The sequence below is a fragment of the Vombatus ursinus genome, unplaced genomic scaffold, assembly GCF_900497805.2.
Source record: "Vombatus ursinus unplaced genomic scaffold, bare-nosed wombat genome assembly UNPS02014786.1, whole genome shotgun sequence".
NCBI lineage: Eukaryota > Metazoa > Chordata > Mammalia > Diprotodontia > Vombatidae > Vombatus > Vombatus ursinus.
This window is the reverse complement of record NW_020954564.1, coordinates 27,763,230-27,835,318: the sequence shown is the minus strand read 5'-3', so window position 1 is coordinate 27,835,318 and position 72,089 is coordinate 27,763,230. Positions and strand designations below refer to the sequence as shown.

General features: G+C 37.5%; 1 protein-coding gene across 1 annotated transcript; it reads left to right on the top strand.

Moving 5' to 3' along the window:
• The first annotated feature begins 16,288 nt into the window (after window positions 1–16,288).
• Window positions 16,289–49,120, top strand: SHCBP1 (SHC binding and spindle associated 1). The gene is made up of 13 exons (XM_027867777.1): window positions 16,289–16,390; window positions 19,865–20,032; window positions 20,493–20,608; window positions 24,530–24,738; window positions 27,559–27,651; window positions 32,112–32,345; window positions 32,427–32,592; window positions 32,906–33,026; window positions 38,844–38,975; window positions 39,660–39,778; window positions 45,056–45,142; window positions 45,529–45,670; window positions 48,058–49,120. Exons 1-13 carry the CDS (start codon window positions 16,309–16,311, stop codon window positions 48,390–48,392), a joined length of 2,004 nt encoding a protein of 667 aa, XP_027723578.1. The 5' UTR covers window positions 16,289–16,308; the 3' UTR covers window positions 48,393–49,120.
• Window positions 49,121–72,089: the final 22,969 nt, after the last annotated feature.

Here is a 72,089-nt window from a genome sequence, read left to right as displayed (position 1 = left end):
ATTAGTAGGAACCAACTGGGGCCCTTGGGGAGCTCTCAAATACTACCCCTTTGACTTTCTGATGTTTAAGGAAAGAGTTAGGAGTTGAGAAACCTGGGATTGAATCCAGGTCCTGTCACTTACAGACTATTTGACCTTAGAGGAGTTCATAGCATTTTAAGGTTGACAAAGCACTTTAGTGCATACTAAACAACAACTCTGTTAGACTGACTTTGAAAGGTAAAGACTGACTTTGAAAGGTAAAGACCTGGAGTGGGACCTCTGAACTGGAATTTCAAAGGAACCTTGAATCTGTACTTCATGGCTTTGAGATGGGACCAGATCTCCTGGTCAGCCTGGCATGGTCTTCTTCAGTCTTTCAGCTCAGAGGTGACCATCTCCTCTTATGAGCAGGGGTTCTCCTGAAGAAATCTCCATCTGGGAAGAGTTTCCATAGAAAGGCAGAAGTGACCAGAGATTCCACGCTCTCTCTAGCTGGCCTGGGCATCCATAAGCTGCAACCCATTGTCTTTGATGTTGATGGTGGGGAGGGGAGAGAAAACTTCCCCTTGTCCCCTTTGCTAAAAGTTCCAGGAAGGGAAAGGGGCACAAAAAAAGACACATTGTAGACACTGCTCTCGATTCATGCTGCCCCACCTTCCCCTTCCTTTATCAATAAAGAATAAAAGACTCTCCAGCTGGTGGCCTGCAGAGAAGCTGGAGCTCCCCAGGAGACGCAGGTGGGTCTCTGCTGTTTCTTTTGTTTTCCTCCCTGAGCTGGATACCATCAAACAATCCCAGCTGGTGAAGAGCTTGGTATAGGCAGTTTTTCTCTGTCAGGGAACCATATGATGTGGTCTAGAGGTTAGGGGTCCTGGAATCCCAAAATCACAACACCCAGGTCCTGCCTGAAAGAATTCAACCCAAGCCTTCTTGCAGCCAAAAACAGGGTTTATTGGAGATTCACATTAGCTAGACTCTTAAGGAATCTGAGCATCTGTGGGCTATTGGCTAGATTGTAAAAATCAGAGCCCCTCCTCAATCTCTTAAAGTAATTGGTGCCCTGACCCATCTGTGGGCAGTGTCTTTTTTTCATTCAGAGTAAAAATATTGATTATAGACAGGAAAGAAGTCCTTTCAATCTTGGAGGTTAGTGACCAAGGAGGTAGTCCAGTAGTACCTCAAACGGTATTTCACCTCAAACTGTATTTTAACATATAATGATCTTTTCCTTGGTCTAGATTCCTATAAATGTTAACTCAGATCTTCTTGGGGTAGGGAGATATCTGAGGAACACACAGTTCTATGTCAGCTTGTACACTTCCCTCTCTAGGCTACGAATGCTTGGGTTTAGAATAATGCCAAATAAATAATGTTTTTCTAGTAGATTTGTGCCTAAAACAGAGTACAGTATTAATATTTATTGTCTTCAACATGTTCTAAACATTATTCCTTGGGGCCTCAATTTCCTCATCTGTAAAATGAGAGGGTAAGTCTGGATGGCCTCCAATGTCCCTTCCACCTTTAAATTTAAGGTGTCAAAGTGGGCAGTGGATTGGGCTTGGAATTAGGAAGATTTATATTCCTGTGTTCAAAACCAGCCTCAGATACCTGATGATTGTGTGACTCTAGGCAAGTCACTTAACCCTGTTTGCCTCAGTTTCCTCATCCATAAAATGAGCTGGAGAAGGAAATGACAAACCATTCCAGTATCTGTGCAAGAAAACCCTAAATGGGGTCACGAAGACTCAGACACAACTGAAACAACCAAACAACAACAATATAAAATAATTTCAAGAAAGAAAAAACCCCACAAAGCTCATTCCATATAGTATCTCATTCTCTAGGCCTCAACTTGCCCTTCTGTAAATTGAGAGAGCTAATTTAGATGATCTTTAAAGAACCTTCCAGTTCTACCTGTTAATCTAAATGCAACTATTAGGCATCTGGAGGCGAAGTGTATAGCAAGCTGAGTTTGGAGAAGGGATAGGCTTGAGTCAAAATCTAGCCTCAGATGCTAGTTGTGTGACTCTGGGCAAGTCATTTAACCTCTGCTTTTCTTTCCTTATCTGTAAAATGGAGATGACAATAACAGCTAAATGGAGCTATTATTGTTAAAATTTTAATTCTAGTAAACAAACATTTGTTAATCACCTGCTGCATGAAAGACTCTCTGCTAAGTGTTTGCTTGTTCTGTGGAGTTGAAAGCAGGTAAGCCATAGATACCAAGTAGAGTGAGTTCAATCCAGTTTCTGCCCTCTTAAAAGGAGGAGTTTGGTACTCCACTATCCAATCAAAGGAGAGGAGGCAAAGGAAGGTCATGTCACTCAGGGCTTGAGTGAGCAGCATAGTGGCCAGTTTAGAAGTGATGAGCTTATTTGGGAAGGGGCATCTTGTTCCATGGAACTGAAACCAGAGAGCAGCAGATGCAAAGTGGAGTGAGTCTCAGAGAGGGGAAATGACTTACCTAAGTGAATGCTATCTTCAGGTCTCAACTCCAATTCTGTATAACAAATTCTTTTTAATAAATATTTAATTATTGATCAATTGATTCTGGCTTCAAGCCTAAGCAGGGAAGATGGGAGGGGGGCACGTACCAAATAAGAAAATACAAAGCCAAGCCAAACCTCAGAATTCCAAAGAAACAGATTAAATAGGTACAAATTTCTATACGGGGATACCTTGTTTTATGCAATAACCAAGGTCCTGAAAAAAACTCAAATCATGGGGCAGCTAGGTGGTACAGTGGATAGAGCTCTGGTCTTGGAGTTAGAAGGACCTGAGTTCAAATCCAGCCTCAGACACTTGACACTTAACTAGTTGTGTGACCCTGGGCAAGTCACTTAACCCCGATTGCCTAAACAAAAAAAAACTCAAATCAAATTATATTTTAAATGCATCTGTTAAATTCACCATCTAAAGTAACCCTACAAGGAATGGTTTTGCAAGAGAAGATTCAATTTGAAGTGTGAAAAATAAATCACCTTCTAATTTATATGTAGCAGATCTCTTACTTTTTGGTTTGTCATCTATCCAGAACCAAAGTTTAAGCCTCCACCAATCCATTTCTTGGTCAGAACACACCAAATGACAAGTTCAAAAGCAAAAGGCTTTTGCCCTCATCACCTCAGGCCTGGACTATTGTAATAACCTTTGGACTGGTCTCTCTGTCTCAAGCCTCTTTCCATTCTAGTCCATCCTCTCTTCAGCTAACAAAGTGATCTCCTTAAAGCACAGAGCTGACCATGTCACTACTCAGTCAACTACAGTGGCTCCCTATTACTTTCAGGATCAAATATGAAATCCTGTTTGGCTTTTAAAGCCCCTAATAACCTGGCTCCTTGCTACTTTTCCAATCTTTTTACATCTTATTCCCCTCCAGGCACTCAGTAGTCCAATGACCCTGGCCTCCTTGCACACCATACACCCATCTTCCAACTCCATGCATTTTCATTGGCTATCCCCAATGTTTGGAATATTCTCCCTCTTCATCCTTGCTTTTTGGGTCCCTTGGCTTCCTCCAACTCACAGCTAAAATCCCCCTTTCTGCAAGAATCCTTTCCCACTCCTCCTTAATACTAGCACCTTCTTCCTCAGATTATCTCCAGGTTATCCTGTATATGTCTCATTCATTCATATTGTCGTTTTCATGATGTCTTCCCTCTGTGGATTGAGAGGATGAGAACAATTTGTTCCAACAGCCATGAAGGCAGCTGAAGCAGGTACTGTGGAGCCTTTAGAGTTTGGTCAGATGCCAAGGTCATCCACTGCATCTCAGGCCATCACCAGTTATCTTAACTTTTGTCCTGCCACTGGACTTTGATGACTCAGGAAGAGACAGTGAGGCTGACAACTTTGTGCAACTCTGCCTCATTTAAATCCAGTTAAGGAGCATGTCAGGACACCACCCCATGATGTCATTGGTCCTCTTCAAACAATAATTATTAGACTATGGGCTCCTTGAGAGGAAGGACAGTTGCTTTGTCTGTTTGTTTTTTGGCCTTTCATTATATCTACAGTACTTGAACACCATGCCTGGCACATATTATGTTCTTTAAAAAATGTTTTTTGAGGGGGCAGCTTGGTGGCACAGTGTTTAGAGCACCAGTCCTGGAGTCAGGAGGACCTGAGTTCAAATCCAGCCTCAGACACATAATACTTCCTAGCTGTGTGACTCTGGGCAAGTCACTTAACCCCAATCGCCTTACTTAAAAAAAATGTTTTTTTGACTATTTGTCAGTAACCACAACATAATAGAGGGACACAACCATTTCAGATTCATGATACCATTTAGGAGGTTAGTGCTCAAAGCTGTTCTGCTTAGCAACCTCCTGTCTAGTCTTAGCAAGGCAGTCTATAGAGTTTACCCTTACTGTTTACCTTGCTCACATAGCTCTTACAGTCATCCTTATTGTTTTAATTGTCCTCATGTCCAGGCCCCTGCCATTTACTTTCTCTCAAATAGCTCTTTTTCTCCACTCCCATTTTTGCTATTGCCAGAGTCCCTGACACCAGCGTTTCTGCCCTTTGTTTCAGATTTAGTCATGCTACTCACTCAGTGCATTTTAAAAACTATGCTGCAAAGCCTCCTTACCGATGGTGATGTCACTAGGCAGAAAGCCCTCTTGATCTCTTCTGGGAAACAGGTCAGGGAATGTCCACAAAGGTCTGAGCAAGGTTCTCTCAGCCCTAAGGACTGTGGGAAATGGAATCCACAAGTACATCCTACTTATGTTTTAAAAGTCTGAACCAAGTTTCTTTAAGGTAATGTCTACCTAACTTTAATGCAAATTATAGTACAACACACTGTTGATAAGATATCTGGTGATTGAAACCTAATTTGTTCTAAATGTATATTACAGGAGGTATTACTTTAGTTCTATTTTAATTTGTATGGCAATCAACCCGCTCTCCCTTTCTCAAGAATTTGCTAAGAGGCAGAACTCCATAGTTATATACAGAGATTGGTCATACCACCCCTGGGTAGATTTTCCTGATCTCTTAATACATATGTAATATGCACAGTATACACTGCAATACTAAAGAGCTGTGTTTTTATTGTTTTGGGGATTCTTTCCACTTGCTCAGGTCATGACCCTTGGTAGATGGTATCATGAGTTGGTATGGCAAAAACAAAAGGCTCCTCTAGTGGCCAACTTTCTGGTGATATTTTCTCCAAATATCACTAGGCTGTTCCTTGAAAGTCAGACACATGGTCCATTGTAAGGTGCATATTGGACGTCATATTAACTTGGTATGATCTGCCAGAGTTTGGTACTCCAGTGGCATGATCTTCATGAGCTGAGGGCCAATGATGAGGGATTGGAGATTTTTTAGTCAAGATACTCAGTGTGTAATGAACATCTAATATATTTAAGTTTCAGAGAAGTAGCTGAACTAAATTGGTAAAAATAGCTTCCTCCTTGGCTAGCTCCCTACACTGATAAAATCAAAGATCTGACCTACTATACCTGTGTAACACATGTACATATATCTATATATCTATATATATATATCTATAACAGCTATATATGCATATGTTATATATACACATATTATGTATATACATACATACACATATGTATGTAACATATGCATGTTACATAGAAACTAGAGGGTGATTGATTATTTACACTAAATGGAGCCTTGTAGGGTTTCTTTAAATAAGAAGTTAACAGATGCATTTAAAATGTGACTTATTGAGTATTTTTTAGAAACCTATTTGATGTATGAAATAAGGTATATGTGTGCAATAATTAGCACCTATTTAATCTGTTTCTTGACAAACATGATATATGTGTGTATGTGTGAATACATATACACGGATATATACCACATGGTAGTGTGCAAACGTTTCTTAAGAAATTGTATCCTCAGTTGAAAATGATATGGTATTTGTATATGAGATATCAAATCAATCAATAAGTATTTATTAAATGTCTACAATATGCCAAGTAAGGTGCTAGGCCCTGGAGATTCAAGTACGAAGAATGAAGCAATCTCTACTAATATGCAAGTAGCTTACATTCTAATAGGGGAGACAGTAAGTACATATAAAAAATAGCATAAATATAAAATGAATAAATACAAATATATACCAAATGATTAAATATTGGATAATTTGGGAAGGAGAGCACTAGTACTTAGGGGAGTCAGGAAGGCGTCATGTAGAAAATTGCTCTTTATCAGTGTCTTAAAAGAAGAGAAAGACTATAAGGCCGGAGTAATGAGGCATTCCAGGCATGCAGGGCAGCCACTGAGATGGGAGATGGAGTGTCACATATGAGGAACAGAGTTTGCCTGAATCTAGAGTGCAGGAGACAATGCAATGTTCAATGAATCTGTTAAGTTAGGTAAGAGCCAGTTTGTATAGTTTTAAAAGTTTCAGAGAAGAATTTATATTTTATCCTAGAGACAGTAGGAAGCCATTTGAGTTGATTGAATAGATTTGTGGTCAGATCTATGTTTAAGGACAATTATATGGGTGGGGTAGGGTTGAAGAGGATGTAGATGAGAGAGCAGGGCAATATACAGAAATCATAAATGCAGGATCAGTTTAAACTTTAATTTAATTTAACTTTGCTTATGAAATGTTAGCACGCCCCCATGTGGTGTTCAAATACAAAACATACTAACTTTTTTTTAAAGTACCATTGGTAACTTAACAATGATTCTATTTCCACAGAATCGTTTTTATTTCTGTTTTATGGAGTCAGGAACTTTTTTTGAAATTATTATAAAGAAAGCAGTTAGGATGGTCTTCTGCAGAAAATGGCAATGGCACCGTAAGAATTTATTGATAATTGTACTGACTCTAACTTTTTTGTATCTATTTCTCTTTGTATCACTATGCCTTTCCTTTTTCTTGGAATAAACCACTTCCTTCTAATCCCTCCAAATTCCTATCTTTATCATTTGAAACCTCTCTTTTTTTTTTGAAGGGTCAATTCGGATGCTGTTTCCTCAGCTAGTCAAGTATTAGAGAAAATATATATTAGGGGTTGACATCAAAGCTATAATAAAAGTAATTCATTCATTAGCTTTAATAAAACCAGAATTTCCTTTGGAATGTCTAAGACATCAGATGGTGTCATTCCGCACAAAATTTGTTCAGTTTAGAAAATGAACCAAATATAATAAGATGAAGGTTAGGACTGTGAAGATGGTTGCTCAAATGAGAGGCAGGTTGCCCAAGTCCCAAACATTTATACCAGCAAATCCCAAAATTTCATGCCAGATAAAATAATGATAAAAAATATGACGAGAAACTACAATAAGTAGCATCTTCCACCTCAGAATGGCACAAAAAATCAGTTGGAAAGAGCATAAGAACAAGAGTGAGATTAAGTAGTTCAGCCCACCATACTCAGCAGAAGACAGTGCTTGGCTTTGGTACAATGCTTCAGTTTAGGAACTAAAGCTGGGTAGATTAAGTAAATCAAAGAAAAAACTAACCAGTATCAAACATTATTGCAAATCTTATGCCATGACAACTGTAAGCAGAGACCTAAAAGGAAAAAATGTATTTTCCACAAGTATTGTATGAATACCTGAAAGAAATAAAGCAACAGATGAAAAAAAGTGAAATAGCTCTTTAGGAAAGAATTGGAAGGAGAATAAGTAGCTCAGAAGAAAGAATGGTCAATCTATCCAAGAAATGAATTTTCTGAAAACTAGAATAGACCAAATGGAAATCAAAGACTACATAAGATAATAAGAAATATTGGGCTAAAAAAGCCAAAAGATTGAAAAAAAAGAAAGAAAATGTACAATATTTGATACAAAGAAACAGCAGACCTGGGAAACTAGTCAAGGAAAGATAATTTAAGAACTATTGGATTTCCTGAAAAAAATGTGATTTAAAAAAGACCCGGACATTATATTTCAAGAAATCATAAATGCAAATAGCCCATATCTATTGGAGCCAGAGGACAGAGTAAAAATAGAATTACCTGTGTATATTACTTTTTATCTGTTATCTTATTTCTTCTGTTTTTCTTTTTAAAAAATTTTCTTATTAATTAGTTTTTAGCTTTCAATAATCACTTCCATAAGCTTTTGAATTTTAAATTTTCTCCCCCTCCCTCTACACCTCCCTTCCCAAGACAGCGTGCAATCTGATATAGGCTTTACATATACATTCCTACTAAACATATTTTCACATTAGTCATGTTATAAAGAAGAATTAGAACCAACAGGAGGAACCACAAGAAAGAAAAAACAAAACAACAGAAGAAAAAAAAGAGCAAATCGTATGCTTCAACCTGCATTCAAACTCCATAGCTCTTTCTCTGGATGTGGATAGCATTTTTCATCATAAGACTTTTGGAGATGTCTTAGATCCTTGCATTGCTGAGAAAGGCTAAGTCTATCAAAGTCAGTCATCTCACAGCATAGCTGTTACTGCGTACCAAGTTCTGCTGGATTCTACTGCAGCCTTTTACCTTCACCCTGTGTGTGTCCCTCTGTTTCAAATATGTTTCCTGTAAACAACATATTGTAGGATTATGGTTTTTAATCCATTCTGCTATCTGCTTCCATTTTATGGGAGAGTTCATCCCATTCACATTCACAGTTATGATTATCTCTGTCTTTCCAATCTATTCCCCCCCTTTATGTTTTCTTTCTCCTTTCTCTCTTTCCCTCTTCACTAGTGTTTTGCTTTCGACCACTGCCTCCCTCAGTCTGCCCTCCCTTCTATTAGCTCCCTTCCCCCCCCTTTTTTTTTAGGGAGGCAATTAGAGTTAAGTGACTTGCCCAGAGTCACACAGCTAGTAAGTGTTATGTATATGAGGCCAGATTTGAACTCAGTCCCTCCTGACTCCAGGGCTGTGCTCTATCCACTGCACTACCTAGCTGCCACTTAGCTGGCCCCCCTTTTCTTCCCCTGTACTCTTACTACTTCTTCACTCCCTTCTATCCTCCCTCCTTTTTCTTTCCTCTTTTCCCTCCTACTGCCTATAGGGCAAGTTAGATTTCTATGCCTAACTGATTATGGTATTCCCTCCTTGAGCCAAATCTGATGAGATTAAGGTTCAAACAATGCTCATCTCCCTCCCTTCTTTCCCTCTGCCGTAATAGGTTTTTATAGGGGCAGCTAGGCAGTGCAGTGGATAGAGCACGGGCTCTGGAGTCAGGAGGACCTGAGTTCAAATCTAACCTCAGACACTTGATACTTACTAGCTGTGTGACTCTGGGCAAGTCACTTAACCCCAACTGCCTCATAAACAAATAAAAGTAATAGGTTTTTGTGCCTTTTCCTGTGATGTGATTTATTCTGGTTCTTCTTTAGAGTTCCTCATTGGTTATGTTGCAGCTTGCTCACATCCTCCATTTATCTCTTCATTGCTCATTGTGTGATACTCATCTTTAGCTTTTCAGAGTCAGCGCTGTTCCATGTCTAACTGGCATATATCAACACCAATGAAGTGCAGCATTGGAAAGATGGGCCTTTAATCTATTGGGAGTCTTGGAGTCATTAAAACTGCTTTGTAATTTCCCCAAAGCAACTACAGTTGAAATAAACACAATTCTAAAAGAACTTACATTCTATGAATGAATGAGCAAAGCATTTTTAAGCCCTTAACCATGTGCAAAGCTCTGCGGTAAATACTGGGTGTACACATAGAAAAGTAAGACAGACCCTGCTCTCAAGAAGGTCATGTTCTAATGGAGGAGATAGCACATGGAAGGTTTTAGCTACAATTCAGATGGAAAGGTCACATTGTCCTTACGATGCAACAGTAAAGGAGATGCTAGTGCCTCTTCTTTAATGTCATTTCCACTGATAAAATAATACCAGTTTCTGGCATTGAATGTTTTGATAGCACCAAGGACGTTGGTGGCAAAAACTTTCTTTTCTGTGTTTTTCAAGTCTCTGTGACTGACACCGTAGGAACAGTTGCCAAACTGCACCTCTATGTACACATTCAAGTATATATGGAATAAATATGTGCAGAAAAATAAAAATAAAAAATAAACACAAGGTAGTAGTAAGGGAGGTAAAGTACAATCAATTGAGTGGGGAAGGAGATCAGAAAATGCTTTGTATAGAGGGTGGTACTTCAAAGAAGCGAGGGCTTCTATGACGCGGCAGGGAGGAAGTTCATTCCCCACATGGGAAGGCCAGTGTAAAGGTGAGACAAGGGATGGAGTACAGTGTGAGAAACAGAGAGAGGGCTAGTGTGGCTGGACCGTAGAGTGCAAGAAGTAGAGTAACAGAGGATAGGAAAACAAACTGAGGTCAAGTTGTGAAAGGCCTTAAAAAGAAAAACAGAAGAGTTTGTATTTTATTCTAGAGGCAACTAGAGTTTGTTGAGTAGGGAAATGACATCAGTTCTTAAATCAAGGAAATAACTTTTTAAAAATAAATCTGAATTACAGTTTTATTCAAGACTACAGGAAGATTTTTATATACTTTAGTGGTTTTGACACTGCTGCTTTTGAACATCAGGTTAAAGAAACCCATAAAAAGTTAATGTGTTAAAACAATGTAAATAGGAAAACAACAGACATCCAGATGTTTGAGATTCATGCATACACAGAGAGGATTGTGATCACTGCTTTAGAATATGTAGCTTTGTGCTTACCAGCTAACATGATAGAGGTCTTCTGTTCATTTACTCCTATATAATTCACATAAATGTAGAGAGTTTTTAACATATTAAGAAAAGAAAATTTATCCATTTGAAACCTTTACCAAGACAAAAGTTCAAATTCACCATGGTGTTATCAGCTTAGGTCATTTTCATTGATCAGAATCATTAGTGGAAAACAGTGATTACAGGATGATCTCTTTAGGAGCTATGTAGAAGATAGATTGAAATGGAAAGAGCAGGAAAATCAATCAGGAATCGACTGTCCTAGCCTATGTGAGAGATGATGAGAGCCTCAGCCAGACTGGTGGCTGTATGAATAGGAAGACCTGGCTTCATGTCCGATCTTTGAACTGTCTATTCTGACTGTGGCTGAGCCTCAGTTTCCTTATCTGTATAATTCAGGTAGTAATCCCTGTAGTATCTACCTAACAAGGTTGTTGCAGGACTCAAATGAGATTAAGGTATGCAAAGTACTTTGTAAACCTTGAAGCACTATATAAATGTCAGTTATTATTATTATCCCCTTTTTCTCACCAATTGACTTTAAACTTTTGGGGCCATCTCAATTTTTCATCATTGTATCCCTAGCATTTAACAGAGTAGGCACTTCACAAATAGTCCGTTTTTTGGTTGAATGATGCCAGGGAAAAATTGTGAACTCCTCCCTCCCTCCTTCCTTTCTTTTCCTTCATTCCTGCCTGCCTTCCACATTTATATAGCTTTTACAGTGTTCAGAGCACTGTTCTAAGCAATGAGGGAGATATAAAAGCAAGTAATATAGTCCCTACTGTCCTGGAACTTATTATAGATACTTAAGTATTAATATGAGACATTATTGTAACCCCTGTCCCAAAGCCTGTAAGAATGAGTCTCATTCCAATCTCTTCAAACAGTTTAGGATTAGGGTGTTTCTGACTTTTACCTTCTAGAAGAAAGATGGAAAGGCCAACCCCAACTTAGGTTGCTGAAGGAAAAAAATCTGGGCATAAATGAGAGGAGCAGATAGTCTCCATCAATGTCCATATCCTCAGCTTGCTACACTAGAGACTGTGAGGAGTTTCCCCTTGGGTGAGGTCTAGAATACTCCCTTTTGGTGGAGCCAAGTTAACTTGCTCCACTGGGAGGGCTGTCTTACTCTGGATTGTCTGGTAGATATTCTCTGTATACCTTTTCTGATTTCTGTTTTGCTACTGATTTGGATAAATGGGTTTTCTTTGACAATTGCTATTTGCCATGTTTGCTCATTTTGAAACTGCTATTAGTTGGAAAAGGGATCAGCCTTGGCCGTAGAGCTTGGAGTCTCCCTTCCCCCCAATAATGAGAAACAGCAAATGTTAGGTTGAATCAGATCATATTCCCTAAACTAACAATATTTAAGGGAATGATACCTCTTCTCTCTGAGGAGAGCTGAGTGGCCTCTGGCCTAAACTTCTTGCTTCCCCTCCTGGCAGGAATTAAAGTCTCCTGTGGAGAAAGGTGGGGAGTGAAGGGGTTAGAGATGTCTGTTCTGCCTCCCTTCAAGCCACACAAGGACAGCCCTCACTACATGTGGTCCTATGCGATGAGTGTGGTCTTGCTACACGTGGGCTTTCTATATTGTATTTGAAACGCAGTAGGGAATTGCAAAACAGAGTGTTATGTGAAGTGTGGGGGCAGAGGGGAAGGTCATTGCTATCAGGATGTATAAAGGAAGGTCTACTGGAGGAGGCGGCATTTGAGTTGTCTTTAAAGGTTAAGTTTAAATTCACCAAACAAAGAAGAGGAAAAGAGGATTTTCCAGGTGTGGGGAATAGTTGGAGCAAAAGCTTGGAGATAGGAGGATACAGGGCACACTAAGGGGATAGAGACTATAGTGAAGCTGCAAATTACAATGCATAGAAGAGGGTGAAAACCGTGACTGACAGCTGACTACACAGGGTGGTGCCAGGCTGTGGTGGGCCTTGAATGTTAGCTAGGAGTTCAAAATTTATTTGGTGGACAAGAGAGAGCCTCTGAAAACTTTTAAGTAGAAAGACGTCCTGACCAGATTGATGTGTAAGTCATTAAAATTTATTTTCAGTGCCCCTGTCTCTCTGTTTTGTAGCTAACTCTTCTAATTCCATCGTCACTCTCTCCCTCCTTGGATATCCAAAGTTTTCCTTCTCTTTCCCTGTATAATTTGCTTTCTAGACTGGTTTGAAAAGCATTCACAATATCTATAATCTCTGGAGGAGAGATCTTAGTGAACCAGATGTTAAATTTATTTAACAAGTGGGCCCCTGAAGTCTTTAAGAACTCGGCTCTGGGTACCCTTCTTACTTTTCCCCCTTCTTACTTTTCCTGTTTTGAGTAATCAGTTATACAAATCATGGCTCAAAGTCTCTATTTAGTACAACTCTATTAGCCGACTGTGAAAGAGACACTAATTTAATATTAAAAACAGTTAATTAAGATATGAAAGCTGTGAAAATTGTAAGAGGAAATAAAATTGTGGAGTCATTCTCTGATGCCTATATACGTGTGTGAGAATATAATCCCATCATCTTTAGAGGTGTTTGAAGGTGAGAAGGAATCTCTTGGGGAAAAACTTATGGGGTGTGGGGTGGTGGTTGGGAAACTGTCCCTCATTATATGGGCAGATGGAGTGAGGAAATTGTCTTTCAATCTTAGGTGAAGGTTTTCAGTAGCCAGTCAAGCTACCCCTTTGAGGGAGGTTGGAGTCTGCTGAAGTATTCTGATAGGATTCCTAGGTTTGGACATGTACCATCCTATGTCTTCCCCTTTCTGTACCCCCACTCTGATCCCAGCTCCCAGCTTGCCTCTTTGTTTCCACTCTTGGTAACTCAGGAACATCACAGGATTTCTCTTTCCGTGCTTCCTTCTCAATTTTGCCTGTCTTTACCAAGTAAGACCCCCTTCCCCCTTTTATTTTTTTCAAGTTCCTTGCCTGTTCTTACACCCAGGTTCAAGGCCCAAGGGGAAATCCAATGGCATAGAGCTTTCCCCAGTGAACAGGAGCTCCCCTTTATTCTCACTGTGGACACTGTTCTGGAGTGTTTCCCTTAAAGGTAGGTAACACCTGTCCATATTCACCAAATTAATGAAAAAGCATTTTAAAAATAGCTAAATTTTAAACATTCGTTTAAAAAATTTTGAGTTCCAAATTCTCTTTTCTTCCAGTCCCATCCCCCATCCATGAGAAGGCAAGCAATATGACACTTGTTATACATGTGAAAGCATGCAAAACATATTTTCATGTTAGCCATGTTGCAAAAAAAAGCAAGAAAAATAAAGGAAGTGGAAAAATGTACACTTCAATCTGCACTCAGAATTTATCAGTTCTCTCTCTGGAGTTGGCTAGCATTTGAAAAAGCATTTATTAAGTTCTGACCAAGTGGCAAGCACCATGCTAAATGTTGAGATACAAATACTAAAGTGAGATAGTCCTCACTTTCAAGAAGCTCACATGCTAATATTTGGGGGAGCATAAGACATATGGGAGCATTCAGCTGCATGGAAGATAGAAAGTGATGAAAGTCCTAAGAACTTAGTATAGTGGATATGGTACTGATCTCGGAGTCAAGGAAACTTGGATTCAAATATTGCCTCAGTAATACAAAATAAATTTAAGGTTATGGGGAGAGTGAGTAGAGGGAGTCACTACCAGCTGGAAGGATGAGGAAAGGTTTCATGTAAGAGGCTTCCTTTGAGCTGAGCCTTGAAAGCAGGTGGGGAGTCTTTGGGGCACAGGTAAGAAGAGAGTCAATTCCAGGCACCAGGGGGAGCCTGGGCAAAGGCATGGAGAGGGGAAATGGAAATTCCTGACTGAGGAATAGCAAATGGGCAAATTTGGCAGGAACCTGAGTGTGTTAATCATCTCTGATGTTTATATAGCACTTTCAGGTTTATAAAACACTTTCCTATGACCATTATTAGATAATGTGATCTTCATAACAACTGAGTGAGGTAGGAATTATACAAATTAATACAGCCATTTTACAGATAAGGAAAATGAGGTCCTCATAGCTTAGATGACTTTCTAGTGTTTTCATAACTCCCTATTTCCCACCTGGCTGAACTCATTTTGGCCTTCTTTAGCTTCTTTCTCCAGTCATGGTCATTTTAGACTTTTTTTGTCTTCTCCAGATGTACGTCTCCATCGTGCCTCCGAGCTGGGAATCTTCCAGAATGAGTTGGAATTATTCTACGCTGCTTCCCACCTCCAACTTATTTTTGTGGGTCATCTTTCCCTATTAGATTTTAAGCTTCTTCTTCCTCTTTTTTTTTTTTTTTTTTAGATTTTGAGCTTCTTGAGGGCAAGGGCCATCTTTTACATATTTGTATCCCCAGTACTTAGCCCAGTGCCTGGCACATAGTAATGAGAAGGGAATTTATAATTTTTGTATTCATTGATGTTATATATGTAATGAATATACTAATAATTTAGTTTTCTCAAGAGCTGCCTCTCTGACTTGGGAGTCAGAGCTCACAATGCAGCTTGAACTGATTCATCAAAACTGACAATGGTCACAATCCCTGGACCTTATGTGAAGGGAATCAAAATTGAAGAACCTGTTCCCATTGCAGAACTCTGGTTCTCTACTTACCCCCAAAGACTTGACTCCAAAATTGTTGTATTGTGGGACTTGTCGGTTTCTCCCAGGAAAACACTAAATGATTATTTGTAATCCACCTTCCCCACTTCTTCCCCAGTTGGGATTTAGATATATAACCTGTGTTTTTACTTCAGCTATGAGAACAGTCCTCACTCTGAAACTGATTAATTAAACTATTTGATTACTGGCACTTGCATCTCTAGGCCTGCTTTGTGGGGCTCTGAACATTCTCAGGTTATGGACTGGCTCTCTAAAAATCCTGTTTAACAGTAGGTGTTAGGTGCAGCGAAGTGGTGCAGTGCATAGAGCTCCAGCCTTAGAGTTAGGAGGACCTGAGTTCAAATCCTACCTCAGACACTTGACACACTAGCTGTGTGACCCTGGGCAAGTCACTTAACCCTGGTTGCCTAAGCAAACAAAAAGCAGTAGGCACTTAATAAATGTTTATTGATTTGTATCAGAGATACCATGGTCTCTCTTTATTCCAAGTACAGCTCTCTTGTCACCACATTACACAGCTTCTCAAAAAATAAAAAAAAGCTGACATTTATACAGTATTTTAAGATTTACCAATTCAATTTATTAAGTGCGTATTACTTGGCAGGCAATGGGGGCTCTGGGGATACAAAGATAGAAAACCAGAAACAGTTCCTGCTCTCCAGGAGGATACAAGGTGTTCACAGAAAAGTGAAACCAAACTATACACAGAGTAATAGGAAGCCATGTGATTCCGTGCGGGGAGTGCGGGACTGAAGTCTTGCGTGATTCCTGTCTCTGTCAAGTATTTGCCAACAATTGCGACCCGGTCTCCCCGGTTCTCAGTTTGCAAAAAACGAAGGGGTTGGATTAGAGGGCCTCTAAAACCACTTGCAGATCTAAATATGAAATCTATGACCTCAGGCAGATGGAAACAGACACTGCCCAGCCGTTGAGGCTGCAACCTCGCCTCCCCGCCAGGAGGGGGAGACACAATTGGGTCTTGATTTGCCAAGAGCGGCCAGGCTCGGTGCCCGCCTGAAGGGAGAGCTTAAGTAAGCCTTCCTCTGATTGGGTCTCTCTGCTTCTGGCTACTCTCCAACCAGAGGCCGGCGGGTTTACGTCACGGCGTCCCAGGGAGCAGCCCGCGGAAATTTGAAATGGCTGAAGGGTTGGTGACGGCTGAGCGCTTGGGGACTGCGGAGCCCGGGTCACCCGGGGGGCCTGCGGACGTGAAGCACGGTGCGCACCCCCCGGCCCCAGGGCGGCAGCGGTGGGCCTGGCGGGCGGGCAGGGGCCACGGCTGTCGTCCTCCCCTGGCGCTTCCTTTCTCAGGCTCGGCCGGGACCAGGGCTCCCTCCTCTGCGGGGCGGCGCGTCCTCGGCCCGGGGGCCCCGCGGGAGGGAGCCTGGCGGCGTCGGGGCAGGAAGGGTCCTGGGGAGGCCGGACACGCCCGGGAGAGATCTGCGTGGGTCGCGTTTTCTAATCCCGTCTGTCTGTGTGACTTTGGTGCAGTCACTTGACCTCTCTGGGCCATATTTCGTTTCTCTGGTGTGTAAAAGGGGGGGGGATTGGATTGTGGCTGACTCCCTGCCTGGAGGCTTGGGGGTCCCCCGGGCCCCCAGAGGCCCGGCCTGGGGAAAGCAACCTGGGAGGTTTATTTTGAGAAAGAAGACTAGAGGCGGGGCGGGGGCGGCCGTACAGCTGTTAGCTAGCCCGCCTTTTGCCTTTTGGGGAGGGGTAGAAGTAGGAGCAAAGGAAGGGGCCGATTTAGGTTTGATGTTAGGAAAAGTTCTTTAATTATTCAAGCTGTCCAAAGGTGCAACGGAAGGTAGTGAGTTCCCTGACGCTGGAGCTTTTCAAAGTCGTCTTTTTGGTTGTGTGCCAGGTGTTGTAGAGGTGGTTAGTGTTAAGGTTCAGGACGGACTTCACTGAGGTCCTTCGGACTCAGATTCTGTGCAGTGCCCGACCTGTCCAGCTGGAGAGGAGAGAGGGCAAAGTTTGGACTGTATGGCTGCCCTTCAGTGAAATGGAACAAATATATCGTGTTTTTGTGCAAATGCAAGCTTAGTGAATGATTATTGAATCGAATGACAGGGTTCATTCCTGACTAATCCTCAAAGATTTAAAACGGGTAGCATGCTTGTAATCAGCCTTTGAAAAGCCAGTTACCTCTACCATTAGAGGACAATGATTGCAGTAGCTAATTGCCGGTAAGAATAGCTAGCATTTTTGTAGTGCTTCAAGGTTTGCAAAGCTCTTTTCAAAAGCTGCCTTATTTTATCCTCACGACAGACCTAGGAGGTAGGAGCTAATCAATCTTGAGCACTTAATGCTCTAAGTTCCGACAGATAGCACCTGTGAGCATTGGCCCTACCACTCCAGTATCCCAAGTCATGAAGGGGGCAGGGTTGTGTTGATCCTGGTTTGGTTGAGAAAGTACACTGATACAGTCATGAATCCTTGAAATATTAAAATATTATACTGTAAGATGGAGGGTGATCTAGGACCCAGTTTCATGAGAGAGCAGTAGATTTGGAATTAGAAGACTCAGTTTAGAGTCTTGATTCTGACTTTGAACAAATTTCCTTCCTTCTTTGGGCTTCATTTTCTTTACCTGTAATGTAAATGGATTGGATTCGGACCTTTTCCATCTGTAACCTGGGTTGAATTGTTGACAATAGGCAAGTCACTAATTTATGAGTTTGAGAATAGATTTTTTTTCCTACTCATTATGCCTCAGCCTTTTCCTTTGCCCTGATTGCATCTTATCCTGTTTAGATATGTATCTCTGTACACATTGTATCCCCTCCATGTAGAAAATAAGTTCCTTGAGGGTTGGGTTGTATTCTTTTTCTCTTGGTATCCTTCAGTACTGTGCCCTTAGTAGTTATTAATAAATGTTTAAGTTGAATTAAATCTCAACTTTCTTCATTGTCAAATGGAAAATTAAATACTTTTTCTACAGTGAGCCTTCCCCAACCCATTTTAATTCCAGTGCCTTTGGTCTGTTAATTATTTCTTATTTACCCTAATTATAGCTTGCGTGTATATATTTATTTGCGTGTTATCTCCCCAAATAGATTATAAACTCTTTAAGGGCTGAGACTATCTTTTGCCTCTTTTTTTATCCCAAGCACTTAGCACAGTGCCTGGCACATAGCAGGTGCTTAATAAATATTTATTTGATTGATTGTTTTGAGGAAAGCCCTTCCATATAAATCTGAGTTATTACTTTTCATACACGGTTCTTATGAAGAAAGTACTTTGTAAAATGTTAAGGACTATATAAGTGAGTTATTGCTATTATTTTGTCACCTTACGGCTTCTCTAATTTCAACCCAGTCAGTATTTTCATTACTGAAATATAGGTCCCCATTGCACTGTAAGCCTCCATTGTTGTACTGTGCAGCTAAGTAAAGCTAAGTGCAGGCCACCAGGGCACTCCCAAGACTTGGAGTAGAAAGAGTCTAGGAAAGCAGGAGCAGTGAGAGTTAAGAGAAGTGAGTGCTACCAATATTTAGTACATACTAATATTAACTAGCTCTGAAATGCTTAGTAATACCACTCCTGTCAATCTTAAATCCAACTGTCAACTGCAACCGTAAACATTGATGATGATCAGTTGTTTTCAGTCATGTCAGACACTTTGTTACCCCATTTGGAGTTTTGACAGATACTGAAGGGGTTTGCCATTTTCTACTCCAGTTCATTCTACAGATGAGGAACTGAGGCAAACAGGGTTAAGTGACTTGCCCAAGGTCACACAGCTAGTTAGTGTCTGAGGCCACATTTGAACTCAGGAAGATGAGTCTTCCTGATTCCAGGCCCGGCAATCTATCCACTGTGCCATGTAGCTGCCTCTAAACATTGGCCTACATTATTAAATGGATCCTGTTATAATATGATTTGTTACTGTATAGAATACTGTTTGGGAGATAGGTAAAATTTGGGAAGTCAGCATGGAAAGATAAATCTTGCTTTGATCCTCAGCTATTAAGAGTAGAAGCAGAGAGGTAGGCTACAGAAACTACTATGGATAGTAAATGTTTGATATAATTATATGACTATTCATATTCTTATCATTGAGGGCCAGCTAATAGAGGTTTTTTTGGACAATTTTTTTTTAAAGTGCTAAGGTCTCCAATGAGGAGGAGTCCCATAGCCTACATAAGATGAAAGTAAACCTTTTTCTAATAAAGGTTGTTTTATCACTGTATATTGAATGAGCACTGTGAGCTTGAAGTTGTATTAGAAAAAAAAGAGAGCCTCTCAGTTCTCTAACAGTGCCAGTCTGTAGAGAGGAAGAGTCATAAATCACCCTTTTCCCTATTCCCCAGCAAATTTATAGTATTGTCATGAGGGAAATACCATATGACTATAAAATGTTGAGTAAATGAAAAGTGCCAAATCATGGTAAAGAATTAGAGATACATTCTTTGGAGGAAAGTCAGGAAAGCATCTTTTGATGTAAACATCTAAACTTGAAAAAAGCTCTTAGGATGTTGAAGTAGAACTTTTAATTTGATATGTTTTCAGACTTGCTTGGATAAACTATAGTCCCATCTGACAAGGAGAGAGGTAAATAAACTATGATACCTGAACGCCCATTTGTGCTTCTCTGTTGTTCTAATGAGTAAGTGTTTTAATTTTTGTGTAATTGAAAAATATTGGAAGTGTTTGGGAAGTTGAATGTTCTTCTTTTTATTCTTTTAGACTTATTCCAAGATGAAGATACATTCAGTGATTATGGCAGTCATGATAAACCAGGGACCATTTTGCAAAAGTCTGTGCCAGAAGGGAATGTATCTTTTCCAGAGATTTTCCAAACAAATCAGCTTTTGTTCTATGAGCGATTCAGAGCTTATCAAGATTATATTCTAGGTAAGTATTCACTTTGCATGTAAGAAGGGCTTTCTTGCTTCTTATATTTTCAATGTCTTTGTAATTTGGTGGGAATATGGTATCTTTTTACTACCCTGCTGTACCCTAGAACCTGCTGTTGGAATTACCGTGTAAATAGAGCCACTGTTTCTGAGATAGGGAATGGAATCTTCTTTGCCTGCCATTCATTGGCTGTGGGACCTTGGGGAAGCAATGCAAACTCTCTAAACCTCAGTTTCCTCATCTGTAATATGAGGATGATAATATTTTTGCTACTTCAAAGAGTAGTTACTACAAAGAATTATGTGTTATAGTTAATGCATTTGAGAACAGTCTTGTCAATCTGACTGTAGTGTCATATTGAGAATAGAGCATGCACATGGAATGGTTGGGTGGACTGTAGCTTCCTTCTGCTTTATGTAGTATAAATTCTTATTTCAAGTATTTAATTTGTTTGTAGCTGACTGCAAGGCTTCTGAGGTAAGGGAATTCACAGCTGAGTACTTGGAGAAGGTCCTTGAACCATCTGGATGGCAGGCAATCTGGCGCACTAATGTGTTCGAGGTGCTGGTTGAGGTAAATTTAATTCAGTTGTTAAGACATTTGTCTCTAGCTAAAAGCACTTTACTTCAGACTGTTATAGCCAAAGTACTTATTTTTAATTAAAGTTTATGAGCTGATTGAAAATAGCATGTTTTCCACATCTAATTGCCATGGTGGATAAAGCATTCAAGTAAATTTGAAAAGCAACTGAAGGAAAGCTATTTGGGAATCTCAGTAGTTTAAGTTTCAATGTCCTCCTGATAAGGGGAAGTTGACTATAGATCTGTGAAGTGTAAGTATTCTGAACTCATTTGAAAAAGAAGGTCTAGTTATAAAGTCAACAGCAGTTTCAATTAATTTTTTGTAGCCTTAATTGTAGCACATTAAATAGCTCAAACCAAATAGACAATACAAGACAGTCCATTTTTTGCTTAACAAATCTGTAGTTATGTGGTTAATCTCTTGGTAATGTGCCCCATTGCAGGAAGTAAAACAATCTTATTTTTCAACTGACTGGGTCTTTCCCATTAAATTTGCACTCTAATTACAGCTGTGAATTTTCTCAGTGTTTGTTAACTGGACCACAAAAAACCCTGCTAAACTGTAATGTTAAACCGACAAGTGTGAATACAAGTAACTATACTACAACTCTTTCAGAAACAGTGTCATTTACTGCAGTTCTTATGTATAAGACAGTGAATCATAGATGTCACTTGTGATTTTTTGATCTTAACTCTGGATTTCTGTATTAATTTGGAATGAAGTTCACACTTAGAAATTTTTATTAGGATAGTTCTTTGAGAATCTTCTGGAATAATTTTTTAATCTTTGAGATCAATATTTTAAAAAATATTTCATATTTGATCAAGACATCTTTATTTTTTCTTACTCAGTTCACATGGGAGTGAGGATACTTTCTGTTGTCTGATGACATTTTGGTACAGATTGACTTTAAAGTGGAGTATCTATTCTACCCATGTTATTAATCAATGAATTATTTACCTTAAAAGATTCATGATTACATCAGTGTGGTGCTGCCTCAGAATTGTAATAGAGAATTTTATGGGTTACTTTGGCCCCCAAAATTGTAATTAATTGGTGATTGGGATCCTCTGGTGGTGAACGCCTCTCATCTTAACTGTGCTGGTGCTCGAATGATAGTTTGTTCCCGGGCCAATATCTGTAGCAGTTTCAGCTTGATAGAACTTTAAGTGCTTGTGCCCTAAAAACAACTTTCAAAAACTTGAAGTTATCCCTGTACCATGATGATGCATTGAAGTAGGGCTATATTGGCGTCATTTCCTTCCATGCAGTGAAAAAAGATTCTAGATAGATAAGGGTATGTATTTATTTTCAAAATTTGATTTTTTTAAATTCTGAAATTCAACACAAAAAGAGCATTTCCACAAAGAACACAAAAAAGAGTAAAACAAAAAACACAAAATGGAGAATTCTATATGAGACTATGAATCTCCATGTCACACTGCTTACTTTTTATTTTTCAAAAGTTTGCAATAAATTCCACTTGTTACTTTCAAAACTGTCCTTTAGATGAGAATTTTTAAAGGAAGATCATTCAGAAAAATAGCCATAAGTTGAAGAATTGTATTTGGTGTGAAAAAAAAACTAACAAGATTTTTCTCGGATAATTATTACTTTGCCATGTTCTCTCAATGTAATTTTTTCCTTTACCCCTTGGTACTAAAGAGGTTGCTTTCCATGAAATTTGAAAGTTTCAGAAGACTTCAAGGGTCTTAAAAACCCTTTGATTATTGGTATAGAACTGTCAGGCAATAGAATTGTGACATTCTTAAATACATTCTTCCTGTTGAAATTCTGCAGTATTAAAAGGGATGACATTCACAGTAAACTTTTGAATTTAGGAAGATGCCTACATTTTTGAAGTCAAATGTAGATATTTGTGATTTAACTTTAGAGTCTTAGCCTAACTTTGGTCTGTTCTGTGTTCTTTAAGTAATACACTAATTATGTTACAACTTGCCTGACTATATATTTTAGAGATGATTTTCATCTGGTCTTTCTTTAATGCTTCAATGGATTAGTATTCTCATTGGTGTGAGTAGTCTCATTGGTACAAATCAAATACTTATCCATACCTTCTCATTTTTTTATTCTTGTCCTTCGCTTTCTGTAAGTCCTCCATAGTGTATCTATTCAACATATGGGAGGCCTTCTTCTAGTTCTTTTAATAGTTAATGGGTAGCCATGCAATTCATAGAATCATAGATTGAGAGTTGAAATGGACCTTAAAGACCACCGGTGTCAAACCTCTTATTTTGCAAATGAGGCAGCTGAGGCCAGGAGAATCAAAGCAAGTTGCTCTAGGCCATCCAAGTGGTCTGCAGAGCCATGATTTGAAGCCAGGTCTTCTGATTCCAAATCCAGTCCTCTTTTTTCGCTGTACTGGCAGCTTGGTGGCACAGTGCAGAAGTGATAGATCTGGAGTTGGAAGACTTGGATTCTAATCCTACTTCTGCCATTTTATTTCCTGTGTGACCTTGGCTAAGTCACTTAACCTCCTTAGCCATGCCCTCCAGCTCTAAATCAGTTATCCTGTGATCCCTAATTCTTGGTCTATTATCTCCCCCCTTTGCTGCATAACTGACTTACCTCCTTTTTGGTCTTGATGGTACTGTTCATGCTGCACCTGATATGTATTTCATTGTTGATAATAGGCTGCATCCGAATTTTCTTACTCAATTTAAAGTAAAACTCTAAATACTACATTAAACTACAAAACTCAAATAATTTGTATGAAAATTCAACTGTGGACTGTATTTGATAGGAAGGCAGATAAAGTTAGGTTTCTAAGATTATTTGGAACTATAGTTTGAGGCATTTTCAGGTGATCAACAATCATTTATTAATAACATTCCATATCCACACTCCAGGATCTGTACTAGGTGCTGAGGATACAAAGACAGAAATGAAACATTTCATGTCTCCAAGGAACTTACTATCTTTTTTTTTTTTTGAGGGGGAGAGTGTGTATAAGTATTTGCAAAATATATAAAAAGTAAATACAAGGAACATTTTTTTGGAGGGTAGGGGTTATAGCAGATGGGGATAAGGAAACTCTTCATGTAGAAGGTGGTGCTTTTGCTAAGTTTTTGAAGGACTGTGAGGGCAGAGGTTAGGGAGTGCATCAAGGTGTGGGGGATCATCAGCTGTATAGCTGACTAGCTGTACAAAAGTTGGAAGAGAAATGGAGGATGGAGTGTATTTTTTGAAGAACAGTGAGAAGATCAATTTGGCTGGACCATAGCTTGTGTGAAGGGAATGTTTTGTAATAAGATTGGAAAGGTAAGTCGAGGCTGAGTTTTGAAAGGTTGTAACTGCTAATAAATGGAGGAGTTTTTATTGCATCTAGAGGTAATAGGGAACCAGTGGAGTTTATTGAGTAAAGGAATAACGTGGTCAGACCTGCACTTTAGGAAAATTGTTTTGGCATTTGTGGAGAATGGATTGGGGAGAGGAGAGACTTGAGGAAGGGAAATCAATAAGGAGTTTACTCCTCTTTATATATGTTCAAGTTTATGTATTTTTTGACTCAGATTAAAAATAGTATTTTTCACCTCTGAGTTACTAAATTTTCAGTAATCTTTTATGTCTTAAAATGAAACGGAAAACCTACCTACACACTTTTCCAAAGAATCTTTTTTTTGGTGAGGCAATTGGGGTTAAGTGACTTGCCCAGGGTCACCCAGCTAGTAAGTGTCAAGTGTCTGGTCTGAGACTGAATTTGAACTCAGGTCCTCCTGACTCCAGCGCCAGTGCTCTATCCACTGCGCCACCTAGCTGCCTCTTAGACTGATCTTTTGAGATCCTTACTCTATCCTCTAGTGCATTTAGCTGTCCTCCCTAGCTTAGTGTTACTTGTACACTTGATAAGAATGCCATCTTACCACATTGTCATATTATTTTAAATTTCAGGTCACAAATGTGGATTTTTCGTCTCTGAAAGCAGAAGTGAAGCTTACTCACCCTTACCTTTGCGAATCTCGAGTTAGTACCTTTACTTTGGAATGCATGAAAGAACTGTTGGAACTGAAAGAAAATCAGTTGCCTCTTCAAGAACTGTGGGTGGTGTTTGATGATTCAGGCGAGTTTGACCAGACAGCACTTGCAGTTGAACATGTCAGGTAAGAAGAGAAATGTATAAAAGTGATCTTATACCCAGAAATGTTGGATGGAATTGCAGTAGCGAAGACCCAAAAACTAAGCTGTCAGACCAGTTATTATGTCTTTATTTTAAAATGCTTAAAGGCAGAGGTTTTTCTTTAAATGTATGCTTGCAGAAGCAGTAATATTAAAAAATAAAACAATTATAGAAAGGACTTTTATTTAGTGTGGTGAATTTTTGTAGGAGCTGGGTTATTTGGAAATTGTTGTTAGAGAATTTTTAAGGTTCTGGAAAGCTGAGGCTTATGGGCAATGTCTGTGAATTTAAGGGAAAATAAATATTATATGTTCTGAGAGAGTCCCAAGACTGAGGAACTGACTTTTAACAAGGTGATAGAGAATGACATGTGCTAGAAAACTTGCCCTGATTTTTCCAGGTGTCTTACATTTTCTTTTTTACCAGTTTCTGGGCTAATGTTGATTAAAAAAAAATCCTCTGCTCCATCCTGTAGTTTTTCAGGGGAAATTCAGTTTTGACCAGTACTTTTTGGCATAATTGATTTCAGCTTTGTATGGTTACTGTTAACTTATTTTTGTACTTTAAACGAGATTAAAACAGTACCAGAACTTATTTGTATTGACTTGTGTTTTTCTGAGTTTTTAAAAAACTGTAAAATAGCATCACTTACATCTCAAATCTCATTTATTTTGTACAGATGAAGTTTTTGTATCTTTAACAGATTAATTCAGGAGAGTGATTGGATGTTCCATTTCATTAAAAAAGGCTTAAATTTTAAAAAAAAGTCTTAATTTGGTCATTCAAGGATAGGATACGTTGCTTTTCCTTCTTAATTTTTATCTAGAAAATGGAAGATAGTCCCCATGTGATTAATAAACTACCCATTTCCATTATTATACTTTAAGAATTGGGTCCAGGTTTTATAGATTGAAAGTCTTCCTCTTCTTCATCTTCTTTAGCCCCAGATTGTAAGTAACATTTCTGACAGAGTACAAAAGCATTTAGTACAAAATACTGTCAGTGATTCAGTGCTAAGTATGTTAATTTTTTTGGTAGCACTTTATGGTTACAAAATACTGTACCTCATATTTTCTTATCTCATCTCGGTTGATCCTCCCTGACTTATTCAAGATCCTGTGGCTGCTATGTGGGAAAGCTGGGTCTTGTTATTCTAACTCCCTTGCTCTTTTCACTGTAACATATATCGCCTCTCCATGTCCAAAGAACTGTGTTCAGCATGATTAGAAAAGTGAAGTAGTCATCCTGGTGCTACCAGAATTTCTATTAAATAATGGAAGTAGTTTGAGGTAAAGGAAAACTGCTTGTATTTTAAGGAAATTATGAATAATGGAGAAACTCTTTGGATTTGTGAGTCTCTTAAAAGCAAGTTAGAAGAATCCAATCAAATATTCGTGTTTGCTTTACCAATAAGGTTTTAGTTATAAGATGAACTTTTTGGGGAAAGTTATATAACTATTTCAAGATTTTTCTTTGTCATAATTTTACACAAGGAGAAGTTAGTATACATTAAGTTATTCAGGATATTTAGGGGCATTATAATTTTCTTTCATGAGCTGTTGTTCACTTGTTTAGGTTTTTAGATATAACAAGATATTGTTAATCAGGCACCTCATTTCTTTGACCAGACCATGTAATAATTAATTAATTTCCATTAAGATGACACAAATCTGGCATTTAGAATTTCCTGGTTATGAATCTTCTGAAAATTAATGTGTACAGTATATCTAAAGGGAAAATTTAGGATTTTTTCTGATGTAGAACATGTGAATCTATGCACATATAGATGCACACATGTATATCCATGTGTATATATATGTCATATACATACATAAGCATATGGTAGGGGATATAGAACTGTCCTTGTAACCATGAAGACCTGATTTCCAGTCCTGCTTGTGACACATACTGGCTGTGTGACCTTGGGCCAGTCATTTATTGACCTCTTATTGTTCTAGGCAACTCTCTAAGATTGTAAGTTGCAGAGGAGGTACCAACTTTTATTGGTAGGAATTTCCTTATTCAGGAGTTCCCTATGCCAGTGAACTCATGAATTCAGTCTTTAAGCCCACAGTCATCCCAATTTTGAGTTGATAATACTTACTGTAATACTAAGCATTTGACAACCAGGGGCTAATTGCAGTGTTGTCTTGTTTTAACTTTTCTTGCATATCTATGTTCTGCCTCCCCAAGTGGTTAATTGTTCAGTTGTTTTCAGTTGTGTCTGACTCTTGGTGACCTTGTTAGGAGTCTTTTTGTCAAAGATACTGAAATGATTTGCCATTTTCTTCTCCAGCTCATTTTACAGATGAAGAAACTAAGGCAAATATAGTTAAGTGAATTGCCCAGGGTCACACAGCTAGTAAATGTCTGAGGTCAGATTTAAACTCAGGAAGATGAGTCTTCCTGACTTCAGGTCTGGGGCACTATGTATTGCACCACCTAGCCGCTCTAGTTAATTGTTTCCTTGAGGGAAAGAACCATACCATAATGCTCTTTGTATTTATTATAGTGTCTTGTTTATTGTAGATGCTTATTAATATTTGTTTTTGGGGAAAAAAAGAAACTGAAAAAATCAGGGATTCTGGAAAAACATGATTCTGAATTTTTATTAGGAGATGAGGGAATGTTTTATATTGTTTGAGATACTCCTGTAGCTGACATAACTGCTTTGATTTATTTGCAAGGTCAGTTTTTGTTCTGAAGAAATTTTTATATTCTGAGCTAATGACTGAATTTTTAATGTGTATATATATATGTATATATATGTATACATACATTTGTGTGTATGTATTTTTTTTAGGTTTTTCTACCAGAATATTTGGAGAAGTTGGGATGAAGAGGAGGAGGATGAATATAATTATTTTGTCAGATGTGTTGAACCTCGATTGCGTTTGTAAGTATATGTCAACTGTTTTCAAGGTGGCTTATTTCACTGTGCCTGCAATGGTGATAAGTGCTTTTAGCTAGATTTTATTTTTATTAAATTGTATAAAACTAGGGCTCCTACAGAAATAGGATCATTTGCCAAGGCCAAACCTGCCTGCTAGTCACTTGAGAGTACCACCTGGTAAAGTGGTGGGAGTGGGTCCTTGATTCAGAGCTTACATAAGTTTAAGAAATTATATTAAACTGAAAAAAACTCATGTCACCAAAAAAATTTATCTAAGCAATGTCATTCAGTGGAAGGGGTGCTGGTTTGGAGTTTGAATGCCTGAGGTCAAACTCTGGTTCTGCCATTTACTTGATGGGAGGCCTAAGGCAAGTCACATAACCTCTCTGTGCCTCAGTTTCCTATATGCACAATGAGAGATTGCTCAGGTCTCTTCTAATTCTGAATCTGTACTCCTATGAATCTCACTCTTTAAAAAAAATTCAAGGTGATGAAAAAAAATTTATTAATCACAGAATTTGAGAATTGGAAGTAACCTCAGTGTCTTTCTAGTTCCAATACCTACACCAAAGGAATCCCCATTATAAGTCAAGTCATAAGCACTGATTAAGCTGTACTGTATACCAGGCTCTGTGCTGAGCTCTGAAAATGCAAATACAAACAAAAAGAGACATAGAAACTGTCTTCCAGGAGTTTACATTATAATGGAGGAAGACAACATAAAAGGAATCTGAAAAGGAAAGACAGGGAGAAGGTGCCCAAGGTAGAGAAGGTTCATAGAGTCAGGGGTAGGTAGAGTCTGGAGAGGAATGAAGATATGACTAGCCTGGGCACTTTGCTTTAGATTGTAATTCTTGGAGTAACCATCAAATAAGGGAAAGGGGCCGCAGGGACAGTGAATTTCTAGAGTGAGATGGTCAGAGTCTAGTGAACTTCCAGGGTGAGGAGGCCGTTGTGGCATGATAGAGAGAATCAGAAGTGGGGCATGGAGAGGAAGGAAGACAACTGGCTTGGTCACTGCCCTTAAAATGGAGATTCTAGAAGTAACTCATTGGAGGAAGGAGCCACAGGGAGGGGAGTAAGCTTCTGGGTGAGAAGTCTACTGTGATGTGTGGGAGAAAGTCTGGAGAATCAAGAGTCAACCCCAGGGGAAAGGAAGCTCTCTATATAGCTAAATCTACAACAGATTTAGGTTAACAGTCATACTGAAAAATAGCAAAATTTACCTGAATTATAGAATATTTGTCAATAAATGTATATTTAGTCTAAATTCAAATGGTAACACAAACTAGGCTAACAAAATATTGTCAGGATAATTTATGAAGTAGAAATCCTTGGATTTGTTAAAATGACTAAGAATTAGTATTATACAATTAATAACCAATTAACACTGGTTTTGAATGTGGGCTTACAAATGCTTAAATATTATTTTATTAAGTAGGCTAAATAATGCCCCAATTATACCATTTGCTCGATTTGCTTTGCAAACGCTTTTTTAAGGGAAACTTGTTCAAATCATCTCATCCTCAGACTTTTGACGAAATAACCTAACCTCTATATGTCTTCATTCTTTCCTCAGCTGTAAAATGTGGATAACATAGCACCTGCCTCTCTGGCTTGTTGTCAGGATAAAATAATATTTGTAAAGTATTTTGCAAACCTTAAAGTATTATGGAAATGCTAGCTATTATTCATAGATTATTCAAAGATAAACATATCTTGTTATTGTTTTATGATCTATTATTGAATTCTAAAACATTAAGATAAAGGAAGGTGTGAATTAACAAAGTTTGGGATTACTTACGACTATTTTTCTATACAACTGACCCCCCCCTCAAATTATTTTCTTAAAGGTCTAAAACGAATTTTTCATTAAATAGATTGTTCTGCGCTACTTTAGGATTGCTAGTCTCAGGTAGTGGATGACTTTGGGCTTTCCACTAGATGGTGCTACAAAACCAGATAACTTTTCTTGCTCTCGGGAAGGGTGACAGTAGACAGTGTTGAAATGTGAATAAAACTAGGACTTGTACTCCAGAAAATATTGTTTAAGGTGACTTTTTCTATGGAAGGTGATTTGGTTGTAAATGTCAATACACTAACCCTGTCAATTTTGGTGTTTAATAGAGCCTTAATTGCCCAAGGAAGGGCCTGTTGATCTTATTAGCCAAAAATCCCCAAAACAATAAAAAAAGAAATATAAGAGACAGACTTTAGTAATAGTTCTTTTAGGCTTATTGTAATGTATAATTTCATTTTTTTCACAAATCAGCTGGGATTTTTATTATATCCTTTCCCTCTTATTTTCTAAGATGTATGCTTGGCAATAAAGTGCCAAAATTGTAGTCAGCCAGACAATTCTTGAGGCATAATATAATTTCTCTTAAAGAATAATTATTTATTTTAACTAAAATGAAATATAATGATAGTTGAATGCTATTTGTACCTGGAGAATTTCATCTGTACTTTTAAAAATATATTCAGATTTGACAGTCTTATATGGCTAGACAACAACAAATGAATTACACACGTTTTACAGAGCACCAGCAGATAATAAAGCAGATAGGAAGAACTGTTTTCAAGAGTTGAGAAGAATCTTTGATTTTGATGAGTCTTGAATACAATTATACATAAGAACATTCTTTAAGAAAGTCTCAGTTGAGAGTAGAGCTGGAATTAGGTAGCACTCAAAGGAAACCAAACTATACCATCTTGATTTTGCAGTACACAGTAGATATTTTTTATTTCCAATTCCATCATGCTTTAAAGCTTGGCGATCTGAGTTACACAGATCATTTTTTTCCTCGTCCATCCAAATTAGATATCCATATTCTGGGAGATTCAATATAAAGAATTAAAAAGATGGATTGTCTTAGGTATCAGAAGTATTAAGATGTCTATTCTTGGATTCTAACTTTAATTTTTCACAACTTTTTAAACTTTTGACTGAATAACTAATGTTTTGTTTCTCCAATTTCTCTTTGTAAAATAGATTTTTATAATGGCTTTAAATATTCATACATTAATCAATACAGATAAAATGCTTTCCTTTCAAGATTTATCTGATGCATTTATTTGAAAAGAAATGAGTTAATTTTGTGTTCATTTAAAATACCATTTGTTTTCATCATCATTTGGTGTTAATTTGTTTAGGATTTAGATTCTGATTTTTTTTCTCCTCATTATCCAGAAAATATCATTTGATATTTATATAAGGTTTTTTTTTTAAAATTAAAACCAGACCTCTGATTTCATGGGTATAGGGGAACGCCTAATGAAGAATTTTATTTACTAATGCAGATCAGTACTTTCTCTGCAATTTAAAGAATTTTAGAGTTGGCTGGGACACAGAGGTTAAATGACTTGCCTAGGGTCACACAGCCAAAATCTGGCAGAAGTGGTACTTGAACCCAGGTTTTTCTAACTCTGATAATAAAACTATTATCCTGAAACTGTTTTGATGACATTCTTTTTCTTTAGATGGTAATGATTTTGCATCTTCTTTAAAAGTCATTAGTTTGAACTCCCGTGTATATCGATAAATTGTCTTGTTGACCTAAAAAGAGGTAAAATTTTCTAGTTCTCTTTGTGATACTTCTGAGTAGGTAGCTAAGCAAATAGCATAAGTATAATAAAGTACATTTATGGGGTTGTCCAGCTAAAACCATCTATTGTTCTTTTATAGTATTTCTTTAATTTAGTGATGATTTTCTACTTAGAATCCCAAAGGTTTAAATTTTCCAAATTGTTTAATCATTTTCCTAAATGAAGATTCAGCATAATTAGGCATAGTACTGCTTAAAGGCAAAAAGAAGACTTGAATTTCTTGTAATTTCCTGATGTGTTACAATCATGGTATTGTTTTATATTTTAGACCTCTGGCAAACACATTTTTGAAGTATTGAGTTCCTTTTTTCCCCTTTTCTTGAGACTTGGTTCTTCTCTTATTTTGCATCCTTTTGTTCACATATATGTATTGTCAGTCATTTTTCCAGTTCTACAAATGAGAAAAGAAAGGTTCCATTTTTTTTTTCCCTGGTGAGGTGATGGGGTTAAGTGTCTTGCCCAGGGTCACACAGCTATTGAATATTATGTGTCTGAGGCTGGATTTGAACTTAGGTTCTCCTGATTCCAGGGCCGGTGCTCTATCCACTGCACCATCTAGCTGCCCCTAGAAAGGTTACTTTTTAAACTATAACTTACTAATAGTGTAAGGTGAAGGAGTGTCCTTTTTTCCTGATGGACTTTCAGTATTAGAGAAATACTTAATAAACTTAAAATGATCTTCCTTCCTCACCTGCCTTCTGGTAGATAGTCTTTCGTGTACAAAGGTTTTCTTTAGCGTTAAAATACATTTGAGGGTGTGCAATATTAAAACAAGTCTTTTTCTATCTATGTCTTTAGGGAAGGCCAATCCAGTCCTCTGAAAGGCAGTGATTTTAACTATGTTTTTAAACTTCTAGGCATTATGACATACTTGAAGAACGGGTCCCTTCAGGGCTCATTAATGACTACCACAATCTACTCTCTGAGTGTGAAGAAGTTTATAGGAAGTTTTTAAATTTGAGGAGCAGTATATCAAATGGTGGCTCAGACACTGAGTTGGAAAATGTTTCCATGGCGGAAGGGTTAAGACTGTATTCCGAAATAGAACAGCTGAAACAGAAGTTAAAACTCATTGAGAACCCTCTTCTAAGGTAGTGTATTACTTTTAAGAATGATAATGTTCACCACATGGCTCTTGTTGAGAACTGACAGATGTACTTGGTATCTTTAAGATACGTGTTTGGTTATCAGAAGCACACTGGCATTCAAGCAAAAGGAGTTCGTCCAACTGGTAGAAAGATCACCCACGTTGTATCAACTTCCATGATGGCTAGTCTGCTGCATTCTCTGCTCAGGGACAAACTTTATCAGGAGTCTCATGAAGAAATGGAAATTCAGGTATGTCCAAGTAGATAAAATAGTTCAGATTTCCGAAAAACCTATAGATAATTTCCTAGAACTAGTGACCTATACGTAGTAGGTTTGCAATGTTTGTTGAACAAATTAAAAACAAACAAGGAGATGAAGAGAATATGTTGCCAAAATTATACATTCTTTCATCATCAATGGCCATTTACTTGTGTTTGGTGCCATATATATCAAAACATATGTGTTAATTATATATTATGATTTTCCAAGTTGAGATTTGAAACTACCTGCAATAACTTTTTCATGTTGCTTTGAGTTGGTTTAAAATTTTCTTCTTTTTCAGTTTCATAATGATCCACTTTCAGCTATAAATGCTTGCTTTGAAGGGGACATTGTCATTATTTGTCCTGGTCATTATGTGGTAAATGGCATGTTTTCCATTGCTGACTCCATTGAATTAGAAGGTATGTATAAAAGATCACCCAACCAATTGACGTACATTGCATGCTTAAGAGAAGTCAATTACTAACCCTGGTTAAGCTTCAAGAATATAAATTTAGTGTTTGTATGATTTCTGTGAAAGTTTCTGGGTGAGTTGTCTTGAAATCTATCTTGGGCTTAAAGTTGGAATTTTGAGTAGTTTATTCTTTATAGTCTCATTTTTTTGTGGTGTATTTGTGTTTTGGAAATACATTTGCAGATGCAAGATGCAAAAATGGAAAAAATTTTTTGAAGAAACACCTCAAACATTTTCCAGGAAAATTGTATATGTTGAGATTTCATTTTTAGGATTTATATCTGAAGTGGTTTTAAACTTAGTGTTTTTCTTGGTCTTCTGGCTTGTTCTTCTTTCATACATATTGCAGGCATTCTGTTGTAAATTCAACTTATTTTCATGAGAGAAAGATGGTATCATGTTTTGGGAGCTGGCATAAACCAAACTATTGTTTTTAGTATAATTCTTTAAAAGCTTGGTGTGACATATTACAAAATCTCTACTTTGTACCTTGACTGATGTTTGACTGATGTGTTCTTTCTTTAAAAAATTGTAACATTGAAAGAGCCCATTTAAAAAAATAATAGTAGCATTCAGTCTTAGCATACTTTTGGAGTGACTTCTAAATTTGGGTTATTTTGCAATCCTTTATCTTTGTCCAGTATATTTCCATAATGTGTCAAATATATATGCACCTGTTCCACTATTTACCAAAATAGCTTCAAGTTAGCAATAAAATTTGAAATGCAAGGAACCATATATCATTTTGGAGCTTTTGCAGCTGTTCACAAACTGCTTAAGCTGTGTTCTTTATCTTTGTCTTGTCAAAACTTCTTAATGGAAGGAAGGCTGGGAGTTTAATTTCCTGCTGTTCACCACTACATCATCTTATCCTCCTTTTTATTTTATGTGTATAATTTTCATTCTCTTCCTACTTTCCTACATTTGATTTGTAGAGATGTGTATGTATAAATAACACATCTGCAAAATAAATCACTGCAATAAAAACACCTTTTTCTTTAACATAGTGAAAATAATATTGGCATCATGGATTGTGTGGTAGATGAGAGGATTTCTTGAATTGGTGAGGAAATTATAGCATAATTGCTAGAGCATAATGAATAGCTATAGAATCCAAATAAAACCTTTTAGGGAATGACTGTTGGTAGTTATGAGGAGAAAAGAATGTAGATATGTTAAGAGTGGGCATTTTTAGAAATTTGTAGTCTACATGACCTTTTTCTTTGATATGAGTAAATAGAAATTGTAAGTACTTAAGTTTTGCATTCTACTAGCAAGAAATTGAATACTCATTGGTTTCTGCAGTAAGTTCTTCATTTAACAAAATGTAAACTCTTTGAGAGCAAGGATTGTTTCATTTTTTTATCTTTGTATTTCCAGCACCTAACTCAGGCCTGGCACATAGTAAATGCTTAACAAATGCTTATTGATTAATTTTTAATGTATAAATCTGATCGTATTATTCCGTTATTCAGTAGCCTTTACGAATTCTCCGTCATATATAGGATAAAATATGAACTGCTAAGGCTGGCATTCAGAACTCAACATTTTGGTTCTAGCCTGCCTTTCCAGTCTTCTGTCATACTAAGCCACTTTGAATATTCTATGTTCTAGCCAGATAGAATGACTAGCCTGCCCTCTTCAACCGTCATAAATTTGCTCTCACTATATTCCCGTGCTTGGAATAAATTCACTTCACATCTTTCCCTCCCTTTTTTGAAATCTTTAATTTTCCTTCCAGGTGTAGCTCAAACTACCTTTTCTATGAACCTGTTCCATTTCCTTCCCCCCTTCCTTCATCTCTCCTCAGAATTAGATGTAATCTGTTTTTCCTGAGCCTCTTATGTCTTATTGATCTCCTGTCCACTTCATGCATCCTAAATTGCATGATTATTTGCACATGTGTCATTCTTTCTGGGCAGCTAGGTGGTACAGTGGATAGGGTCTAGATTCAGGAGTGGGGAACCTGCAGCCTCGAGGCCACATGTGGCACTCTATATCCCTGGGCGTAGCCTTTTGACTGAGTCCAAGTTTATAGAACAAATCCTTTTATTAAGGGGATTTGTTCTGTGAAGTTTGGATTCAGTCAAAGAGCCGCACTTGCTGACCTAGAGGGCCGCAGGTTCCTCGCCCCTGTTCTAGAGTCAGGAAGACTCATCTTCGTGAGTTCAAATCTGGTCTCAGACACTTACTAGCTGTGTGACCTTGGGCAAATCACTTAACCCTGTTTGCCTTAGTTTCCACATCTGTAAAATGAGCTGAAGAAGGAAATGGCAAACCACTCCAGCATCTTTGCCAAGAAAATCTCAAATGGGATCATGGAGTTGGACATGACTGAATGACAACAACATTCTTCCTACTAGACTGTAAGGTTCTTGAGGCCCTAGGCTGTATAATTTTTCATCTTTGTCTCCTTAGCACATTGCCATGTATGTGGTTGGTGCTTAATGTTTGTTGAATTCAGCCAATGCAGGGTATTGAGAAAAGCATATTCTCTTCCCTCATATTTTATCTCATAAAAAATTATTTATGCTCCTACACGAGTCTGTGTCTTGTCTGGGGTCTGGGTAATGAGCAGTGTGTTCTTAGGTACCTCAGGAAGAGCTGACCAGCTGGGATGTCTGTGCAGAATGGTTTGATTCAGAGTGCGCTCTGATGATTGCCCTCCTGGGCTGAGCCCTGCAGACATCTGAGCCTCAGTTCAGGGCCAGAGCAGCACAGCTCCAGTGTCCAGGGGTCCTTGGCTAGCCCCTGCATCTGGATCCCATTCGTCTATCCCTGCTGTGCACAGTTTCTCGGTCTAGGCTTCCCTAGACCTTGGCTCAGTCCTGGTTTGTGAGCCGGAAAGCTTCTCTGCTTTGTGCTTAGGGCCTAGGCTGCTGCTTGGACCTGTTCCCTATTGCCTGCAAGCTTCTGGCTGGGGGGAACCAAGCCGGCAAATGCTCTTACTATAATTTCTTGGATTTCTTTATCATTTTTCAGCCTGTTTTTTTTTTCCTCATCCTTGTTGGAGTAGTTTTGAGAGAATTGAGCTGTTCCACTCCCATGTGTCCTGCCATACTGAAGGGTGGCTCCTTTTTGTCTTTACATCATGGTAATTTCCTCTCCCTCCTCAGCCCGAACTGAACCCTGTCTGGTGACAAAAACAATCAGGTTAAAACATGTCCTGTAGAAATATTCTCTTGTAGTCTCTTTCCAGTCTCTGTTCTGAGGTTCGAGGTATGTTTTATTATCTCTTCCTCAGGACCATCACTGGTTTTTGCATTACTCAGGATGTAGTTTCCTCTTCATGATCTTGTCGTTTACGTTGTTGTAGTCATTATCTATTTTCTTTAAGTTCTGCTTATTTTGCTTTAGTTCATATGAATATTCCGTGTTTCTCTGAATTTCTCATGTTCCTCATTTCATACAGCATAGTAATATTCCATTGCATTCATATAACCATAGTTCTTTTCTCATTCAGCTGTAACTCAATTATTGGGCACCCACTTTGCTTCCAGTTCTTTGTTACTTCAAAGAATGCTTCTGTGAATGTGTTCTGGTATATATTGGGTCTTTATTTCCATCTTTGTCTTCCTGGGGGTATATGCTTAGGACTGGGATTGCTGGATCCAAGGGCATGGATAGTTAGTTGTTAGTTTTCTTGCATGTTCCAAACTGATACCCTGAGTGATAAAGCCGCTCTGACAGGGGCTGTTGGTGTCTTGCTTCAGCCTCTCCTGTGTTGACTCTTCATATCACTTTCATTTTTTGTCAGTTTTCTTGGAATGAGGTGAAAACTCAGAGTTTTGAAATTTGCATGAATCATGCTACTAGTGATTTGCAGTATGCTTTCATATTCCTATTTATAATTTGCCAGTCTTGGCAAATTAGATTTGAAAATTTTGAAATTTATTGATCTATTGGGGAATGGCTCTTGGTGTTATTTGTTCCACTACCCCAAATATTTTGGCTCTCAGGCTTTTTATTGTTAATAATTGGTGCACTATTTTCCCGAGTCTTCTATTTCTCTTCTAAATCTATTTAAATTTATTTCATTTGTTCAAAAGCCTTTACATTTTATGTAGTCAAAATTGTCTGTTTTATCTTTTGATAATCTGTTACATGATTCTCAAATTTTCCTGAAACACTTACTATCTCTTTCTCCCCCCAATATATCCTACCTTGTATTATGTTTTTCTGTGTATGTGTCATTATGCCAGCAGTAGAATATAAACTTCATTTTTATCTTTGTATCCCTAGTTCCTAGAACAATCCTTTGTTTATAGCAGTCATTTAATATTTGAATTAAAATGGAGTGATTGATCGATCTTGCACATTAAATCAAGGAAATAAGTAATGGTATAGAGCCTTGCAAATAGTAGTAAAATCCACTGATCCTTTGATGCCTAATTTGGTGCACTAAAGATGATTCTGGGTATTTGAAAACCATTACTTCAGAATGTAAGCTCTGACAACATCCTACCAAGGTGGAACAGCCTGGATAAGTTCAAAGGTGAATCATCAAAAGGTTGACCACAGGGTGAAAACGTTTTATTTTTATCCATAGAGTTCATGAAAATATTTACTAAAGTGTGGCTTTGTTATCTGTGTCAGTGAAAACAGTATCCACCCTATTGAAATTACGAATGTTTTGTATTATTTGAAGTAAACTCTCAATTGTTCCAAGTAAAACAACCTTAATCGAGGTCTTCTTGTTGTCTTGTTAAAGTGCAACTTAAAGTTTACCGACTTAAATATACAAATTTGGGTGTCTGGAATATACAAAAACACTTTCTTGTTCATTTAGTGCATAGTAGTTCACTTCTATTTATAATCACTGAATTGAGGAGTTAAGATATAAGTAAGAAATTCTGTTCTTAACCTGTTTGGATCTGCTTTGAGATGGAAAAAAAAATACTAGTACCATGTACTGTACATCTTTTTTCCATAGTAGACCATTCAAAGACCCTGCTACATTTTCTATTTTTTGACTGAGTCTCGTGGAAATCTTAGTCATAAACCTTTTAGCTATGTAACAAGGCAGGAAAGAGAAGATTTTTAAATATTTGAAAACTGAATAGTTGGATTATGACCTTAATGGAATGTGCTAATTTTTCTTTTCTGTTGTGGTTATTATTTTTTATTGAGTGCCATAACCACTGAAAATGTTGTGTCCATGTATTATACTTTTCTTTCGTGTGGAATGGAATTAGAAGATGTTCTTTTGATAACTTTTTTCAGGATTTTGAAGGTAAAACATGCAGCATAGTGCTTTGCATATGGTAGATATTCAATAATGAAGGGAGGTTGGATTTTTTTTTGGACAGTGAACAATATGGTTCTTATTAAAATGAATTGATTTGATTTAATAGTTTGAGAGGCTCAGGTTTGCCTTTTTAACCTAATTTAGACTGATTAGTATATCCTTTTGATTCACTTTTGTACATTTAAGATTTATAGCAATTTTGTGACCAGGTTTGTTAGTGACAGTGACCATTTTTGATCTTGTTTTCTAGCAAAGATTCGGATTAATGTGGCTGACACTCACATGGAATAGTTTGGGGAAAATGTTGGTGCCATTAGGTATCTAAAGGGAAACTTTACAGTGAAAAATCAGTGGACTGTATCAATTCTTCACCCAAATTAAATTGTTTTTTTTCTAAATTCTTGCTGGACTGGTTTTAGAACTATGATTTGGAGTCCAATGAATCACAACAACATATCTTCCAGATTGAGTTTATATTTTTTCTAATTCATCTTAACTTTTTTCTTTTCTCCATAGGATATGGTCTGCCAGATGACATTGTGATAGAAAAGAGGGGAAAAGGAGACAATTTTGTAGATTGTACAGGCGCCAATGTTAAAATCTCAAATGTGAAATTTGTTCAGCATGATGCTGTGGAAGGAATCTTGAGTAAGTATTTGTATCTGCTGAGATTTTAACCTTTGAAGGAGAACTTGGTGTTTCTTTATCAGAATAACTAGTAAAACAACCCCATAAGTTCTCATCACCTTTTAGTGAATGGATGGACTGATTATTTTTGTATTGAGAGATAGGAAGCTTCCCAAAAAGTGTTTGAAAAATAGTTCTTCATAAATCGCTTTTGTATATTTGGCCAAGATTTCTTTAATACACTTTTAAAATTCTAATACTTGTAGTCTGTTTCTTTATCTTAAGTTTAACTCTAACCTTAAAGTAGGGCTTGCAAGCTGCTATGTTACTTTCCTTCCATGTTCTATAGCTTGTTTGTAGAACTTGTGGCTTGCTTCTTTATCTATGATATTCTACAAGAAATGTTAACATATCCACTAATGAAAATTCAAAACTATTTTGTCCTTTTATGGCCATGAAAATCCCTCTGTGTGTTGTGTCTGCATATTAGAGAACAAATAAAAAAATTGCCATTTCCCTAGGTGATAATGTTAGAATTATGTTGTGTGAAGCATTGCTCCCATTAATTTACAATTAGTTTTGGGGATATACCTTGTGGAGACTTTAATTGGAAGCCCTCTAAAAGTGTCTAGTTTATATGTTAATGTTAGAAAAGGCAAAATAAATTCTAATGTAGCTAACACTAGATGAGCATTTCCATCACAGGCATTCACCATGGCAAAACCACATTGGAAAACTGTGTGTTGCAATGTGAGACTACAGGAGTAACGGTTCGAACATCAGCAGAATTACTAATGAAAAATTCTGATTTATATGGGGCCAAGGTATGGTACACAACACTGTTTACTTATTACAATGCACCTTAGATCATTATTTTTAACAAACCAACAAAACCAAATGATAAAAGTTAAATTATCTTATTAAGCATTTTTGAAGTACAGGGGGAAGGAAAAATAAACCCCAAAGTTGAAGAAGTTAACCTGAAGAGAAATTTAGTCTTTTAAAATAATGTTTCTTAGTTAACTAGCTCTTATTAGTCAAATATCAGTTGTTCAAAGTTATTGAATTTTTATTTTCCTTCATGATGTCTCACATTTGGTTCTCATCCTTCCTAAGTGGTTGGTTAGTGCAATTCATTTACAGCAATTTGATAAGATGAGGTTTGCCTATTTTATTTCCATACAGCCTAGTTTTGTTTTATCGCATGGTCCACAGGCTATATAATTACTTCTAGGCTGATATTTGCCAGAAGTCAGAAGGGGCAAGAGTGAATGGCTTGGCACAAGGGGTTACTACTAGTAGAAAAATAGCCTGATGTGCTGGTCACAGTGCCTTGTGGTGTGCGTGCTATAGTTAGTGCTCAGTAAATGATAACTTCACATTTGTATGTAGCATGTTGCAGTTTACAAAGCCCTTTTCTCATAGCAGCCCTATGAGGTTTTGGTACTAAAAGTATTACTAAACCTATTAAATTTTCTTTTCAGTTATCAAGCATTTATTTTTTTTCTCCCTTCTCCCTCTTCCATCACTAAAAGGAAAGAAAGAAAAATAGAATTCTTGTGTGATATAAACATGGTCAAGCAAATCAAATTCCCACATTGGCTATGTCAAAAATTCGTTTCTCATTCTGCATATTAGTCCATTATTTCTCTCTCATGAGATGGGCAACATTCTTTATTAGTCCTTTGATTAAGAGGAATCATGGCTGATTATTTCATTGATCAAAGTCCTTATTTCTTTCAGAATTATTTGTTTTTACAATATTGATGTTACTGCACTATATATTAATTTATACAAGTCATCCCTGGTTTCCTGTTTCTTAATTTCTTATAGCACAATAATATTCATTACATTCATAGAATATAATTTTTCAGTTATCTCCAGTTGATGGCAGCCCTGGTAATTTGCAGTTCATTGCCACTACAAAAAGAGCTGCTATAACTATTTTTTGCACATATTGGTCCTTTTCCTCTTTTTTAATTTCTTTGGGGTATATAGGCCTTACAGTAGTATCACTAGGTCAAAGGGCATACACTCTTTAGTAACTTTGGGACATAATTCCAAATCGATTTCCAGAATGCTTTAGACCAAATCACAGTGCCACAAATAGTGCCTGTTTTCCTGTAGCCTTTGTCATTTTTTTTTTTTTTTGTTAGCTTTGCCAATCTGATGAGCGTTACGGGGAACTTTGGAGTAGCTTTAATGTGCATTTCTCCAGTTAGTGATTTGTAGTATTTTTTCATATGACCTCTAGATGACTTCGATTTTCTCCCTTGAGAATGGCCTGTGATTAGATCACTTATCAATAGGGGAATGACACTTATACTTATAAATCTGAATCAGTTACTTACATATCTTGGAAATGAGGCACATCAGAAAAATATGCTGCAAAGATTTTTTTTTCCCATCTGTTTTCCTTCCAATCTTAGCTGTATTAGATTTTTGTGCAAAACCTCTCAAATTTTATGTAATTAGAATTGTCCATTTATCTTGTGATCCTCTCTATCCCTCATTTGGTTGTGAACTCTTCCCTTATCCATACATCTGAAAGGTAATTTCTTTCTTGTTGCTTTAGTTTGTTTTATCTGTGACTTTTTATACCTATATCACACATCCATTTGGAGCTTATTTTGGTATAAGACATGAAGTGGTGGTCTAAACTTAATTTCTGTCATATTGCCACTTAAGAAATGTCGATGGATAGATGTTGCTTTGTAGTTTTCTCAGCAGCTTTTATGAAATAGTAGGTTTTTATCCCAGTAGCTGGGATGTTTGGACTTATTAAATACTAGGCTACTAAGTTTATTTGTTTCTATATGTTGTATACTTAATTTGTTTTACTGAGTAATATTTCTAATTTTTAAGCAGTACCAAATTATTTTGACAATTACTGTTTTGTAGTATAGTTTGAGATCTAGCATTGTAGACCTTCCTTCCCACTTTTTTTTTTTCATTATTCCCTTGAGGTTCTTGACCTTTTTGTATCTCCGTATAAATTTTGTTGTTTTTTTCTAGTTCTCTAATGTGATCCTTTGGTAGGTTGGTATGATACTGAATAAATAAGTTAATTTAGATAGTATTATCGTTGTTATTATATTGACTTAGCCAACCCCTGTGCAATTAATATTTTTCCAGTTATTTAGGTCTGTCCTTATTTTTGTAAACAGTGTTTTGTAATTGGTTTATTTATGTAGTACTTACGTATATCTTGGTAGGTAGACTACCAAACATTTCACAGATTTTGTAGTTATTTTAAATGGAATTTCTCTATCTCTTCCTGCTAGATTTTATTGGCAATATACAGAAATTTTTGGGATTTGTGTGGATTTATTTCATATCTTATAAATTTTCCAAAGTTATTTTTTTAGTTATTTTTAGTTGAGACTCTAGAGTTTTCAAAGTGTGCCACTGTATCATCTGCAAAAACAGATTTTGTTTTGTGTTTACCTATGCTTATTTTCACAATTTCTTTTTCTTGTCTTATTGCTATAGCTAGCATTTCTAGCATTATGTAAAATAGGAGTTGTGACAAAGGACTCTAGTTTATCTGCATTACACATAATACTGACTCTTAGTTTTAGATCTCTATTTATCATGATTTTAAAAGAAATTATTTATTTTTAACATTCTTTTAAAAAAATTTTGAGTTCAGAATTCTCTCTCTTCCTCCCACCCCTCTCCCACACATTGAGAGTCGAGGAATATGTTATCATACATGTGAAGTCATGCAAAACATATTTCCATATTATGCCAAAAAAAAATCAAGAAAAAGAAAGTAAGAAAAAAATGCTTCAATCTGCACTCAGAGTTCATCAGTTCTCTTTCAAGGTAGATAGCATTTTTCATCATGAGTCCCTTGGAATTGTCTCGGATCATTGTCTTGATCAGAGTAGCTAAGTCTTTAACAGTTAAATATTGTTATGATATTGCTGTTACTGTGATACTATTCTCCTGATTCTGCTCACTTCACTTTGCATCAGTTCATATAAGTCTTCTCAGGTTTTTCTGAAACCATCCTGCTTGTCATTTTATGTAGCACAATAGTATTCTATCAGAATCACATACCACAACTTGTTAGCCATTTCCCCACTTGATGGGCATCCCCTTAATTTTCATTCTTTGCCACCATTTAAAGAGCTGCTATAAATATTTTTGTACATATAGGTACTTTTCCCTTTGATCTCTTTGGGATACAGATCTAATAGTGGTGTTGCTGGGTCACAGGCTATACATAGTTTTATAGCCTGTTGGGCCTAGCTCTGAATTGTTCTCCAGAATGATTGGATCAGTTCACAGCTCCACCACCTGTGATTTAGTGTCCCTATTTTTCTACATTTCCTCCAGCATTTATCATTTTCCTTTTCTGTCATGTTAACCAATCAGATAGGTGTGAGGAGAGTGGTTTTAATTTGCATTTTTCTAATCAGTAGTGACTTAGAGTGTTTTTTTCATGTTACTATAGATAGCTTATATTTCTTTTTTTGAAAACTGCCTGTTTATATCAAGTGGGAAATGGCTCTTATTTTTATAAATTTGGCTAAGTTCCCTATATATTTGAGAAAAGAGGCCTTTTATCAGAAAAACTTGCTATAAATTTTTCCCCCTAGTTTTCTTTTTTCCTTCCAATTTTGGCTGCATTGGTTTCATTTGTACAAAACCTTTTTAATTTCATATATTTAAATTATCCATCATACTTCCCGTGATCCTCTCTATCATTTGTTTGGTCATAAACTCTTCCTTTGGCCATAGATTTGACAATAAAATTTTCCATGCTCCTTTAATTTGCTTACAATATCATCTTTACATCTAAATCATATACCCATTTTGACCTTGTCTTGGAAAATGGTGCGAAGTGTTGGTCTATGCCTCATTTCTGCCAAACTGCTCTCCGGTTTTCCCAGCAATTTTTGTCAAATTCTAAGTTCTTGCCCCCAAACCTTGGATCTTTGGGTTTATCAAACACTAGATTACTAAGGTCATTTACTATTGTACTATTTACCATGTTAAGGAAAGGTCCATTTTTGCAGAGATGGGTGTTGTGTTTTGTCAAAAGTTGTTTTTTTTGCATCTCTTGATATGATCATAGGACATATATGTAGCTATGTATTTATGTACATACACATGTACATATATCTGTTTGCACAACATATGCACACATGCCCACACACTTCATGGATAAAAAAACAGAGGCTTCAAGAGGTAAAATAGCTCACAGTTCGAAGGCCAGCACTGGGCAGAGCAAGAACTAAGAATTACAATGTCTAAGAATTACAATTCCTGTTAGCTCCCTTCTGCTCCATGTTTTGCCATTTCACTACTATCACTGTAGGAGTTAGGATATGGGCCATTTTTGCCACTTTTCATTTTATAAATGGATATAGCCAAACACATTTTGTTACCTGTGGCTAGCCTCTTGGTGAAGAATTTCGGTTAAGTAGCCAAGATGGATCCTTGGTTTCTCTTTTGCCACACTTATATTTGGCTGGCATAGATTTTGAGAATAGGATATTGGATATCATGACCTGGGTTTGAATTTTGGCTATGTTATTTCTAGGTGTTGACCTGGACAGTTGCTTAACCTGTCTGGGCCACATTTTCCTCATTTGTAAAGTGCTTTCTAGGCGCTATTCTATGGTCATTTGAATCCAGCAATCACCATTTTACTAAAATGAGACATCAGAGGGGCAGCAGTATCTTTTGAAACTTCACTCACTTATTTTGGTTTTCCTTTAATTGAGTCTGTTGGAGTTGAGTGGTCATTTTGAATAAATTTTGTGTCTTCCAAGGAAATTGTTAAATAACACCTTTTATAGAATCAGAAAATTGATCTGCCCTTGAGAAGCCAAAACAAAGATCAAGTGTTGAAACTCTAAGACAGTGTCTTGTGTGTGAAAGCGATAAACATTGTCATACAACCTGGTGGAAACAGAACAATTGGAAATGTTGATTAGGAATGCCTAATAAAATTGATTTGTAAAGTACATTATATTTGTAGTATTTTAAGAGACTTGATGTTAATGATAATTCACTTAATCTTATGTCTCTGTCTTTTTTTTGTTTTTTTTGAACTGTGATGACTAATATCTCAAACTAATTTATAGGGTGCAGGTATAGAAATATACCCAGGGAGTAAATGTACTTTGAGTGACAATGGGATACATCATTGCAAGGAAGGCATACTAATTAAGGTGAGTGCAAACTGAAGTATGCTCATTTACAAGGTTAGATTGGTTTCGCTTATTGAATAGTTGTTTTTTTTAAATTCCCTTTGTTCTGTTGCTTTTGGGTTGTGAAAAACATTTGTGGTGTATGAATTTCAATAATATCAATAGTTGGTGATTGGAAGTTTTCTGTCTCTTATGGAGAATGTTTTTCCTTTCCCTGTATCTCTAGATAATGGAAGAGAAAATGCTGTATGTCACTCAGAGCTCAGTCTGTGCTGTAACATATTAATAAGCTTAGCTTTTTACTTTATCTTTATTTTTAGATTAGCCTGGAAAAAAGTGAGGAGATTTTAAAATCAGGCAGTGTTGGATGTGACAGTTCTTTAAAACATTTGTTTTCAATGTCACAGGACTTCTTAGATGAGCATTATGACATTCCCAAAATAACCATGGTGAATAATGTCATACATAATAATGAAGGCTATGGTGTTGTCTTGGTGAAACCTAAAATTTTTTCTGACCTGCAAGAAAATGCTAAAGATGGATCTGAAGGTACTCTATTTTTATTCATTCTTTAATAGAAAAATATAGATCTAGTTTAGTCTGTTTGAGCTAAACTAGAACTAAGGCTTTCTCCTCCACCTTCATTCCCCCTTTGGGGGAAAAAAATCCATTCCCATAATCAGGTGGTTGGGGATGGGTGTAGAGCTGGGGCAGCGTTCCAGTTGTGTGACTCTGCTCTTCTCTTAGTGCCTGGACCTGGGTGAAAAAGTGGGGTCCTTATCTGAATACATGTCACATCTCCTTCTTTTAGATTATTTGCTTCTTTAGAGTAGGAACTATGTCCTTTTTAATTTTTGTGTATCCTTAGCACAGTCCATAGTAGGCACTTAATGTTTGTTTTGATAAAGAAGGAATATGTTAGCTGTTCCTAACATGATGGAGGTAGATGATCAGAAGAGCCAGGAAAACAAAATTACACTTGCTATTGATCAGCAAGCATTTGTCAAGCTCCTACTGTGTGCCAGGCACTGTATTAGGGGCTGGGGATTCAAGTTTAAAGAATAAAGAAATCCCTACTCATAAGGAGCCTGAAGAATAAAGAAATTCTACTCATTCTAATGGGGAAGATAAGTACATATATAAATATGTACAAAATAAGTATAAAGAGGAATTAATACAAATAAAGTGGTTAAACACAAAGTTGGTTCAGAGGGTAGGCACCAGGAATTGGGAAGATCAGGAAAAGCTTCATGCTGAATGAAGATTATATCTTAGCTGCATCTTAAAGGAAGAAAGGGTTCCTGGGCTGTGGTGAGGAGGGACAGTTGCCAGTCCAAAGACACCTAGGTGAGAGATGGAATGAAATATGATGGGAACAGAGAGGGGGACAGTTTGACTGGATCCCAAGGAAGGAGAGTAATGTCTTTTGAGGCCAAAAAGATAGGTTGGGGCCAGGTCGTGTAGGACTTTAAAAACTAAGCAAAGAAGTGTATATTTTATTCTTGAGGTAATAGAAAGCCATTGGAGTTGATTGAGTAAGGGAATCACACAGTCACCTCTTAAGGAAAATTAGTCTGGCAGCAATGTGGAGGATAGTCTGGGAGTGGTGAGGGACTTGAGTCAGGGAGACCACTTAAGCCGTTGCAATAACCTTGGGCCAATGGTTCCCTGTGCTTTTTGTTCCTTGAACCTCTTTCAACAACAACAAAGAATGTGTTTGTGAACCTCCAGAGTAATTTAATCTACTACTTACGATATTCTTTGTAGTTATTTACTTCTTTTTTTTTTTTTGGCTAGGCAATGGAGTTAAGTGATTCACTCAGGGTTACACAGCTAGTGTCAAGTGTCTGAGGCTGAACTTGAACTCAGGTCCTCCTGAGCTTCAAGGCCAGAATTCTATCCACTGTGCCACTTCGCTGCCCCCAGTTATTTACTTTTTAAAGCACCATTAAATAATTTTTAGCACAAACCCTTTGGATTATCATCAAACCATTCAGTGAGAACTACTAACCGAGGTGTTTTGGTAATGAGGGCTGGAATTAAAGTGATGGCTGTGCAATCTGAGAGAAAGGTTGTTGTAGAGGAAGAAGCAGCGAGATTTGACATCTGATTGGATCTGTGGGTCAGAGAGAAGGAGGAGCTGGGGATAAACTCAGGTTCATCCTTAAAAATGAGGCTATGAAGTTGGGGGTATGGTTTCAACAGAGATAGTGATGTTTGGAAGAGGGAAGAGTTTGGAGTGAGAGATAGTTAGAAGGTAGGGTCAGGAAGACTCAGCAGAAAGTAGGAGGAAGAGAGCAGATAGCATTGTTAAACTAGATACAGGACAGCGGGATTTAGTGTTAGGATTTAAAAAATCTAGTTTAACTACTTTCTGCAAGTGAGGAAACTGAGATCGAAAGGGTTGAAGGGACTTGCCCAGAGTCGCAGTGAATCTGGAGCTTGATAAGTAGAAGCATAGCTGGCCACTGTCTTCCTACTTGTAGTGAATTCTTTCCTCAGTTTTTCCCATTTTTCTTGGATCACAAAGCTGGAGTTGACAGTGATTTTGGACAGTTGGCCTCAGTCAGTCTATTTATTCCTAAATGGTAGAGAAGGCTTAGACATTGAAGTGGATATTTGGGAATTTGAACCTCAGGTTCTCTTGAAGAGCAGAGGAGCCAAAGACTCAGGGCATGATTAGCTTTATGAGTTAAAAGAAAAGGTGTGAGAGCCTGGTGATATTGGGAAGGCAAAGACATCTTAAACTTATTGGTAGAAAATCTAGTCATGAAATTTAAAATTCTTATGTTATAAATTGTTAGATGCTAGAAGAGATCTTGGTCAGAAAAACGATTGGTAGCTGTATTAGATGATCATGTTGAAATATTTACATTATAATTGATTTAGTTTTTACGTATGACTTAATTTCTGTTAATTTGTTCTGTTTCCTCTAGGAAATAAAATGCTTAAAGTTCAGACAAATGAAGAAATAGGTGCAGTGGAGAAGGTGGGACAAGAAGAGCTAATGCAGTATGCATCTGGTGAAATGGGACTGTATGCAAGACCTGACTTTTGTGACCAAACTGAGCAAATGGAAGGCAATTGTGAAATTGTCAGCGAACTAATGGCTGCTTCCACAAGGAAAGGCCAAGTGAAAAAGAAAAGGTTGAGTGGCCTGGGCATCACCGAAGCAGATGATAACCTAATGTCCCAGGAGATGTTTGTTTCTATTGTAGGCAATCAGTTCAAATGGAATGGGAAAGGCCGTTTTGGTACTTTTCTTTTCTGATGGAAACTGATGTTTAGAAATGTTGGATTTGCACATGCTACTGTAGTAATCACTGCTCTTCTCATAGGTAGCTTGCTTCGTGCTTGGTATTTTGTACTTGTTATTCCTTTTGTATTTGGATGAAATGCAACAATATTTATTCTTATCTGCAAATGTTGCACAGAAATTGCTCTCCTTTTATAAGAAAGGTGAAAAATAAAGAGTTTTTAAAATGAGCCTTGGTAGGGAGTAGAATTGGGGCAGGGATCACTTGCCCAGAAGGTCTGCTTTCCTTGTGTTGTAATTGGCTTTTATTTAGTACATTAAGTAAGTTTGTAGTGTGTAACACTTTGAACCTAGCCATTGAGAGAGGGGACTGGAATCGAGGGGCAAGTGACCAATAGAGCGATAGGAGTATTTTTCATCCTTTTTGTTTCTCAGTCCCTATTGCTGATCTGATTTCTGTGCGGTAAGCGCTTAGTGCCTGTGTTAAAAGTAAAAGCTTTTATGATTAGGAAGTTGCCCACCTAATCAAACTCATTTTTAAGAGTGAGTAGGATTCATTTTTTGGGGGCAAACTGTGCAATCATCAGAACGTCCATAGATAATATACTGACTTCGAAACAGAACTAAAAGTGTCATTAAGAGTGTACGTAGAACTCTTTCACTATTGCTGAGTGCGAAAAACTAAAAGCTAGTGCATTTCTTTTACCATGACAGTGTTCTAATAAACTTTTTCATTCACCTTTTCCAAGCTGAAATGAAATAATGTTAATATATCTCTTTTGGGTTCATCGTCTTGATATGACATAAAACTTAAGGAAAAAAACTTGTATATTTGAAAAATTTATAATGTAACATTAGTATGCCTATCAATTAAAATTGTAAAAATATTGTATTGAACTTGAATTCAGTCATATCTCTTCAAACTCCACAGGCAGTAGGAAGGTGGAGCTTAGTACTGTCTTAAGTACCCTAGCATCACTTGTGTTCTAAAAAGATGGTAAATGTTTTCAATGCCTTTTGTGCCTTTTTCTTGCAGGTGGATTAATGCTAATCCTTACCATTTTTCAGATTCCCTTACAAAGAATTTATTGTTTTGTCATTGAAAGGTGATTATTTTTTAACCTATGGCAAAATAGTTTCTGTGTTAGATGGTTAATTAAGAAAGTAATGCTGATTACTTTCACGTTAGCTTCATCCAAACACTAATTTAAAACCATCTACTTAACTAATTGTTATCATATTGGTTTTTCAATTGTATTTCTCCTTTCGTGTGGAATCTTGATTTCTTTTTACCTCATAGTTTGCACTCCCAAGAGAATTTTGTATAACTATGTAGTATTCTAAAAACTCTTTTTGTTTCTGTGTAGCATAGTGTAGTGGAAAAAGAACTGACTTGCTTGATACCTGGGTTCAGAGGCCACTTTAGATGTTAACTAGCTGTTGTGAACTTGGGCAAAGTCATGTAAGCTCTCAAAGCCTCAGTTTCTTAATCTGCAAAATGGAGATAATTTTATTTTCCACTACTTATCTTGTGAAGAAAGTGCTGTGCAAACCTTAAAGCACTATATAAATATGAGTAGTAGTTATTTTGTATGTGTTTAAAATTTTAATTAATTATACTTTAGCTTAAACTGAGTTTAACTGTTTTTTCAAGTAGTCTAATATCTAAGTCCTGAGGCCAAACTTATTTTTAAGAGGGTAAAGTAAATCATAAAAAAATGAGAATGGCTGTTAGCTGTCAGTCAGTCAACAAGCATTTATTAGGCACCTACTATGTGCCAGACATCGTGCTAAGTTTTGGGAGTACAAAGGCAAAAAACAATCCCTGCCCTTAAGGAGCTCTCGGTATAATGGGAAAGACAACATTCAGACAACTATGTATAAACAAGATGTTTACAGGCTGATTTGCAGATAATCTCAGAGCGGGGGCCCTAAGATTAAAGAGGCCTGAGAAAGGCTTCTTGCAGAAAGTGGGACTTTAGCTGAGACATGAAGAGCCTGAGAAGCCAGGAGACAGAAAGGAGAAGGTAGAGAGCTCCCCACATGAGGGGACAGCTAATGACAATGGACAATGCTGCAAGTCAGGAGACAGAGCTTTGTGTGAGAACAGCCAGCTGGCTGGCGTCACTGAGTATCTATAAGTATGTATGTGGTAGGAGAGTGAGGTATAAGAAACCTGGAAATGGAGCACCAGGTCGTGAAGGGGTTTGAATGCCAAAGCAGGATTGTGTGCTAGAAAGAGCATCGTATGTGTGCTTGACATTTGTGTTGAGTGATTTTGAGATATGAAGCATTGGGGAAAAAAAAATAATGCATCTGTCTAACTTTTGGCTAGCATTTTCTTTTCTCTTCTGGGTCGTCCTTTGGCACAAATGTGGTTTTATGATTTTCTCAGATTTTATGCATGCTTCAAGACTTCTTTATTCAAATGAAATTATTAGCATGTTGTCATTGTTCTATGATAGCCACAAAAGAGTATGTAATTGTATTTTGCCAAAATTGTCCTAGCTGGTTAAAGCACTTATATTTGTCATCAGCTGTGATTTATTCTTCATCATTTTCTCTTTATCACCTGATCTTTTTTGGTCTAAAGTTTAGTGCTAAGGCATCCTCAACTGCCATTTGACATTGCTTTTGATTTTGTAACAGAGAAGCTGACTTTCTAGGAGCATGTCTTTACTATTAAATTATGACAGCAGGTGATGGGAGAATGCTTTTTAACCATCCAGTTGTAGATTAATTCTTCACACACTTGTCATTCTTTCTCTGAACAGGAATTATCTGAACATCAGTGATGCATATTCCATATTATCAATATTTCTGTAATGTAGAGAATAGGCATGTAGAAATAGTTCCCACTTCCTGAATTCAATAGAGATGAAGAGGGAAGTTATGTAACAGTAAATGTTTACTACCTCCTAATCCGTCTGTGTTTGCTTTGAATTCATTTGTTAGCAACTCATGACAGACTTATTCTGGGTGAAATTATCCATAGGTTTTAACTGAAGTTAAGCTAGAATAAAGACTATAAGATCTGGACCTTCACACTAATTGATAGTTATAGATCTATTTGCAAAAAAGGGAGAAAAATATCTATTAATTGGCAGCCAAGCAAAATTGCATAGTTTTTACCATCTAGCTCATTTCTGTTTAAATCCTTATTATACTAGGGAATAAATAGCAAAATATTCAAAAGCAGTGAAATAAATCATTGGGGAAAACATACTATTTCATGTAGTTAAATACTGATTCTGTTCTAGCCATTGAAATTCCAGCTAATTGATCGAGACTGCCTGATGTCCCAAATTAAAGATATTTTTTGTACCCTGTCTAGTTTTTTAGTCTTAATTCTTGATTAAAACTGGTCAGCAGGGGCAGCTAGATGGTGCAGTGAATAGAACTCTGGCCTTGGAATCAGGAGGACCTGAGTTCAAATCCAACCTCAGATACTTAACACTTACTAGCTGTGTGACCCTGGGCAAGTCACTTAACCCTGATTGCCTCACCAAAAAGCAAAAAACCAACCAACCAACCAACCAAAAAAAACACTGATCAGCAGGGGCAGCTAGGTGGCGCAGTGGATAGAACTCTGGCCTTGGAGTCAGGAGGACCTGAGTTCAAATTTGGCCTCAGACACTTGACACTTACTAGCAGTTTGACCCTGGGCAAGTCACTTAATCCTGATTGCCTCACCAAAAAGCAAAAAAAAAAAACCCCAAAACAACAACAACAACAAACCCCCCCTGCCCCGCCAAGACTGGTCAGCAAATCACATCCTTATCTGCTTTATAAGTATGTGCATGCATATATACATGACTAAGAACTTTGGGCTATATAGGATACCTGCTTTTTATTTTAATATTGGAATCCTTTGTACTTTTAAAGAACAGCTAGAATAAAAGTGGTCCAATTACTCTATTAACAATCTGTCATATTTTAATAGGAGGCAAAAGACATTACTGGTACTAGTGAATATTTCTATAAAGACAAATGTTCTTAATATGTTGTCAGCCTTTAAGCTACTTTCTAAATGACAGCCAGTGACATTTTCCATATAAGTTTTAAAAAATTCACTTGCTATATGTGTTTGTTTAGATCTTAAAAAACTTTCCAGAGGTGCCATGGATAAGTGTACTGTATAACACTAGTTATATGGTGCACTAATAAAGAAGTCCTGTATTTCCATTACTTCAGTGCCTACACAGTACCAAATGAACAGCAGGAAAGATGAGCAGTTTAACACTTTCTGAAGTAACATTAAGCTTTACAGCACTTGAAATCTATTTAATTCCCTGTCATTGCTTTAAAAATGCATTTCAAATCTGTTGTCATTGCTAAAATGCTCAGAGTCATTGAAAACGGTTTTTGTAGAATGGAAAGAAAGAAAACACGAATTTATTAAGCACTCTCTATTTGCTGGGCACCGTCCTAAGTATTGGGGATACAAAAGCAAAAAGAAAGTCAGTCTTGCCCCCTAGGAGCTTACATTCTAATGGGGGAAGATAACAGAATGGGGAGTTGAAAAGCAAAGGAAGAAGAGGGGAATGAAGGCATGGATTTAAAGTCCGAAGTCAGGAACAGGGTGGGGAGAGAACAGTCTGGGCCTCTCCTTATAAAATGGAGGCCTCAGGAGAAACTCATGAATGGGAGAAAGGGGCAAACCTTTCAGAAGAATATTCCAAGTAGACAAAGCCTCTGGGGTGATTGGATGTTCTAATCCAATAGTGAGGAGACCCAAGTGAAGTTCAGGATGAGAGACAGAGGCTTGGTTTTAAAGTGTGGCAGTGAGAAACAGGGCTAGGAGGGGAATTTTGACTTTGGGTTTCTGTCTTAAAGTTGCCAGTGAAATAAATCTTGTCTATCACTGGAGGAATTAACATTTTTTGCTTTTCGCCATATTATTAATACTAGGTTTAGGGCCTACAGTTTCCTTTGGTATTTCAATCTGAGGGCATTTAAGCTAACATTTTATATTCCCTGTTTGTGGCTACCAAAATGTGTATTTCAAAGACATTTACCCCTAAACTAAATCCACTTGTTCTTTAAAATAATCATTTTGTGAAGCCAGTGTTCTATAATTTATGTTATCCCTTAATTTGAAAAACTGAATCAATGACTGTAATTCTTTTTTTATTGATGTAAAATGCTTATGTCCAGACTGTAATTGACTATTCAGCAATTGATAGGGGGAATGTTTCAGTAGACCGTTGAATAAAATCTCTAATTTGCCCATAGTATTAAGCTGATGAGGGGAGGAGGAAAGAAAATGTGCTCTGGAGAACACTATAACCTAAAAGCTTTTCTGGAGGGGAAGCTGATATGAATTGATAATGCCAGACAAGTGCTCACATTGAAATTAACTACAGAATGTCAAAATGGCAATGAAGTTGGAGGCTAGAGAGACTTGAGAATATTAAGGCATATTGATAATAAAGCTTAACTTTTTTTCCCCAGAAAAAAACTAATATCTGTATGGAGAAATTTTTTTTAAACCACATTTACTCAACACTTGGGATGTGAATTATAGGCATTTTATTTTTGAGGAGAGGGATGTATTCTCTTAAATATTAGTTGAATTGTCTTAGCAGAAGGTGTAGGGTAAGTATTTAAGGTTGTAATTCCATTTGGGCCTCTTTCTCCTTAAATGCTTGAGGATAAGGAAAATAATAGTGAAATGAGAATTTTGAGGGGTTTCTAGGAATAAAGATGTTAAATTATTAGTCCATGATTCCTATAAGTAAGTGGCACTAAACATCACTGAAATCAGACAAATCATTTTTCTTATAGCTCTTTTTCTGATGCTTGTTGTCCATAAGGTTGCTATGGAAACTCCTGAAGGTATGTACCTGGTTAATAGCTAAGCATGGTCAGATTTAGGAGGGAAATTGTTTCTTTTGTATTCTTTCTGCTCCAGCTTCACACAATCCGATCCATCCAGTTTTAGAAAGGAAAATATGAAGCTTAGTAGTAGCCTTTTCAGTCTTGCTTAGGTAAAGATAGTAGGTTATGAAGTATCTGTTGGGTAGTATTACCTTTATGTGTTACAGTTTAACTTTCGGTAAACCTAGAAACACCATTTTATATAGATGTTTCACTAACCAACGCATCATCTAATGTGACTACCCATTCATTTCTTGATTATATTAGCTCATATTAGATGAAGGATTTGTGTGAAATCTGGAGTAGAACAGTACAGAAGGGAAGATTGAAAAGACAGGTTGGGGCCAGATTGTGAAGAGCTTAGAATTCCAGACTGAAGAGTTAGACTTCTACTTCCTCACTTCTCTGTCACCTGATTACCCTTGAATTTTGGTTTCTGACTCTACCACTCTACTGCAAATGTTCTTTCCAGTGTTACCAATTGTCTATTAAATCCAATAGCTATTTCTCAGTTCCCTGTTCTTTAATGGCACTGAAGATCTTGATACTGTTGATGAATTCCTTGACACTCTCTCTGCTTAAGTGACTTAAGATACTTTTCAGTTCTCCTAACTGTTCCATCTCAGTTTTCTGCATCATTCATCTCTCTCCTGCCTTCTATGCCTAGAAGACCCCCTCCACCAAGACTGTCCTGGCCTCTCTTTGCCTTCTCCCCTGGTGATCTCATTGGTTTCTACTGTTTCATTTATCAATTGTATGCATATAACTCCCAAATCCAAATATCTATCCCTAATCTCTCTCTCTCTCTCTCTCTCTCTCTCTCTCGTTTTTGGTGAGGCAATGGGGTTTAAGTGACTTGCCCAGTGTCACACAGCTAGTAAGTATCAAGTATCTGAGATCGGATTTGAACTCAGGTCCTCCTGACTCCAAAGCCAGAGCTCTATCCACTGTGCCACCTAGCTGCTCCCCCTAATCTCCTCTTGAACTCCAGTATTGCATCACCAATTGCCTGCTGGTCATCTCCATCTTGATATCCCACCGGCATCTTAATCTCAACATATCCAAGATGGAACTTATTTCCCCATTTCAAACTTCCTTTTGAGAACACCATCATCCTTCTAGTCATTTTGGATTGCAACCCTGAAATCATCATTGATTTCTTTCTCTGAATCCAGTTGTTAAATTTTTGCTATTCTACCTTTACAATATCTGCTGCAATATGTCACCTTCTGTATACTCACATGGTCACCTCTCTAGTTCAGCCCCTTATCAAACCTCACTTGGATTGTTTGAATATAATTCTAGTTGGTCTTCATGCTTCTACTCTTCCCTCCCCTAATATATCCCCTACATAGCTGCCAAAATACTCTTCCTAAGGCATAGGCTTGACTATACTGTTCCCTTGCTCAAAAGTTTCCATTTGTTTCTTTTTACCATTGTTAGACAAAATAGTTATCTTGGCATTTAAAATCCTTCATAATCTGGTTTCAGACTCTTCTTTCTATACTCTACATTCCAGTCAAGCAGACCTATTTGACATTTTCTGGACCCAACATTGTATTTCCTTCTTTCATGCTTAGCTCTGGCTATTCCATATGTTTGGAATGCACTCTTTTCACACACCACCCTCTTTGAATCCTTAGCTTCCATCAAGGAGCAACTCAACAGTTAAGAAAATGCAAGATAATTTAGGGAGAAAGCACTAGGAAGCTTTCCTTATACCTTTACTGCTCTGTCTCTAAATTATCATGTATTTACTTAACCATTTACTTGTCTTAATCCCTTCTCTTTTGACCCCCAGTAGAATGTAAACTTGATAGGGTTAGGGACTGTTTTCCATTCTTTTGCTTTTTGTACACCCACAACCTTGCATTTTTTTTTAAACTTTTTTTTTTTGACCAGATCTGTGATTTCATTGGCATAGGGAGCTCTCAATGAGGAAATTCTCCTCCTCCATATCATAGTCTTAGAGAACTGGAGTGTTGAGAGGTTAAGTGACTTACCCAATGTCACACAGCCGTCATGTATCAGATCTGGAACTTGAACTCATATTCCCCGCATCTGAGATCAGCTTTCTATCCACTATGCTATGCTACTTCTCTACCTTGCATTTAATATGTGATTAATAAATGTTTATTGAATTAAATTTGGTCTTCCTACAGGTAGTAGAGAAGCCATTTAATGTTTTGAAGAGAGTAATAACAGGTAATTATTTTCTGTCCATGTCACATCCTATTCTTGCACCCTGCCCTCTTCCCCCCTCCCCCCTCCTTTTCAGTAAACTTCTGTGACTTCCTATTACTTCTAGGATCAAATATAAAATCCTCTGTTTGGCTTTTAAAATCTTCATAACCTGACTCTATCCTACCTTACTCATTTCTGAGTACCCTGCAGTCCAGTAATACTGGCCTTTTTGCTGTTTCTGGTCTTGGCTAAAGTCCATCTTCTTCAAGAAGCCTTTCCCAGTCGTCCTTAATCTTAGCTCCTTTCCTATGAGACTGTCTTCGATTCATCCTGTACATATCTTGTTTGTACGTAGTTGTTTGCATGTTTTCTTCTCCATTAGACTGAGTGCCTTGAGGAAGGTGCTTTTCTTGTGTGTGTGTGTGGGGGAAGGGTGTCTGTCTTTCTATTCTTGTACACAGTGCCTGGCACTTGGTAGGTGCTCAATAAATAATAGTTGAATAATTAGACTGACTGAGTAGGAAGATTAGTCTAGCTATAGTATGCACAATGGTTTGGAGGGAGAAGATATGAGTTAGGGAGGGGGGTGAGGATTCTAATGCATTTTTCCTCTAGGTTGTTATGCCAGAACTCCTGTCAAAAATCTTAAATTTTAATCAATGTTTGGCTTTTCATCCTTCCCTATTAATCTTGGTAAGTATGGAGGTCTTGATTTACAAGTTAGACAACATTTTAAGATCAATGTGAAAGATAATGCACCAGAGATGTACACTCTTATGGTAAGAGAAGTATTAATGGGTTATATGATAGTTCTTCAACAAATAAATTATGTTGTAGTAAGTATCAATAGGTTTGAATTTGTTGTACTTTAAAATTAGTTTTAGTGCAACTGGGATGGAAACTGGGGATTTGTTAATCATGCTTTTGGTCTTAGAAGTAAGGTACCAACAAGCTAAGCTGTGATATGATTGGTAGTTTGTCAGTCAGTAAAGACAGAAACCTTTTAAGCATAATGCTGGGTTATGAGGTGCTTAGGGTTTGGTACTTGGAGCAGGTGTACATAAACTGAACTTAATTGTCTCTAACCTGCTCTGAGTATTTGTCTGGCTTATCCAAACTGCTTTCCAGTTAATATCCTCTCCTCTAGAAATGCCCAACTACATCAATCCTTGAGAATGGTGGGTGTAACATACTTTCTCTTCTCCTTTCCTGCGATGCCCCTCCCAAAACCCAACCCAAAACAATAAACTCTTACTTCCTCTGCCACTTCCCTATTTCTGTTGATACTACTACCATCTTCATAGTCACTCATACTTGAATCTTTGACTCTTGCCTTTCCTGGACAGTCCCTTTCCCCTTCACACCCCTTCCATCCCATTTTAATCCTTTGCCAAATCATGCCAAGATTCCTTGGCAATCTCTTATGTGCTACCTATATTCTCCATGTATGCTGCCAAGACTAATTTAGACCCTAACCCCTTCAGGTTATACTATTACAGAAGCCTGATTGTTATCCCTGTCTCTAGTCCTTCCTTTATAATTTTCAGCCAGCTGCCAAATTAATATTCTTACTGCTCAGGTTAGACTCTTAGGGCCGGGCTCAAAAACTTTAAAGTGATCCCTTATTGTCTCTAGTATAAAATGCAGATAGCTTGGCATTTAAGGCCCTCCCTCTTCTGACTCCAACCAGCCTTTCTAGCCTTATTTTATACATCCCCTTTCCTGTAAACTGGATTATTAGTTGTTCCTTGGTGGTATGCTATAGTCTTGTCTTTCAGTATTTACAAACTCTTTTCCCCAGGCTTAGAGTGCATACTTTTCACATTCTCTGCCTGCTGAAATCCTCTTCCTTCGAGGCCAACCTCGAGTACAAATTTCTCCTTCTGTGATCCCTACCACCTCCAGTCCAAAATGATCTTTCCTTCAACTTTTCTAAAAGTGTCTTATCTGGATTTCTTATTTGTGCTTAGTACACTCTACTTCATATCATACTTATTCATCTGTCCTCCATTAGGCTGTAAGCTCCATGAGGTCAACTATGGCTTTTCATCTTTTTGCCTCTGAATAGTATGTTCTATATTAATAATAAAAGTTGATGAAAATTCATTTGGGTGGAATGAGGGCCAAATTAATGACTAGCATAGCCATGAGGGACCTCTTCAATAAGGTTCTTTACCTTTGTGTCATGAATCCTTTTGGCTGCTGAAGTTTATGGACACTACAGAATAATATTTTTAAATGCGTAACACAAAATACACAGGATTAAAAAGAAACCACTTATATTGAAATAGTTATCAAAATATTAAAAACAAATTCACAGACCCCAGATTAAGAACCCTTCCTCTAGTGTGTTGTCTAGAGGATTTTTCTATCCATTCTGCCACAGGGAGACATCTCCATCTTCTTCCTGATCTTTCTCCTAGAACCCTCTGCCAAGTCCCAAACCACTATTCTGTCAAATACATTCATTGGTTACCTTGGTGTTTTTTTATTCTCTCAAGATCACAGTACATGGGAACCATGTCCAATATTTTTAGTTGTAGAAAATATACTCCTCACCCATTCTATCTTATTAGCATGTTGCTTGTTCATCATGAGTTATTGATGGTTATGGGCAAGGGACTATTGATGCTAACTAAAATAGTAGCTTTTTTTCTGTAAGTGAAAAGCTCTGGTGTTCTAGTGCTGCCCACATTTATCAGAGAAGCACAATCTCATGTGAAGCCTCTGCTGATGGATGCAGCATTATTTGTCTAAGTTGGTGAGATTTATATTATTCATTTGAAGCTTATGAAGATGTCCTTTTCAGATGTTCTGCAGCACTATACTTAGCACCTAATAGTAGCTTTATGATCCTGGGTAAGTCATTTAACCTCTATTTGTCTTAATTTTGTCAGTTGTAAGATGGGGATAATAATAGCACCTATCTCCCAGGGTCGTTGTGAGGATTAGAGATATTTGTAAAGTGGTTAGCACAGTGCCTGACACAAAGTATGTACTTAATATAGCTTTCCTTCCCCCCACCCTTTTCATTCCTTCCCCAGGATTTTGTAGTCAAGACAGACAACTAAGAAAAGAGAATTGGATGATTACATCACAAATATAGATTTGGAAGGCTCCTTAAAGGTTTTGTCCAACTCCCTTATTTTATGGGTGAGGAAACTGAGGCCCAGAGAGGTTAAGTGATTTGCCCAAGATCACAATGTAATAAGTGACAGAACCAGGATTTGCAACCAGGTCCTTTGACTCTAAATCCAGCATACTTTCCGCTCCCTCCTAGAACAAATCTGGAGAGACTGTTTCATATTACAGTCTAGTGACAAAATGCAGAAACTAGAATTTGCATTTTTTTGTCTGGTTCCAACTGTTAGCTCAATATTACTAGGAGCTTCAAATGTTGAAATAAAGCTAAGCATGCTCTGGGACTGCTCCCCAAGTGTGAAAACTGAGCCTGTAGCTGGTCACAGTGGTTGGATTTACAGAAGTGCCAGCCTTGCCGCCTTTTACTGAAGTCATCTAAGTGGGGATATAAACTCAATTTGGATGGTCTTTGCAGTCATCATTGTAGAATCTAGTTGTGTCCCTGAAGAAAACTCTACTGCAAGTCAGAAGATCTGGCTTGGGATTCTCTGTCATTTACTAGCCTCAATTTCCTTTATAAAATGAGGGGCTTTAGACAGGATGATTTTAAAGATCTATTCTGGCTTTAAAATTCTAGAGTTCTAGAAACTCTTCAATCCTCATGACATTTGGGTGAAACGACAGATTGGTTGACAGTTGTGAGGGAAAAAGATAAAAATTAATGGAGAACAAAAGAACTGGTGTCTTGAAGTACATATCCAGTCTTCATCACCCTGTGCCTTTTGGGTTGATGTGACTGTCTTTACCACTTTCCTTTATATTAAAAATTCTGTGCTGGGAAAGAATACTTCTTTTCCAATTTATGTTTTATAATAAAAAGGAACCAGCTCAGCTGGGGCCCCAGATACATGTTAGAAAACCTATAGTACTGACCTAATTTATTAAAAAGAAAAGTTGCAGGAATAAAGTTGTTTGAATGAACAGTCTGATTTGAGATTCTGCCTCTCAGCCTGACTTCCAAGTTTTTGCTTTTATTAAAAAAAAAAAGAGTAATTTTGGAGGTTTAGATTTTTAATAAGTGGCAGTAGCTAAAATAGAAGATAAATTAACCATAGCCTCAAGCCTGGAATGATCCAGGTCCGAGGGGAACAGAGAAATGAAATACGGTGAAAATTAATATCTGAAAAGTGAGCTTCTGGTCATGATCACCTCTATGAAGCTGCTTCCCTGGGTTCAGAATGAGTGCTGATGAAAGGTGCTAGATTGGGCGAATTCACTCAATTCACCCAGCTTAAGACGTTTAAACCCATCTAAGGGTCAATGTATTTGGGAATGGATGTTTGTTAATATTTTGAGGATATACTCCTACCCTTTTTAAGAGAGAATGTCAGAGGCAACTAGGTGGTGCAGTGGATAGAGCACCAGCCCTGGAATCAGGAGGACTTTGTTTCAAATGTGGCCTCAGACATATAAGTTACTAGCTGTGTGACCCTGGGCAAGTCACTCGACCCCAATTGCCTCACCAAAAAAAAAAAAAAAAAAAGAGAGAGAGAGAATGTCAGAATTGCCCATCTCTCCAGACAAATATTTTTGAAGAGTTTGGGGGAGACTATAGTGAATGCCATGATATCAACTTCTAAAAGTTTAGAGTGTTTCCTGAATACTCCTGGATTCTCTTGTTATGGATCCTAGTATTTGTTTTAAATCATTATTAGAACTTTTCTTCTATTTTTAGCCTCTTAACACTTTTCAAGATAATAATTTCCCTACAAATTTACTTGGAGTTGTATGAAGAAGGGATGCCTTTATTTGTCTACATCTACATCTCCCTTGCTACGAAGAAGGAAGGTCCCTTATTTCTCCTGCTTTGGGCTTAGTCCCTATTCACTTAGTTGAGCTGTCCGTTGGTAATCCCTTCTTAGCTTTCATCTCCAGTCTGGAGTTTTTGGAGGAGTTAAATGAAAGGAGGTGGTCCAGGCTCATTGAGCTCTGCCTGTTAACAAAAAGAGAGTTTTAAGGATTAGGGCTCTCTGAAAGAGGCTGGCTTTCCAGAGGCCAGTTACCTCTTGCTGCTCCTTCCCCATACTAGCTACAACTTATCTGATGGTTAATGTCTTCTATTTTTTTTTTATTCTTTTGACTTTGTTTTATTGTTTCTTGATGTCATTAGCTTCCATTTAACCAATTCTAATTTTTTTCATTATGTTTGAATTTATTTTAAACTTAATGCAAAATAAGAAAAGAAAAAAAACATTGCCATGTACATAGCAGAATGTAAGAGAGGATTCAATACAAAACGATAAATTTCCATTTCAAGAAAACCTATGTAATAAATACTACATATTATTTTTCAAAGATGTCCTTTTCTTGGCTTCCTTGTATGTTTTCTTTTATCCTCTGCAGTGTACTTTTTACTTTATTTCCCCCCTTTCTTCTCCCCCTCCAAAGGCTACAATTAAGCACAGACACACACACACACACACACACACACACACACACACACACACACACACAATATCTATCTGGGAGACTCTCTGTGAGATTTTCCCCCTCCAATTTTCTGCATTCCCTCTATTCTTGGCTACATAGATTTTATTCATACAGGAAAATTTTAATTTAAAAAAATCAAAATTATACATTTTAGACTTCAATACTGCTCTCACTTTAAAATATGGTTTAAAGTCTGATACTATGGAATCTAGTTCCTTCATATCTTTTCCTCCTGATTTCCTTGAAATTCCTGATTCTGTGCTCTTCCAAATCAACATTGTTATTCTTTTTTCCAACTTAGTAAGATAATTTTTTAGTAATTTAATTGGGATGGTATTACGTAAATAGGTAAAATTGTCATTTTTTAATATTAGCTTTACCAAACTATGCACAATGAATATTACTTCAATTATTTAGATCTAACTTTGTATAAAAGGTGTTTTGTGTTTATATTTGTATAGTTTCTGTGTCTGTTTTGGCAAACATATGCTTTAATACTATCTAGTTATTTTATATGGTCTAAAGCTATTAATTAATATGGCTGACACATAGTGTAGTTTCCCTATTTTTCTCTTTTGATTAAATCTGATTTTAGCTTTGACGTTGAGATCATGATACTATCCCTGCTTTTTTCCTGACTTGTATTTTATGTTTGTATGTATCTCTCATTTTTATAGCATTTTCTAAAAGCAACATATTGTTGAATTTTTAATCTGCTGTCAGTTTCCATTTTATGGGTAAATTCATCCCATTCACATTCTAAATTATAATTGTTGTATATTTTCCTCACTATCCTTTTCACCCTATTCCTATCCCTCCTCACTCTCCTATTCCTTAACCTACCCCCCCAAGAATCCTTCCTGTATCCTCTCCCTTTACCTTATCCTCTTACCCTCATTTCTTTCTGAGTTTAGAAGATTTTTATGCCCTTTTAAATATATATGTCGTTCTCTTTTTATCCTATTCCTGTTAATATACACACCCTTCTATACTCTATACTCCCCCTTATCCTATTCCTTATTTCTCCCTTATCCTCTCCCCCCTCCATATCCCCTTGCCCTCTTACTTCTTTCTGCATTTATAAGACTTTTATACCCTTCTAAATATACATATGTTGTTCCCTCTTTAACCCGTTCCTGATGAGAATAGGGTTCCAGAACTACCTGCCCTCCTCCTCCATCTAATTCCTCTGTATCAGCTCTTCCTCTCAAACCTCATTTGCATGAGATAATTACTTCCTTTTCCTACATCATTTTGCTTTTTAGAATCACATCATACTCAGCTCTACCCCACTCTTTCTTTTGAACTACCCATTTACTAATGACAATCTGAGACATATGGTTTACGTTTCCACATATAAAAAGTAAACAATTTTTCCTTATTGAGTCCCTTGAAATTAGTCTTTGATGTTTACCTTATATTTCTCTTGGATCTTAAATGTCAAAATTTTCTGTTTAGTTTTGGTCTTTTTGCAATAAAATTTGAAGTCTGTCAATTAATTGAATATCCATTTTTTTTTTCCGTTTAGGATTATACTTAACTTTGGGTATGATATTTTCAGCCATAATCCCAGTTCTTTTGCTCTTGGATATATAGTGTTCCAAGACTTGCAGTCTTTTAATGTAGCTACTGCTAGGTCTTGAGTAATTCTAATTGTGGCTCTGCCATATTTGAATTGTTTTTTTTCTTGTTGCTTGTAATATTTTCTCCTTAACCTGGGGGTTTCAGAATTTGGCTATCATATCCCTGTAGGTTTTCCTCATAGGATCTCTTTCAGGTGGTGATCAGTGATCTTTTCTATTTCTACTTTCCCCTCTTGTTCTAACACTTCAGGACAATTTAAAAAAAATTTAAAAATTTTTTTATATTTTTTATTTTATTTTTTGCTTTTTTTTTTTGGTGAGGCAGTCAGGGCTAAGTGACTTGTCCAGGATCACATAGCTAGTAAATGTCATGTATCTGAGGCCAGATTTGAACTCAGGTCCTCCTGACTCCAAGGCCAGAATTCTATTCACTGTGCCACCTAGCTGCCCCTAACAATTTTCTTTAATTATTTCTTGTATTATTGTATCAAGATTCTTTTTTGATCATAGCTTTCAGGTAATCTGATTATTCTTATGTTTTCTCTTGTTGATATGTTCTCCAGATTAGTTATTTTTCTTGTAAGACATTCTCTTCTATTTTTCATTCTTTATATTTTGTTTTATTTCTTGTTTCTTATAACTCTGCTGGCTTTCCCCTTGCCCAATTCTAATTTTCAAGGGGTCATTTTCTTCCTTAAGACTCTGGATGTCCTTTTCTAGTTGGTTGACTTTCTTTTCATAATCTTCTTGGATTGCTCTTACTTTTTAAAAATTTTTTTCCTCAATCTCTCTTATTTGATTTTTGAAGTCTTTTTTTTTATTGAGTTCTTCTATGAATTCTTTTTGGGCAGGTAACCATTTGACATTACTCTTTGGGGCAGAAGAGGGTTTTTTTTTTTCCTTCTGTATCCTCCTCTGAAGATGAACCCTGGTGTCCTCTATTCTCATAGTAACTTTCTATGGTTGGGTTCTTTCTCCTTTGCTCATTTTTAGCAGCTTATTATTATAATCACCTCTAATCCTGGGGTGTAGGGGATGGTGCCTCTGGCTTCAGGTCCTTATTGCTATATTTTGAACTTTGTCTTGGGCCCAACCTCTGTACTCCTTTTCCCCTCCAAGCCACAGCTAGGGCCTCCTGCTACACTATGCTGGAAATGCTCTTGCTCTCTGAGAACTCTCCAGTGGCTGTAACTTTTAGTTCCCCCCTCTGGCCTGGAATGAGACCAAGAACTCACCTCTTCTGAAAGTGTCCACAGCCAGCAGTGTCCCCACCCCACTGCTTCTGCACTCACTGGGCTTGTGCTGGTTTCTTCTCCCCCAGGACTGTGTCTCAGAAGCACAGCTGGGCTTGACATCCCTTGTCTGCAGAGGTTCCCTCAATCTTCCCCTGTTCAGATGCCCAACTTCCCACACTGGCTGGTAGGTGAAAATTCCTGTGGTTGAGGTTGAGACTACTTCCCAATCTAGCTGCCCCCAGGGCTCGCCACTTGCTATTTTAACAGAGCTAGCCAGGAGGTGTTTTCACTTCACTCAGGCTGAACCCCAGTCCTGGGATTTTTCTTCAGATCTTCTCCAGTTGTCCCAGGAGGATCACTGTTCTACCTCAACTCATTTATTTTTGCTGCTGTACATTCACCCTCAGGAACTATTCTGTCTTGTTTGTGGAGGAAATCTGGAGAGCTTGGAATCCTTTGACCAATTCTAATTTTTAAGGAATTATTTTCTTCAGTGAGGTTGTGTATTCTTTTTCCATTTGGCCAATTCTGCTTTTTAAGAAATTACTTTCATCAGTGAGGATCTGTACCTCTTTTACCATTTTACCAATTCCGTTTCTTAAGGTGTTATTTTCCTTTGTATTTTTTGTACCTCTTTTACCAAGCTGTTAATTCTCTTTTCATAATTATCTTGCATTTCATTTTGTTTCCCAATTTTTCCTCTTCCAGTCATTTGATTAAGAAAAAAAATTTTTTTTCTCTTTAAAACAACAACACCACTTTCTTTAGCTCTTCCAGGAATTCTTGCTGCGTTTGTTTCCAGTCTGCATTTCTCTTTGAGGCTTTGCATGTAGATATTGTCACATCATTATTATCTTCTGAGTTTGTCTTGAGCTTCCCTGTCATCATACTAGATTTTTATGGTTGGGTTCTTTTTTTTTTTTTTGTTGTTGTTGTTTCTAGCCTATTTCTTGATTTTGAACTTTATGTTCTGGGGGTCTGTATATGTTCGGTGCCTCCAGGGTGGTGTGATCCAGGGAGAGGTATAATCACTGCTTTCCTGGTCTGTGCTGTGGTTCTTATCTAGGTAGGGGGCCTGCTCCCTTGCAACCACAAGTGTTAGCACTCCTCTCTGCCCTGGACTGTGACCTGGAACTGGGCAATGGGCAATGGAGCTACCAAAGCGCCAGGTCCTATGCCCAGTACCAGCACAGGAGTCCCTGTAAGCTCTTTCTGACCAGTCCAATCCCTTTCCTATCTCTGGGAGGTGAGAGTTCTTGAAGCTCCCATGGGTGCTGTTGTTGAAATTGTTGTCTCTGCCTCCATGGCCCACAGCATAGTGATGCCACCATGCTGCCCTCCTAGCCAGCCCTTACCCCAGTGTACCTTTGCATGGAGATGCACAGGCCTCTCCTTTCAACCTCCTGAGTTGTCTTGGGCTAGAAAGATTTCCCACCTGATCTTTTGTTGGCACTGCCACTCCAGAATTCGATTTGGCCTGTTATTTTAAAGTTGTTTGGAGGGAAACATTGGGAGAGTTTGACTGGAGTGCTGCTTTCTACTCCACCATCATGACTCTCCCTTCTAATGCTTAATGTTTTCTTGGGATGTTTTTCTTTCACTAAGTTGACTCTGTTGGCCTATTATTTGCGCTAAGCCATCTACTTATGAGAGCTTCTTGTAACATGATACTCTACTAGGTATCATACCGAGCAATTTATTCAACCATGTAACTCAACCAATACCTGTCGAGTACTTTACTGCTTACAAAGTGCAGGAGTTATTGTGAAGGATATAAAATGACCAAGATGCAGTCCCTGCCCTCAATGAACTGATTTTCTGAGTCAGAGGCACTACTCTGGGCAAACAACTTCAAATAACTAAGAAGCCATTGCTATGCAAAAATATAAATAGCATGCTGATTCATTCTTAGTGCTGCATGGCTTTGAATTGGTTCTAGAGCATGGATGGATTTCAGGGATCAGCCATCTACTTTGTCTGGTCATCCTTTTCACATGGTCATTAGAAGATGGGTGGGGTTAATGTATGACTGTAGAATGGAGTCTCAAATGACATGATATTTGTAAAAATACAGCATAGTGCCTGGCACATAGTAGGTGGTGAATAAATGCTTACTCCTTCCTTCCTATGTGGAATTAACCCTTATAGAAATCCAACCCAAGAACTTAAATCTAATTCACTGGGTTAGCATCATGTGTTGAAATTGGGATAGTTTTGATGTGGGGGTCTTACTTGTCCTATGCTAAGCGAGGGCCATTCTTCCCTACTGAGGTGGTACCCTTTATAAATGAGGTCTGGAACACTGGAGCAGTATAGGCCCTCAAATTTAATAGCAAGGGGCCATGGTCCTACTTGTCCCGATTGCCCTTCTGCCTGGCTCCCTCTTTCTGGGCTTACATCTAACACTGTGCTCAATGACCCATTTTCCATTAGGCCTATCATCATTAATCTTTACCTGTTCCCTTCCCCCTCCCCCAACCCTCCAAGGTCAGAGGAAATGGGTGAAAGCCAGAGAGAAAATAGCAACACCTTTGGAACATATAGAACTTGGCTCTAATTGAGCTCTTCCTGTTGATTGGAATCTATTTGCATTCATTTTCAAGGAGAAAGATTTTTTTCCTTTCCTCAGATGGCCCTGTGCATCCAAGTAAAGCATCTGTGTGTGTCATCAATGATGTTGTTTAAGAAAAAAATAGACAAGAGGTATTAGTCAAACTGCAAAAATAATGTGATCTCTGATCCAAAAGAGGTCTCTCTGATCTGGACTAAGGAAGCTGCAGCCAGGGCAGTTTCTACCCTTTTGCCTCTCATTCTGCTTGGAAGAGAAGGAATGGGTGGGGAGGATGGTAGCTGGAGGGGGTAGAAAGGGAGCATCTGTATTTCAGCCTCATAGATGAAAGGTTGCTTTGTTGTAATCCAACTTCTTTCATCAAAGAGGTTATGAAAGCTTTTGAAAACATTAACTCATTAAGCCTCCCATCCCTTTGTTGTGGGTGATAAGTAACATTTATCTTCACCATCATCAAAGTTAATACAGTCTTAATAATTTTTCTTTGTCATTGTAGGCCACAGGCTTTAGTCTCTCCAGTGATATGTTCAACACTATACACTGTTCAGGCAGAAAATCAAGTTCCTGCCACCTAGGAGACTGTACCCTAGAAATAAAATAAAAGAGCTACGGACCCCTGGAATAAGTAGAAGCATAAGAAGGGGAAAGAGGAGCCTTTCCCAAAAGGCTCATTATGCTTTGGTTTCCATTTTCACATTTGCTAACATCGTCAGACTTAGGGATCATTTGGAGAGTACTTTGAACTTCCAGACAGATGCAGATAGAATATACATTCCTTGTCCTTAGAACCTATTACTATGATAAATATTGAACTCAGGAGCCAAGTTTTGACTTCTAGATTTATATACAGCACTCCCTACTTGAAGGGGTTGTTGTGTGGAAATAGCTTTGGAAATTATGAAGTGCTAAATTTCAGTTATTGTCATTGTTGCTGTTAGATTGCTTGGTGTAGAGGAGAGAGGGACTGTCCTTGCAGCGTTTTGATCATGGGCAGTTCACTTAACCTCTCAGTGACCCAGACAGCTCTCTCAGATCATAACTTGACAACTAGTTGCTGATTTGCATTGGTAGAGGGGGGGTTTCCACATTGGGAGTTCCCCACATTGGTGAGATCATAGATCCAGAAATCTCATTCCCCAAAATGTTATCAAAAACGATGCTTATTTTTAAAAAAATATATAACAAGATTCCATTAAAAAGACTTTTAAAAGTACTCCATGCAAAGCACTGTGGAAATTTAGCTAAAACAATCATTTATGCCATTATAGAACTGATTGTCTAGTAGGAAAATAAGACTGCATAGCCATAGTAACTATATAATATTATAGATTATAGTTCTTTTAGGTATAAAACAAAAGTGTTCTTTCCTTAGATATCATGTGGTCCTGAGACAGTGTAACAGACAGCAGGAGATCAGGGAAAGCTACATGGATGATGTGGCATTTGAATTGGGCTTTAAAGAACGAATAGAAAATCAGTAATAACTCACATTTAAGTTAATTGACACTTTAAGGTTTGTAGAGTTTTTACATACTTATGAGCCTCACAACCTGTGATGTTGGCACTATAGATTTTATCCCCTTTTTATAGGTAAGGAAATGTACTCACGGTTATACAACTAGTAAGTGATAGAGGCAGGACTCAAACCCAGGTCTTTCTGACTCCCAGGTCCAATGAACTATTTGAAATGCTTCACCATACTTCAATTCAACAGAGAAAAGAACATTCTAGGCATGAGGAACATCATGAACAACAGGATGGTAACAGGAAAGTACAATGTGTATTTTGGGGTTGGAGACAGTAGGGGACAGAGAATAGTCTAGTTTCACAAAAGTGTAGAATGCTTTTGTGGCTGAGGGAAATAACATGAGTTAAGACCAAGACACCAAGCAGAATCACAAAGAGTTCCAAAGTGGAGCTAATCTTTTTCTCTAAACCTACTGTTCTTTCTAACTTTTCTTTATCTGGGAAGGGAACCACCAGCTTTCCAAATTTCCCATTTTTGTATCTTTGGAGTCATTCTCATCTCTTTGTTCTTACCCAACTTCAGTTGCTAAGGCTTGTTGATTCTACTTCTGCACCATCTCATCCTTCTCTCCACTTATAGAACCACCACCCTGGTTCAAGCCTTCATCACTTTTCACCTATGCTCTTGCAACAGCTCCCTAATTCTCCCTATCTTCAGCTTCTCCCTTTACCTCCACACGACTACCAAACTGATTTTTCTCAAGTACAGGTCTGACTATATCACTGACCTGCTTAAGGAGCTTCAAGAAGCTATCTGTTACTTCTAGGATAAGATATACACTTCTGTGTTTGACACACGACCTTCTCATTCCACCTTCTCACTTCCACATTCTTACTACCTACCTGTCCAGACTTATTGTATATTATCCTCCTTCACACTTTCTAGATTTCGGCCAAACTTTTCTAATTATTGTTCTTTGTACCTGGCATTTCATCCTCTGCCTCCATGTCTTTATATAAATTGTTACTAGCACCTATGTTCTCCCTCCACCCCTTCATTTCTTGGAGTCTCCAGCTCCTGTCAGAGCCAAGTTGTGTCACTTCCTACATGAGACCTTTCCTAATCTCAGTTGAGAGTCCTCCATCCTGCATGAATCTCTACACACAAAATCATTTTGTATCGACTTATACTTGAATATATTGTATACCTGTTCCCCTCCTCTCCCTTTAGCTGGCTAAAGTTCTTAATAGGAACCAATAATGAACAAATTCACGAATTATCCCTTGCTAGGCTTCAAACAAATGAACTAATAGTTTGCTTACCTGTCTGATGAACACAAGTCCAGATTACTGACCATTAGTGCCTGTCAATGCATGAATCTGCAATTGGATTGCACAAGTATGTTTGAATTGCACAGCAGGGATCCAGCTTTTGAACAACTCTGATCACGGGAAATAGGCAGATTTCGCCTTATCCTCTGGTATGAGTTAGAAGCATGAATTTCTGAATTGTTATTTGTTGATGTGATGATTAGTTGACATTCTGAATTTAGGTAAAATAATAACAATCATAATAATCATAATCATAATAGCCAGCATTTACATAGCACTTTAAGACTTGCAAAGCACTTAACAAATAGTCTCATTTGATCTTCACAACAACCCTGAGAAGTAGGTGCTATTATTATCCCCATTTTACAGATGTGGAAACTGAGGCAAAGAGCGGTTAAGTGACTTGCCCAGAGTCATCCAGCTGGTTAAGAATCTGAGGTGGGAATTGAACTCAGGTCTTCCTCATTCCAGGTCCAATGCTCTATCCATTATGCATCCTAGCTTCCCCTAATAATAATAGCTTGCAATTTTATAGTGCTTTTCATATATTACCATATATTTTCATATATTATCATATAGGTTGATTCTTTCAACAACCACAAGGTGTAGCTGCTATTATTATCATCTCAATTTTACAGATGAGGAAATTAAGGCCAAGTGACTTGATCGGGGTCACATAGCTAGTAAGTGTCTGAGGCCAGATTTGAATTTAGATCTTCAAGAATCCAAGTCTAGCACTCTGGACAGTGCTACTGCTACCTAGTGGCCTGCATATTTATTGGATACATATTTTGTGCCTCTTTCCATGATAAGCTCTCTGAGGATATAAATGAAGTATGAGAAAAGTCCCTGTATACAAGGGATTCACATATAGGTAACATATAGAATACTGGACCGGGAGTTAGGAGAGCTAAGTTTAATTCCTTGTCATATCACTGACTTGGCATCTCTTGGTTAATAATCATTTCCAGTCTTTATTTATCTAGTTAATTTTTGGAAGATGGAGTAAACCAACCATCTTGTGTCATTATGGAAAATAATTCTCTAAGTTTCATAGAATCCATAGCTTTGTTGCTGTGATTAATAATAATAATAATGATAATAAACATCTCTTTCATACTTGAGGATGTTCCTGGCAGCAGCTTTTCTGATTATGGGCTGCCCTATAGTTGTTAACATATTTTTCCTTTAAATGTCAATGAATAGTTAATAGAAATTCCTAAATTCCTAAAGCTGGAACTGAACTCAGAGATCATTTAGTCCAATGCCCTTATTTTACAGATAAAGAAATGGAGAATCAGAGAAGGTGACTGACTTACCCAAGGACACAACAGTAGGAAGTACCAGACCTGGACTTTGGACTAGTATCTTCTGATTCCAAATTCAATGCTCTTTCCACTGTTGGATAAAAAGCAGAGAAATAGCATCAGAATATTCTACATATCACTTGAAGAAAGAGACAATTTTTTTTTCTTTTTGTATAGTCAAACTTCTCTTACTCGTTCTAGTTGAGGATCTGGGGGAAGATCAATCTGAATTAGTGAAAAGACTCAATATAAAATGTTTTAAAAAGAGATGCATATTTGCTTTCCTACGCAAAATTAGCAGCCTCCTGGGTATTGCTAAATTGGACCTACTTTAATAAAGGTATTTATAGTTAATTCATTAGTTATTTGTATGCAAATGACTAAATATGCCAATAGACTAATTGTCTAAACATTTCCCCTGAAATCTTTTTTACCTCATTCATTTGCTCAGCAAACCCTTTCTTATTAATTGATGCAAAAATTGTTGGATCCTGAATTAGTGAGGTTTTAATTACCTAGAGCTTTAGTTGTTTTCTTCAAAAATCCTCTGACCTTGTAGCACTAATGGTTTTTATCCAGTTCCT

Bases quoted from the DNA above. Each gene is read 5' to 3' on its own strand.
- SHCBP1 (XM_027867777.1), top strand. From the start codon at position 16,309: ATGGCTGAAGGGTTGGTGACGGCTGAGCGCTTGGGGACTGCGGAGCCC. The intron at 20,609-24,529 runs GTAAATTTAATT...TTTAAATTTCAG, and splicing joins TGTTCGAGGTGCTGGTTGAG to GTCACAAATGTGGATTTTTC. The intron at 24,739-27,558 runs GTAAGAAGAGAA...TATTTTTTTTAG, and splicing joins CTTGCAGTTGAACATGTCAG to GTTTTTCTACCAGAATATTT.